This window comes from Osmerus eperlanus, chromosome 3 (assembly GCF_963692335.1).
Source record: "Osmerus eperlanus chromosome 3, fOsmEpe2.1, whole genome shotgun sequence".
NCBI lineage: Eukaryota > Metazoa > Chordata > Actinopteri > Osmeriformes > Osmeridae > Osmerus > Osmerus eperlanus.
In genome coordinates, this window is record NC_085020.1 from 3761739 (window position 1) to 3830584 (window position 68846).

Here is a 68846-nt window from a genome sequence, read left to right on the forward strand (position 1 = left end):
ACACACACATGCATAAGTTATAGGCCAGCGATAGAAGAACTTCTTTGTGTTGTGTGCGTGCGTGTGGAATCCAGGGACCGGTGTGACCAGCGCGGAGCCTGTGCGCTAAGCAGGGGTCAAAGGTTGGTGTTGTGTTTTCAGGGTGACCTGCTAGTGACTATTAGCCATTGATGAATGTGATGTCGCACAAGTGTGCGGGCTGGCCCCCTCCAAAAGGGGAGGTGTCCTAACACGCCCCCCTGTAACCCTGCGACCCCCCCTTCTTAGACACACACACACACAGACACATTCACACACACGCGCGCACACACACTACCCTGCTGACAGGAGCACAAGAGGGCAGCTGCTACAGATGTCTTTTGGAGGGAGGGGGGAGGGGCGTAGAGGAGACATCAATAGAAAGACTGTGGGAGTGTCTGTTCACATCTCTCTCCAGAGGACTCACAGCCTCTCATTGTGCTGCTTCAAGACCATGACGTGAAGAGGCCATATCATGTGTGAAGATGCAAACAAGTCCAATATGGACAGAGTATGTTTTCCACTCAGTCTGGATAGCAAATGTGTGGTTACACCAGCTTTCAAACTTATTTGCCCCCAAATGTAAGCCTTAAACGAATCTTAACTATCTTCAACAGTCCCGATGAAAACTCTTACATAAAGCCTGAATGACTGGTATGCAAATGGCTATCTGCATGTTTTGGTGTAGTAGTCCGCCAACACACAATGACAAAGACAGTGACTCACATTGTATCTGTCACAAGTCCGTCTCTCTGAAGAGATCAGAGCGGGAGAACATGGTATTGCTACGGGTTCACTGCCATACCGCTCATTACGACAGGCTGGAACTCTGTTCTGTTGCAAAGACAGTCACTCCTCCTTCACTTCTCCTTTCCTCTGTTTTTCTTGTCTTTTCTGTTTTTTAGAGAAACGATCCTCACGTTTTGACTGCTTTCGGTCTGAATCCTCTTCTGTTATTACGATGTGTTTGTTGTTTTAAGTTATTGATGTACAGCTTTGGGTGTGATGGTAAATATCCTTACATGGTTGGACTTTGTTGCCGGGACCGCTGACAAGCCATGGGAAATCAAATCAATCAACTTTGATTAACTTTACAGTTTTGTTTACAGCTAGCCTCAAAGAGGAAGGGGGAGGGGATAGTGAGCAGTTGAGAGTGAAATATTTTACAATACAAAGCAGACTAGAGCAGAAGTGAAAAGCTACATTTGTATTATATTTATTAATACATGCTGTATATGTAGCCTACATAGATATGAATGTGTGAACAGAGACATCTAAATCATACACACTATCAGTGGACATTGTGGAGGAAAGACAGAATGCTGAAGGAAGGTATAGAATTCTCCAGCAAGCTTATGTGTATGTAGTCATTGGGTGTTGTCATCCAAAATGCCAGGGTACAGTGTGACGGTCCACATACCATTGCAGATACCAGATATATTGATTCCGGATCAATATACTCCCTCTATTCGCTCTTTAGATTAGCTTGGACTGATTGGATGACCCAAGCCTTCTCATGGAAACCACTCTCTGTGCCTCTGAGTTAAAACAGGCCAACCTGAACCCTCAGGTCTCCACTGTTTGGGATCAAGCAATCATGCTTCATGTATGCACTGTGAGTCGGCGAACGTGGGGGTTGTGCATAGACGAGAGTGTGTCCGTGTCAACACGAGACAGGGAAGCGTGTGCGCCGAGGACTCCCCTGGTGCTAACCTCCATCTCGCTGCCATGTGGTGTGATGTCGTCCCGTGTCTGGATGTGGTGTGAGGGGCCATCCACCAAGTCACATGAGAGAGAGAGAGAGAGAGAGAGAGAGAGAGAGAGAGAGAGAGAGACGGAGAGGAGGCAGAGAGAGGGAAAGAAACTCTAAAAGCCCTTCTTGAATGAGAAGCAGCTGAGTGTAGCAGCCAGTCATGCACGCAAGTCACCTAACATGAAATCAAATTACATCAGGCTAAATCTGCCCCAGCGTGGCAACTGTGCTACTAGTGTTGTCCTGCTGTGGCCGAACACTGCACTGTGCTAAACGACACTGTGCCTCTTGTGTCACACCCCCCCCCCTCCTTCGTAAGAGGACCAGAAAGACAGGAGACCCCCTTCCCCCATCATAATGAAGAGATGCATTATGATGTGATTTCATTTGTGCCTGTGAAAAGAGAGAGAGAGAGAGAGAGAGGGAGACAAGAAATACAACTGTGTGAGGGAGCAGTGTGAGTTGCATGGTTCATTTGTGTAGTGACATGTGACTTGTGTTTTGGTGAGTCATAAGGATCCCCTCCTTAATGCAAGGCAGTGTGGACTCATGTGACAGTGACACAATGCAGAGGGGGCTGCATAGTGTTCCCGGGCCGGGCCCAGCGCCACACCGCACTGCTACTGTGCATCGTGTTGTAATGGAGACCCACAAGGCCCAGTTTTTATTGTGTGCGATTTGCGTCTTAAAGTAGACCCAAGTGAACAGCCTTTTTTGGTCCAACTAGTTGCTTGTGACCTTTCTCAACTGTGGTTAACCCCCCCCCTCTCGCTTTCTAATTCTCTCTTTTCTCTTCCTCAGTGTGTCTGTGCATTTATGTGTCTGCTTTTGTGTCTTTGTGTGTACGGTATATGTGTTCCTTTATGACCACAGCGGTGTGTGTGTGTGTGTGTGTGTGTGGACAGGACATCCCAATGTTCCTTTATGGTAGTGTTTGGTGGTGTTTTTGCTGGATCATCCTTGCCTCTCCACACGCCCAACACAGAGCTCCTCCTTGCTGGCTTCCTGTCCAAACCAGTTTATCTGTAAACAAGCATGTTTTTTTTCCTCCCGGACCCATTGTCCACAGTGTACCACTGGGGCCTATACAATGCACGTCCTCTCTTAGGCTCTGCCTTGGTAGCGTGCAGCTAGTCTGCTCTCTAATGATTGTCAAATGCAGTATTAAAAAGTGATAAAGTGCCATGAATGAGGGTCTGCAGACGTGGCTCCTAGCAGCACAGTTCCTGCTACACCTCCAGCTAGACGCCCATGTCAACAGTAGGAGTGAAGTGCGAGTCCGTGGTTTAAATAATACGGTCTGTACGTACAGTTTCTGAACATGCCTCGACATGCCCCGATAGACGAGGAGTTTTAGAATCCCGTGTCCTGGTGACTTCTGTTCCGTGGTGAGGAGTTCTAGAATCCCGTCCTGGTGACTTCTGTTCCGTGATGAGGAGTTCTAGAATCCCCTGTCCTGGTGACTTCTGTTCCGTGGTGAGGAGTTCTAGAATCCCGTCCTGGTGACTTCTGTTCCGTGATGAGTAGTTCTAGAATCCCGTCCTGGTGACTTCTGTTCCGTGATGAGGAGTTCTAGAATCCCCTGTCCTGGTGACTTCTGTTCTGTGGCTCTCTCGGCTGTCCTTCTGCCTAAACTACAAACACCACTCACCGTTGAAAGGGCCTCCTACCTCGAGACAAGGTCGGGAAACAGGCCTTACTTGAACCATGGTTCTGTCACCGTGTCCCTGTAAACCGTGTGTGTTCAAAGTAGGCTGTAGCACATCCATAATTCTCAGGTGCGTGTTACTTTGAGTAATATAACAGGTGTGTAATGTGGACTATTGTGGTGTGTGGGGTTGGATGAAACGTGTGTGTCTGTGTTTATTTAGCCAGAGGTGCTAACAGGGAAGTTACTGTGGAAAGAAAGCTGCTCGTTAACAGTGATGCCATATATACACAGAACAGTATATGCTTAGCTGTCCAAGGGTCGAAAAATACTTTAAATGCTTTCATTTACTTTTCTTGAGTCTGTTTTAAGTGCCAGGTGGATGGTGTGGGCTATGCATGTAGCTATTTGAAATGATTTCATACCAGGTACATTGGATAGGGTCTAATTTAAATAGGATATTAGGATATTATCCCTTATACAAAGGGTCGAATATCAATACTGTATTAGATCCTATGACCAGATGTTGTACTTATCATTCATGAGGCCGGGACTGCACTTGAAACAGGGTTGCGATTTATCCTAAAGGAGGAAGTGTGAAGGTAGAGGACAAGGAGGCCCAGGTTGAAGCCTGTACACTGTGAGAGAGTGGAGGAGAGATTTCTGCCTCAGAGTCTAGGGAGGAACAGTCTGGACGTCTTTGGTTGCTGTGTCGACAGCAAAGTCCCCCCAGAGAGACCCTGGCAGACCCTAGAGACAGAAGGTGGAGAAGGGGGACTGTGGGGGAGGAGGAGGGGGAGGGATGCTGTTACCAGCACCAGAGGGATGGGTGTGTTTTGGCGGAGTCGGATTCTGCCAGTTTGATGATCAGACGGGCAGTTAGGTGGTGAGTGTTCAGGTGACTGTTCTGTTTCTTTACATGCCCTTATAAAGGTTACATTTCAAAACTACAGGTTGCAGTGTTTGCACCATGGAGAGTATTATAAAACACTGTTGTAGATCATACATGATGTTTAATGCGCTTTGGCTACTGCATATGGGATTCTGTGTATGAGAGTGTAGCGTGTAGAGTGTGTGTGTGTGTGTGTGTGTGTGTGTGTGTGTGTGTGTGTGTGTGTGTGTGTGTGTGTGTGTGTGTGTGTGGAGGGGGGTGTACAGTATATACAATTTCGAAGTGGGACACTAACTCAAGAATCACTTCTGTTTTCACTGTATGCTCAATTCGTGCTCTGTGCATGTTACCTTCAGAGGCTCCCAATAGTAGCAGCTATCAGGTTTTTGTACTCCTGTAGCCTACAACTCAAAGGCGGGACTGTGGAGAGTAGTGACCTAGCGCAGCGCCTTTCTCAAGCCCAACCCCATGGTAGGCTACTTCTGTATCAGCACTAATAGGTGGACTCGACGGAGAGCGCTACGACTTGTATTTCTATTGCCTATTGCTCGCCTCACTTCAGCGGGGCAAAAAAAGCTACGCTTTATTACATGCTGACATTTTGACTGTTGATCAAATAAAAGCACGGGCTTGTTGGGGGTTTAGACCGTGTTCTGTCATTTCTTGCCTAGCAGCACTACGTTTTTCCTGTCGATAGTACCCGGCAATATGATCTGATCGCAAGTAAGGTGGCTATTTCCGAAGACCTTCTGGTCTAAGCTGGATGTGATGTAGCCTAGTCTATGACAGAAGCTTTTTACAAACAATTTATATGAACTCGTATTTTGCAGTCCGTTGCGTGTGTTAACTCCACCGTTTAATCGTTAAATCGACTGACAAAAACAAGTTTGGAGATGAACATCGATCCCCTCGCGAACACAAAAATGCTTCACATCTGATAGTCTTCTGGATTTGGTAAATGTACCGTTCTCTCTTTGACTACTCGTGACGTTCAATCTTTTTTTCTTTCATTTTTGAAAATCTCAGTCATGCGTGTAAAATACATAGGCTACATACTCATTTCTTAGAATAGTTTTCACGTTGGCATATTACATGCGTGTTTAGTCTATGCAGCATGTGTGAAATGTTTTCACAATAATAAGATAGTTACATTTTCTAACGGGCTCTATATTTTCTTTTTGGGAGATAAAGTGTTAATATTCTCTTCTCTCTGTTGAACGCTGCGTGGGCTGCAAGATCATTCGAGAGTGCATTTTTCTCCTCCAATCCGCTACATAGAGCTCACTCTCGATATGCCCAATGGAGAAAGGGGTTTGCTCAAACGAATTTGAATGAAGAGTGTATCTTTCGGCGCCATTTTCGAGTAGGCAGCGATTGCTTCAGCAGCTGCGAGAAGGAGGCTCTTGCTGTGAATAGCGAAGTGAAGCGCCGCGATGTTTGAAGACGCGCAATTAATTTCGTAAGATTATCTAAAATTATACAGAGAGGACCGTGCGAAACAATACCGATGGACAGCGGTGAGAATAAATTAAAAAGGTCAAACCTGACAGCCAATCTGCAACGAGAGGAGACGGTATAGTCTGCTAATGCTGTAGCAGGCAGTGCTAGCAAGAAGAAAAGGGTGTCTCGGACTCGGCTTCGGTGGTGAAATGAAATATTCACAAAAAAACATCAACGACTAAAATGTGGACCACTGAAAAAATACTCAAAAATTGTGAAAAAATATTACAAGCATTGTGAAATAGATTACGGGCGTTGAAACTGTGATTTTTTGCCTTTTTGGTCCTTTTTGAAAGGCTCAGTTTGAGCGCGAGGTGCAAAAGCGGGATGCACTGAAGACACGGTCGGCTCGGCTCACGCGCTGTCAACAAGCACAGAGCAAATCTTCTTGTCGTACCGATTGTGAATATAAAGGCTAAAACCGTACTGAGGACGCTTTTTAACATATACAGTGCATATGCAGCTGGGCGTTTTTTTTTTTGCATTTGATATTATATTTAATGTATTTTTTTCTCTCGCAGAGAATGGAGTAGGCTTAACATTAAATCAGCTGTTATAGCCTACGATGGTAGTGTTTTTTTATGTTGTGGGCTTAGTAAATTGTAAAACTTTTCACCTCACACGGTAAGTGTGTTAACCTACCTCTCTGTCAGTATGATTTTTTTTTTAATTAGCAAATTGACCCAACAAGACCATTCCGCGACGTATGTTTGTTCAAAGGTTGCAATATTTGTTTTACTTCACAAGTCTATTCTAGTCAGCTGTCCATTTCGGTGTTGAGAACCACGACGTGTGTGCAAGTTACTGCTCTGTAACATTTGTCTTAGGCACAGCGGTATATAGCAACCTATCAGTACAGTAGGCTTGGTTATTCGCATAGGGTACATTGTGCTACATTGTGGCGCTCAGAGAAGAAATTGCAATATACTGCTTTGCAACTTTCGCAACCAGTGCTCAGTATGAAAATATATTGTCATGGTATAGCCTGCGTTGCGTTTTTTTTGTCTGTGTGGTGTATGAGACTAAGAATGTGACAATCGATATGTCGTCGCTGTTTCGGTTCTCATAAGTATTCGTAATGCGCTCTGTCAGGTTGTAGCGTAGGCTAATGCAATAGATTTACGAAGTCCAGCAGTTCATAAAGCTACTTTTTCATTTGGTATGATCGGCCCCAGTGAGGATGTGGGTTCTTGGCAGAGTGATGTAGGCTATAGCCTTACAAGCCAGACTTTTTGACCTGTACTTCCAACAGAAATCGTGGCACTGGGAAGGATATTTCTATTCAACATGCACAAACGTGTGTAAAACTAAGTCTCTATGCAAAATAAGACCAGCTAGCGACCATTTCCTGGTAATGTAATCGGAGATGTTTATGGTAATTTTTTTTATCCAGCCTCAGAATGATTTTGAACTTGAACTAGGCCGACATCAGTGGCCCATAGACACATGTCGTCCATAGGTATACAGTTCCAATGCCACCATCTGTTCATATCAAATAGACATCTTCTCATCACTTTCTGTATATATTTGTCACAATTAAGACTTTTCAGATGAATTTTACTTCCTTTTTCATTTACATTACAAGAGGAAAATGGTCAGGTTGCAGAGGTCAAATGATACAAAATAGTTAGGTATTTTAAGTGAGGTGTATGTTTCTTGAGTCAAGTGATGTCAAAATGGGGTACACTGACAACACGGTAGCCCTAGCATGCTCTCAGCTCAGGCATCTTGCATTCAGAGAACTTGGAATGATGTAGAAACTTTTTAGGAGGTAGGTGATGAGGCCTTTTGCCACTTTAGGATATGGGCGGGTAGGGTCATGTGTTAAGATATACTGGTGTCGGATATCCGTCTTTATGTATATTCATGGACATCTCAGTTTCAAATAGCCATTTGATTTTCATTATTTTTTTTCTGTATTTTTCACCTGCTTTAACTTGATTAGATTTATCAATGTGGGGAAAACACAACAACATGGCATTTCTTATAATTTTTGAAGTATTCAGCATCCTGATCATATACAGTACACGTGAAAGTGTATTCATAAACGATCATGTAAATATGCTGAAAGTAGCAAAACTATGGTGATCAGACCAGATGAAACTGATAATGATTTTTGAAACTGTTTCTGAAACTCGTGAGGAAGATGTAGTATGGATGACATTTTGTCCCTGTGATCTTGGTTAAACCTTGCAAGGGGGGGAAATCCCTCTCAAAACCACACTGAGGAGGTGAGGTGATGTATTGTATTTAACATGTGATCTAAAATCTTTGGTATCGTATGTGTTAAAAGCCTTTTTATTGTTGATCCCAATAGGCCACTGTTTTACATTCTGGTTCAGAGGAATAATCTTTTGTCCTTTTTGTTCTGTGTTAAGTTCTAGGTTGGCCAAATGTTGTGTGTGTATGTGTTCAGGGACAGTGATTAGCTGCTTAACTGTAGTTTGTGATGTTTACTCACAGTATTCCTCATGTAAAACAACCTTCCGTATTCCTCATGTAAAACAACCTTCCGTGTTGGAGTTTCATTACGTACCTGCCAGATCATGCCACTTGATGGCATGTGTTTGAGTTGCTATTTGATGTTTACTTCTGGTGTTATCAATGTGTACACACATTTGCATGAATTGATTTTAAGTAGTCTAAATGAATAACGCAAGAAAAGTGTGTACTGTTGTGAGTGGAGATGTCTGTGGTTAGGATTTTGATAGTATATATATATATTTTTTGATAGAAGGTTATGGTTGTTTCAGCTGTGTGTAAGGGGATGTGATGTCTTTTTTGAATGAGAGGGTTTGTTGATCAGGCCAGACAAAGTCAAAATCGGCAAATCAAAACAGATCAAACTTGTCTAAAGATGATGAAATATTTTAAAGGTTATGATTGTGCTGTGACAAAATGTACAACTGTGTTCCTATTTGGTCCAAAAAGCTCATGGTTATAGTAAACTGGGGATAGGAAATGGGCTGGTTTTCATTCATAGTAGGTGAAACAATAATGTGGCTTTGCACAGTTATTTAGCTTGTTTCAATCTGCCCTTTTCACGCTTTCTAAAAGTTGACGGTGAACTTGACTCTGGAAAGTGTGCAGGAAGTAGCAAATTGTGTGTCATGTCCGAATAATGTGCATTGAGGTAATTTGACCATAACATTATATGAAGTGTAGATTAAAAGAATGGGAAAGAGGTGTGTTTTCTAACCCTGGTAGCACTACAGTATTTGTGCAGTTCTAGAATGTTTGTATGACATTCTGTGACTCATCATTCTGTGTTCTTAGGCCCGCTCCCACCCCCATTTCCTGGCTCAGTTATGGCTCTTCTCTCGTACGTGCATACACGTGTGGTAGCCTGGCTGTTTGCCCCCTCCCTCTCTCCACACCAACACCCAGCACAAACTTCGTAGTATTCAAATTCACAAGTGATGCGAGCAGGTTTTTACAGGTTCTCTTGGTGATTTTCCAGGGCTCCTCGTTCAGGGATCTGAAGCTTCAGTCGACGGCATCAAAGGCAAGCTGTTATAAAAGCTATCATGGGTTCTCCCTCATAAGAGGGGGTGACCTTGCTCGGTCTGATCAGGATTTCTCATATTGGCTAAAACCCACATGAAAAATCCACATTTTAAACTTGGCTGGGGACTGACATTTTGTGCTGTGTAGCCCATTCATTTCCTGATTTGCTGCTGGCTTCTGTTGATAACTGGGAGCCACACATGTAACTTAATGATCACACACTTCAATGGAGATGGTGTGACTCCTAGTCTATGCTCGTGTGTTTTCCTCTTTTTTTTTTTTTTTTTTTCTTCCTCCCTCTCAGTTTTGCATGTTTCTCTCATTTTGCATGTAGCTCAGTTTGTGCCTTGGCATCCTATTTACACAGGGGACACCTGTGAGGACTTTCACTAAAGAAAGCAAGATATGAACTGAAAAACATTTCCCTTTAGTCCGATTTGAAGAAATTCAAATCGGACGAATTATATTTAATGTGAATCGTGTTTGTTGCGCCTGTCATTTGTCGAAAGGGAGGTGCATGTCGACTACATCCATTGACAATGGTACGAAGTTAATGAATCGTACTGTACCACTTATTGCCTTCTATAGCATATAATGTTGCATTCAATAGTGTATTTGTGGTGGGTACATGTATATGTACTAGGCTGCTGTCAGAAAGTGTATGTTCTGTATTTTAGGTGTTAGGGTGGATGTGTGAATTCTCTGGTCACTCATTTTAGGTGATACTGCCTAAACGTTGGCAGTTAGTTAATCCACCAGTGTGCTTAGGAGTTGTCTGGAAATGTTGATCTTTTGTTTTAGTCAGGACACTTCAGAGTCGGAACCAAGAGTGTGGAATCATAAATCCTGGTGGATTCCTGATATGACTTATCATCTAGAAATTATTCAGAAAAGTAAGGTTTTAATTCTAGCCTCACTTGCTAGCTTTTTCTGCCCAGACCCCTTTCTTCTCAGAGTGGGTTCTTTCTGTGTCTCAGTCTCAGACAGCCTTTGATTATTTCATGTGGTAAACAATTGTGCAACTTGAACTCTCAAAACATAATTTCATTATACTAGGAAATATATTTTAGCTTAAATCTCAGTTGCATCACTTGCTGTCTGCTCTGTCCAGCTCTATGCTCTCCCTTAGTGTGTGTGTGTCAGTCACCCCCTGTGTGTGTCACTCCCTGTCTCAACCAAGTTGTTTGCTTCCTGTATGAAGGGTATGTGAGCTGACCTTGTTATGTCATCGCTGAAGCAACTGAAACTGATGAAAACCTCTCAACTTAGATTGTGCATGGGGGGGGGGGGGGAATTGTCGAATAATATTAGGAAATTAATAGCCCACTTTAAATGCCTAAGCATTTAGAATAGAGAGTTAATTCACTTAAAATGCATGAGATGTTTAGCATTTACTTGTTAACTGTAGTGGAATATTCCACATTTTCCTGTAGTGTCCCACTTGTTTTGCAGCTGTATCTAAAACAACTTGCAAGAAGTTGAAATGCAGTTCCTGGTATCATGTGGCTTTCTGGTAATGGGTTTGATCATTTCCCCATAATCCACTTTTGTTGTTGTTATTGTATACAGGACTGGCGATAAGGTGATTTATTGAAAATCTACAGTACTCTAAGTTCACAGTAGGATTTTCAAAGCATGTCACTCAAGTATGGAGAAGTGGTGTCATATTGTGTGGATTGCCCCTTTAATGATTAATTATAATGTACTTAAACACTGAGAACATGTAAAATAATCTTGAACCGTGTATGCTTTATGTTCTTATGGAATCGATCAGTGGTATGAGAAAGCATAGGTCCAGTCATGCTTTTACTCCCTTTTTATATGTATATCTCTCTCACACACACACTCACATGGTTTGAGAATGCTGTGTGATGTCCCCACTTAATCAAACTTCGTGTACTTTACAGTGTTTGTGGAGGGTTAGAAAATGTGTGTGTGTGTGTGTGTGTGTGTGTGTGTGTGTGTGTGAGATATCACCATGCTGAGTTGAAAGTTTACTGCGGTAGATTTAATTGCGTGTGATCTGGTGAGTTGGAGTGTGTGAAAAGTGTGTGTGTGTGTGTGTGTGTCAAAATTCTTAAGTAAAGGGTTTAGAACTTGAAAGAGTAAAGATTTTTTCATTTATTACGATTCAATTCATTTTTACCTTTCCATACAAATATATTACTCCATTGCAAAGTGTAAAACTATATGGAATGGGCATAAACTCTGAAGCTGGTGTTTAGGGAGGTTTGTGGATTAAGGAGTCACTTGCAGTGTAGACTGACATGATGTACATTATTGGAGCTTCTTACCTGCAGACCAATGTGCTTAGTTTTGATGGTGGACAATACACTTGATTGAATGTTGAAACTGAATTTAAATTAATCAGGAAATGTCCACTCAAGAACTTGATGAGTAACAAATGTGTGTGAGGGAGAGAATGAGGCATGATGGTATAAGTATTAGGTCAAATATGAAATGCACAATTTTGTTTTATTGCTCACTAAGAATGTATTTGAAGCACTTTTTTAATTGTGATTTATAAATGTGTTAAATCGGTTCTAAACAAAAAAGCGAAGTGTAATTATCAGCTGATGTGTTGACCTTTTACTTTACACCCTACTGTAAATCCTCTCCAGTGAGGCTCAGAACAGATTTTAGCCACATCATTTTATCACCAGAAGTCATCAGCCTGTGCGTCACATTTAGTTGTCAGGGAGCATTTGACCTGTTCTCACGGTTTGATAGTTGTGATCATTGCATCTGGTGCAGAAAAATAAGATTTGCTGACAGGGAATAAAACATTTCATATAAAGTTGGTGATATTCAGCACAGGAATTTTGCTTTTTCCAGCCTTGCCAAAATATATCTAAAATGTGGTAGTTGTAAAATTATAAGTGGGCAAACTTATCTGTGCCTTGGACCATTGTTAAATTTAAAATTATAATTCTTCATAATTTTTCTTGTTACTTGTCGTCATGCTCCTTAGCAACTTACCTTTATTCCCCACTTGGACATGACCATAACACTTTCTAGTTTTGCTCTGAATGTAAGGATTGTGTGTTTGTGTCCATCCCATTCTGTCCTGGCTAAGAACACTTAGAGCCACACTGCCATGTGAACACTTATCTGCAGACAATGGGGGAGACATTTATCAAATCAAAATGTATTTGTATAGCCCTTTTTAAACGCAAGCTTGTCACAGAGGGCTTCACATACGCCCATAGAACTGCCCCTCAACCAACCTAAACCCTCAAGGTCCCTCAACATTTCTGTGTAACCCAAGTTGCTCAGATCCTGAATGGAACGCATGTCACACCCTCCCCACCACAGTCCCTTAACACTCGGACTCAACATGGTTTATTGCCATTTAAAACTTTAACATTGAGCACAAATGTCAAATTGCCCTCAGATTGACAAGTACGTAAGTATAAATTTCTGTTTATTTGTATTTATTAAATTTGTATTGAATGCTGCCATGGATTTATGCTTAAAGTGTGTGTGTGTGTGTAGGAGAGAGCAAGAGAGTGTGTGTGTGTGTGTGTGTGTGTGTGTGTGTGTGTGTGTGTGTGTGTGTGTGTGTGTGTAAGAGGAATAAAATTAAAGCAAGTGAGTTAGTTCCTTTTTTTTTGTACTGTATGAAATCATCCCACCGAGTTATCTTCTCAGTGAGATATCACTAATTATGTTGGAAGTGTGTAACCATATGATGAAGATCCAGTTAAACCAAGTGTGTGTTCAGGTCCTCTCCTGGCTGTAATGGTCTTACCTCTCACTGGGCCTTTCAGTCCATCGTCAGGGTGCATGGGGGCAATGGTATTGACAACAATATCCAGTAAAAATGCTAAGAATCTGCCCAGTGGGGTTTCCCCTGTAAAATAAATTATGATCATTAACATTTTATATTTTTACATACATTTTCTTACCTTGAATATGACCATTTAGGAATGTAATAATTTTTGCTGGGTTTAATTCAATAGTTTAACCCACCTATATACACACACACACACACACACACAACCTATGTGCTCAACTTGCCCTTAATGGCAAATGTCAGAAATGTTTAACACACTCAATATTGATTTCTTTTCGGATGTTACTGTTGATTTACATTGCCCTTCTATTCTGTGTTTCAGATCATTTTGAGCCCAGGAGTCTCTCAGACATGGGGAGAAGTGCTCCAGGCCCAGCTGCCTATGACTGTGTGTGTGTGTGTGTGTGTGTGTGAGAGAGAGAGAGAGACACACGTCGGCAGAGAGATTGAAAGGAGTGAGGAGAGAGATGGTGACTGAATGCGTAGAGAACTGAAGAGTGAACACCTGTGTTGGGTGCATCTATAGTGTATGAGTCTGAAAAGAGGGGTGTGTATGTGTGAGAAAGAAGTGTGTTGCATTCATGCACCCTCACACTCCCTCTCCTTCTTGCGCACACACACACACACTGGGGGTGTGAGGACGAGGGACGAGAGGGAGAGAGAGGGTTGGTTCTGGTTCTGGTGGTGCTGTAGCAGCACTGAATGGTTTGTGGGTTACAGAGAGATGCAGGCCATACTGTGCTGCGGCAGCAACTCCGGGAGAGGAAGACAAGACACCTGAGAAAGCAGGAAATGGAAAGAACCAGTATTAGTCTTGGGAGAGTGGACTGTGCAAAGGCCAATATTTTGTATCACGCCAGCATGCGGAGACGCAATCCCGTCTGTTTAGAAGTGTTTGTGGGATCCACCTGCTTGGGCGACTGGCTGCCTTGCTGTAGCAGCACGTAAATATTGGAGTTAAGATTACAACTGAAGCCTCCAGTATTGATCGTGCTGCTGAAGCAAAGTTGACCGCTTCTGCATCCGGGACTCACTCGCAGTGCAGCTTAATCCCGCCATAAACATGAAGACCGCAGTTTCAACGATGCTATGAAGGTGTAGGCCTACACCAATGTGATGAGCAGTTTTGACCTTTTCGTCATCATGCTGTACTTTTAGTTGATGAAATTATTTTTTACAGTAGCCTATACTTTTTTTAGAAATGTTAATTTAAATCATTAAAAGGGTCCGCATTTTTGTTTGCATGCGCTTGATCGTGGAGGTCTCGCTTAGCTGACCAACATTCACAATAAGGCTAATTAAAACGGCAAAAAGTTAATTAAATGCGCCGTGTGAGTTTTTGAATGTGACCAATGCGCCTTTTAGTCTAAAGCGTGCAGTCTACATTTTAAATGGACCTAGTTGATCGCAACAATGTGCTTACATAACGTCTGTGCGCTTTTACAATAAAGACTATCTCAAAGCTTCTATATGTCTCTGATGTGTATGTTTACTTTTTGCCCAAAATATTTGTAGGATCACTGATGAGTGAAAGAGACTAATTTCAATTCACATTTTGGCCTTTCTCTTTTGGTTAGCCTCTGGCTTGACGATGGCGACGTTTTTATGCGTTTTATTGCTCTGTGTTGGCTTGGATATAAAGGCCTATTTTAAGCATACACCTACTATTATAGGCTACATAAACATGGGTTATGCTGGGTTTAGATTCACTTATTGTGGACAAGGCCCTGTAACAATTTTCACGTCTAACTTTTGAAACTCATATCGGACATTAGAGGTTTGCCATCGGCTTTCTCAACACCTGGGTCACAAAGGTGGCTTGTTGGGGTGGAATGTGTGAGGGTCCTAGTCGCCATGGGAATGTTATTGAATAAAACATGTCCTTATTATGGACATACGAGAGAATCAGGCTTTTTCAATCAAGATTATTGCGTTCTATTAACCCATTTGCCCTTTCCCGTGTGCATATGGCCTCTGTCATGCAGTCAACATCTAGAAATATAGGATTAAGTAGGCGAGTTCATCTATTCTACAATACCATACAGTTAATTTATGATGAACAAGTGTATACTTCAAAGCGACGGACTGTGATAAGGAAGCCTTTGACGCCGGACACCTCAAAATCTTACTCCAAGGCCGGAACGAACTGTTCACTTTTCCGTCTTTTACACTGAAATATCCCTTGTAGGCCTACTCTACACAGGAAAATACATTGCCTATAGGTTTAATTTGTATTATAGTCTATCAACTTTAAAATTGAGGCTATCCACAAGGCCCATATGCCCTAGATGCAGTGAACAAGGGGAAAGATGCACAATGTTGCTTTAAATAAGCGGTCCACTTATTGTGACTTTTTTTCTACTTCAATAGCTCAGTTTTTTGAACGGTGTATGTATTTTTCCCAACGTGTTTGAATGTTATTTTGCCTATGTGATAATGCTAGGGTGGGTTTTCTGTACTCTTCCCACCTGTGCATTTGAAGGTACAAACCATAGCTAATATAAAGTCCGAGAAGTTACGCCAAAAACTTTGTTAAATGTTAGCCTATATTTCTTTATCTTTTGTTCCCCTTTTTTTCGTTAGATTAATTTTTAAGGACATTTGATATGGTAAAAGTATAGCCTGTATGAATATGAGAATTTGCTTTCAAAATGGTGGGGAAATACAGACGATAATATAGGCAACTTTTTTTCTATGTAAATCTATAGGCCTACAAAAAAAAGAAAGCTAAGTTTTGCCTACACGTAATGTTCTCTTGAGCATGAGATGTGGATTTTAATTTTGAAATGTCAATGTAAGGTGACTAGTGGGGTACTAAAATACCCTGTAATTATGCCAAATGAATGTATATTTTTTTTGTAGACTGCAAAGCTCTAGCCTTTGTTTTGTGCTATTTAATTTGTATATCTTAATCTGTAGTTAAATGCGAACCGGAGAAGGTACCTTATCTCATCTTTTGACCATAACACGTCAAGCAGTCAACTCAAAACACTATAAGCATCTATTGTACAAGCACAGGGAAGAAGTCGACTTTTACATCGTTATGGTCGTTTTACAACTGAACTAGGACCCCATATACCTACATTTTCATGGGCTCTGTCGAAAATGTGTGTGTGCGTCATGATCTATCAGTTATGGGCTCACTATACAAAAAAACATGACGATAAAGATCCTCTACCCTTTCACAACCCTGTTAAATAGCCTATTGCACAAGAAGCCTACAGAACATGGTTATTTAATATATATATATAAATATATATATAAATAAATAAAATATATATTTGTAAAATGTTGATTGCTGAATAGCATCTTTGCAGCATAGCATCTTTTTAATTAAATGAAGTAGCCAGCCTACTCGTTAGTGGGCAAGCAATAGGCAATAAGTCTATAGGCCGTGAGACACATCGAATTTGCCTTTGCTGAAGTTGTTGCCCAATATTCTTAGTGGTGTTTAGTTAAATAGCCTACATTTTAACGGATGTGTGTATGTGTGAATTTAAAAAAGCTGAACGATATAGGCTAAAGATAAGGATTTAGCAACAGCAGCCAGCACATTCCATCGACATTCATTCCGTAATCCTAAAATGCGTATTTAACAAACTTAATGACAAATCAATGTATTTCTATTTAAATATAAAACATTATGGTCGTATTGTTAGAAAGTTAAATATTGATGTGGAAAAAGCAACTTTTTATTTTAATCCCATGTTTGCCCGGCAACAGTCGGCTATATATATACGTGCAGTGACGTGGGTCCTGAATTGTGGTCAGTGCTGACATCATAGGCTCCCATTGCAGTCTGATCCAGGGATTTCCGTTAAGATTTTGTTTCTATAGAAAAAAAAACCCTGCAGAACATAGATGACCAGTGCACAACTCATAATTCACCTGGGTATACACAATTTAGGCCTATGTGAAGCTGCGCGCCATGCCATTTTCGTTAACAACGTATGTAGTGCACTCATGCGTGTGATAACTGTTTCCTATTCCATCTTTTTATTCTGCAGCAAATATAAATGTCGTTGTTTACAAAGAACAGTTCAGATGTATCGCTAAACTAAGAACCATGCACGCACAAGGTCACACGTTCTAGAACAGGTGAGTCATCTCTTCCTGGGCTTTAAGATTAGCTGTGTCACGGCTGTTCTATTTTTTAGGCCATTAACAAAAACAGGCCATATCAATAAGCAAGTTGTATATTGCCAATTAAATAAATAAAAATGTCAAAATGAGCCAAACGAAATCTATCTTAAAGGCCTCGACGACTGCAATCGTTTGACGGTAAGGCCTAGTTATGCAACGAGGTCGAGTCTCTGCTCTGGGATAACGGATCTGGATGCATTGGGGATGATAATTGAGCATCACATGAGAAACTGCGCGTGCCTGACAGTGCCTGAGCAACATAGCATGTCATTTAATGATTCCCGTGTTTCACTTCACCTCACGTGAGCACAGACTACAGCAATAAATGGAGATGTCATTCACAGGAGTGTGTAAAACTCATGAACCTTAATCCCTCCAGCGCAACAAGCAAACAAACAAAAACAGGGTGACATGACATAAAGACACAACGGAGGTTTTATTAGGCAAGGTAGACGACGAGGCTCGAGGGTGACAAGGCATCATATTTCACGTTCCAAAATCAAATTAAAAACGAAAAAAGGGAGAAATCAAATAAGACGGAAAAGAGGTTGCAATCAATGTTTCAATGCAATCAAGCTTGGGATGTGTGCGTGCAGGCAACCTGCATGCCTCTGATTTGGTCATTTAAGAATCATTTGGCGGTTGCTAACACGAGGTGTAGGTGTAGTGTGATCATATGGCTTATAAAAGGAGGGGGAAAACAGACATTTAGCAAAACAAGCTATTCCACTTAACAGACAATTGCAGAACATGTGTGCTGTTTTGATTTTAGACCTGTCATTAACACCTATCATCCGATTAACCCTGATTATTGCAAAACGTTACTTGGAATCCTTATATTTATACCTAAATAATACCCTAAAGCTTATAAGCTGCTAAATGTAGATGTATCCTATATGGAATCACCTTGAAGATGCTTCAGTTAAAGGCTATAGCAAAAGGCATGAAAATCCCAAATCGTCATGATACTAAAGCAACTTACAGTAAGCCAAAATATCGGCAGTGGTATGTATCAGGTACAGGTAACCGTTCTGACAGGCATCCATCAGATAAGCCAGAAGATTTTGCGCCAGCGGAGTTAAGACAAGGGGCGTGGCCTCAGAGTATGCATAACTGAGGAAAGAGAAGAGGGGTGAGACAGCGAGGTTGTCCACCTGAAAAAAAACTAGGGGTGTCAGAAGGATAAGACAGATTAACAGTGCGAGTTCCCCCCAACTTCTGCCGCTCACACGTGCGGTCTTGCAGCGATAGGAACCGTTCTCGTGGGGTACCGAGAGCTTGTCCACGTCTTTAAACTTCACCGAGTCCCAGTTTTTGACATCAAAGTTTCGTACCAGGGGACCGACGTCCATGTCAGTCCGGGAGGGGAGTGGTGTTTCCCGGACAACTCGCAACTTCTCCCTGAACTCCTGCATCTGCTGGAGGAAGCACAGTGGGTCCGTCACATTCCTGAACGACTCGGCGATGTTGAGTGCGCGCCTCTGCTCATCCAGTGCTGCGCTCAGTTTGTTTATCTCCGGATCGTATGCTTGCATCACAACCAGTTTTAGTGTCTCAAAATCGGAGAGAATCTCGCTCTTTTTGTGGTCCAGAGCGCTGATTAGTTTCTCGAAATAGTCCTTTACTTTATCTGCGTCCCTGGAGACCAACTGAAGCGCTTTTTTCTTACTGGCTTCCAGTGTCTCCAGGCAGGATAGTGTATCCGCGCTGCGCCAGGTTTCTACTCCCTGCAAAAGCTCATCGAACGCTCTCTTCTCTTGCTCGTACGCATCCTCCAGGGCACAGAACTTGTGCCCTTTGTGGTCCCCTGTCGTTGCACAAAATCCACAAATGAGTTTTAAGTCTGTTGAACAAAATATATTGAGCGGCTGGCCACAGTGTTGCTTGCAAATTGACATCCTTGGCAGAATTCGGATTTTGTTGTATTTCTCAACAATTCCGCGTAAAGTGTAGTTAGTCTGGATGCTGTTGATCCCGTTGTGCTGAGTCTCCTTACGGCAAGTTGGGCATTTGAACGGAGGTCTCCATTGGGTAGATCGGTTCCCATCCAGAATCCCCTCTAAACACTTCTTACAGAAACTATGAGAACATGGTAAAACTCGAGGGTCATCAAATAGACAGCAGCAGATTGGGCAGGTGAGGTCCTCTTCTAAAAGCTCCATTGTGTTCTGAAACAGATGACAGACTTCAGAGAGAAATCTACCGAGAAGGATCTATGCATTCATTAGACATCATCATTCATACCTACCCGCTAAAATAATCTAGGAGGTAAAAATGCAATTAGCGACATTGAATTATAGCTTTAATAGCGACACATTTGTGCATAGCAGCTCTATTCGGTTCATTGTTTTGAGGTTTAGCCAAATAGCCTAATCAGCATCAATAAACCAGCGTAACACCGTTAACACTGTTGCTATGCGCGCAAAACTGAAAACTACCCTTGTCCCTGTTTTCTGTTTTCCTTTGGACGACCTACTTTTTGTTGCGCTCTGGAAATATAGTTTAGATACATGTCACTAGCCTACTAAATCGTTAACAGAGAACGATAACGTACGTTACAAATGGCTTATCAAACTTGCCAAGCATAGTTTAAAAGATACGTTTCGCAGAAAGATTCAGTTCTGAATGTCCCGTTCATATTTTATGTCGACTAGCCTTCTTCGGTTTGTTCTAAATATCCGGGCGCATAGCCTGTATTGCAAATGTCATGAGGCGAAACACCTACGGACTGTCAAATTACCAATCTAACCGAGGCTATAATGGACTGCGGCCAAATATAATCCGCGCGAGCAGACGTCTCATTGGAACAGTAATGAGCAGGGATGTGACAGCTCTAGAAGGCGTAAAGTAACATGCAATGGGACCCAAAAATCCACTCACCAGATGCTAAAACGCAGAGTGCAACGCAATCATGGCGCTGGCTTGTTGCTGTGCAGACTTTGCTCTGTCCGGGGGACAAAACTTAACCCCTTCAATCCCGCGTTGGTGCAAAATTTAGAAACTGTATTTCTTACGATTGCGATAAAGAGCCCATATGCGATAGCTGATGCGTGTCGAGATTGAATAACCTGAACGTATTAGTGTTGACACGTTTTGTTTTAACATTTTTTACACTTTACAAAATACTGTGCGTTTTGACTGAGAGCAAGATAAATGCACATGATCCCTGGAAGTTGGAGGGGGAGGGGGGCTGTTGCTATGCAAAACATTACAGCGTGAAAGACTGTCAACCAGTACAGTCACCCGGCTTCTGATCACTGCTTCCATCGCCCTACTTTGACAGCAACTTTATTCTGAACATTATTGTCAAATTTGAATAGTTTAGATTAAAACACCACTGATCAAGAGGATGTTGCTTTTGTAACAATTACTAACATTGTTATTCGCGGCCATTTATGAACTTACCATAGTTATTAACATCTAAACACCTATAAGCCGACTGCGCATATAAGTACACTACATCACAAGACCCATCATTCGAATGACGGAGCACTATTATCTTTGCTGGATTCATGGCACAGGTACCATGTTGATATGTTGACTTGCACGTCCATTTCCCTTCATATGTGTTTTGAGCATATAAGTGTGATCGTGCTGTGTTTCCAAGCTTGACACATTGATAACCAATAGCTACCAAGTCACGTGTAAAAATATTTTGACCTTGATTTTCTTCCCTTGTTTCCATGCCATCAGGAGCAACTGCGTATCTTAGCAAGCTATGTGATTGGACACGTTGGCAAGAAGCGCCTGTAGGACCCCTGGCACGTTCGCTGGACTGTCCAGAGGGTGGCGCTGTTTCATATGAGTGGTTATGCCCCGCTCACGCACCTCTAGCGCTCTTTGACTCGTTATTTGAGATCATTTCCGGTTGTTCTGAGTCAGTTCAAGAATGGCTGCAATGTTTACGTGTTGTCTGGGATGCTGCGGAGATGGAGGGTCGGGGCATATCCCTCTTAAAGAAATGCCCACAGTCCAGTTAGACACGCATCACATGGGTAAGTACTTTATGTTCAATTGAGCGTCAATACAGTTGACACTAGACGGGTAAGATTAGGTTAAGAAGCTAGGCTATTGTTAGCTAACGGTGGTACTAGTTGGTACTGTACTTGGAGACCTAACTAGGTAGCTACGCCACATATACCATACGTGATATAAATGTGTTGGGTATAAACACGGACAGTCATAAGATGTTCTAGTCATTAGTTCCCGAGCACATTTCGTTAGCTAGCTCATACGCTCGATCTCCCTCAGCGTGAGCACCAGAGCTTCTTCCGGCCCGGCTAATGTGCTTCTAGTATGACAGTGCTCGTACTCACTGATTCACCGGGTAATGCAATGTTATGTTAATGATTAACCCAAGCTGATGACAACCGAACTATTATATGTATTGTTGTTGTTGTTAACCAACGCATAGCTTAAATCCCCAAACAGTTAATGTTCGAATTTGATTTCACAGGCACAGATGTCGTGATTGTTAAGAGCGGGCGACGGATATGTGGCACAGGTGGTTGCCTTGCTAACGCTCCTTTGCACCAGAACAAGAGCTACTTTGAGTTCAAGATTCAGTCAACTGGTAAGTGATAGCCTGTACAGAATGTGATCCTCAGATAAAGCGAGATGAGGGTTGGGCCCCTATCATTATTTAATTTGTCTCTTTGTGTATCTAGGTGTGTGGGGGATAGGTGTGGCAACCCAGAAGGTGAATCTGAATCAGGTGCCGATGGGAAGGGACACTAACAGCCTGGTGCTCAGGCATGATGGATCGGTGTACCACAATAACGAGGAGAAAAACCGGCTACCGGCCAACAGCTTGCCCCAGGAGGGGGACATTGTGGTGAGTCTGGAGCCGTCTGCAACCTGGCTGTATCAGCTGCCTCGACCATAGATGGAGGGTTCTCTCAGGGGTCATTGTGTTGCTCCAGTCATCATTGCTTCCTAAGCCCCTTTGGTGTCGATCTGAGGTTCTCTGACTTCACTTACTAATGATTGGGGTAACTTCCCAAAGCATCGTTTTAGTTGTGTCGTAACTTTGCTACTATAATGTGCTACTTTTGCTACTATAGCTATGACAGTTGACCACGTCAACCAACAACATTAAAACGAACTGTGATTTCAATCCCTTTTTGTCTCAACAATTAAGTCATCTAGATCAAATATGTACTATTGTTTGATTTGTCACATTTGATTTAACTAGGAAGAATCTCTGAATACACTTCAAAATCATTGTCATCCAAAAGTGAGGATGTGTTAACAGTTGTTTTGTTGTTCCAGGGCATCACCTACGACCACGTCGAGCTGAACCTGTACCTGAATGGGAAAAACATGCACTGTCCAGCATCAGGCATCCGGGGCACGGTGTTCCCTGTAGTCTATGGTGAGTGGGGGGCATCGCTTCCAATTCTGCTGTGGGGGCCAGTTTCCTGGCAGCACCTTTAGTTTCTGCTGAGAGTCTATGTTTGCACAAGAGTTTTATATATAGGTTTATTAGTAGTCTGGCACATCAGGACAAAAGATTAATTACATTTACATTTAGTCATTTAGCAGACGCTCTTATCCAGAGCGACTTACAGGAAGTACAGGGACAGGACATTCCCCCGAGGCAAGTAGGGTGAAGTGCCTTGCCCAAGGACACAACGTCATTTGGCACAGCCGGGAATCGAACCAACAACCTTATGATTACTAGCCAGACTCTCTAACCGCTCAGCCATCTGACCCCCCAAATTCTTCATTAATGATGAAGATTAATTTGAAATCCCTGCAGCAGTACTTCCTTTTGTTTTTTCTACCACAAGGGGGCAATATGGGCCCATTTTGAACATGATAACATCCAGTGGATTCACTTTGTGCTTTCTGTTACAAATCTGCTTCCACATCAAATTGTTACATGACCGATCAAGACTAAACCATGTAACTGCATTGTTTTCTGATCCAACCATCTTACGTGTCTTTGTTCTGTTCTGCTCCAACAGTGGATGACAGTGCCATCTTAGACTGCCAGTTCAGTGACTTCTACCACACGCCTCCACACGGCTTCGAGAAGATCCTGTTTGAACAGCAGATCTTTTGAGCTGCACCTTAAGTTATAATCTGTGTACCCATAATCACACCAAACGCATACACACACACAAACACAACCACACACAGGGTAACTCCTAGCACTCCTAGCTGGAATGTGCTAAGCTTTGTGACCTGTTTTATCTTGTCTGGTGTCTCTCTGTGTGTGTTGCATCCTTTAATACTCAGTGTCCTTAATCTGCTGTTCTAGAGCCAGTTTGGTAGGTTAGTTTTTCACTCGGATCAACTTTAGATGGACGGAAAACTGATCCCAAATCAGCTTTGACGGACAAATAGTGCGTGTGGTGTGCATATGCAGACAACAGACAGTTGTAGTCATTTGATATCGCTTTACCTCTGAAATGATCGTTTTGCTTAATTTGCCAACAAACTGTTTTGGTTTCTGTTTTATTCTCCAATTATGTTTAACTGTGTTTATTCTCTTTCCACCAAGCTCAGCTGTGGCTAAGATACGTGTTTTCTAGCCCTTGTTGGAACTCCTTAAAATGCATTTTCTCTTTCTCCCCTCCTGGGTTGTGACAGATCTAATCAGCTGTCACTCATCCATTCGTGTTCGATTTGTTATTTTCTGAGAACAGGGAGGAAGTAAGTTTGTGTTCTGTGGAGCATCCATGAGAAGCTCATATACCAGGACAGAAAGCCATGTCTTGTGGATAGACGTTACTGCTACGTGTTTGATTATGGAAGGTGACCTCAGAACTCTAAATGCCATACTGAAAGGATGGCATATATCAATATGCCCAAAATATATTTGTATTTATTTAATGTATAGATAGACAACCAGCACTACTAATATTTGTTTCTCCTGAATAGTAAATCTGACCTATTGGTTGTATTATCAGTATTTTTAATTGTTTTATTTTTTTCTGTTTGTGCTCTCCCATTGAGGACATTTGTCACTATTTTAAATGGTTATTCCAAATGTCAACAAACATGTTATTTTCAGGGATATATGCTTTTCCCCATGCTACTGTGTTTCAAAGATCAGAAAGCAAATCCTCCATCAACGTATAACATACTATGATTAATGTTAAAGAATCGCTTGCCTTTGTTTGCACTAATGAGATGTGATTGTCAAACCAAATTCAAAAATATACCGTTGACTACAATAAACTGTTGTGTCTGGAAACATCAATATGTTGGGATACTTTTTACTTGCTTCATTGATAAAAAAAAAAAAAAAAAAAAAGATTTCCCCATCATGGATTTCCAAATGGATTCAGCATCCATTTTTCATTTAGTAAAGTTTTGATATATTATTTTATGAATTATTTCATATGACGATGTTATTATTTGGCTATTTTAATATTTATGGCTTCTGTGTATGAAACTAGCTCATCCATATTATTCTGTAAGCAGCTGACAGATGAGATGACAAGGAATACAATAAAGGTATGACACCATACAGCCAGTGGGATCCCAAGAATGAGGACAACCCCAGCTAATAATAAATATGCATAGCTCCTCCTTCATTTCTGCGTTCTCTTACGTCTTTTGCTCCCCCTCTTTCAACTCATCAGCATAGCTACAGTACCCTGTCTTTCACTGGAGATCCCGAACGTCGGAGGTGGACTCAACATAGCACAGAGCCATGGCAGAAAACGCCGGCTTGGAAAACCATCGCATCAAGAGCTTCAAAAACAAGGGACGTGATGTCGAGGTATGAGAACTTTTGAATACGATGGTCCACAATTGGTTTTAGTTGTGAACAACAACAATAACAGGCCTTTATTTCACTGTAAGCTTTGAAGGAAGCCTAGCCCTGTCGCTAGTTAAGCTAGCTAACGTAGGCTAGCTTCGTTAGCCACTCAGTCTATCTGATGGAAGGGCAGCTTCATGGAAAGATCCCAAAAGCGTCCCTATCAAGACTATGTTAATCCACTTCATGTATCCGTACAGGGACCCGGTCCTCCTTGCGAAGTTAACGTATATTATTACACAATAGGACGATATTTAAGGAAGTTACAGACAAGGAATATTACACCATGGATGGTGTGTGTTCGCTAGCAGTAGCAGCGCAAGTCCTAGGCTATCTGGGTTGGACTCCAGGCCTGCTAACGTCGAAGGCGTAGCTCTACGTCAATCTAAATCTGCAGATGCCGTAGGAGCTAGCACGGGATTGAATTGATGCAGTATACGTCAATATTATGTTAAACGTTATAGAGCCAACTGTTGGATTTGATATGTTAATCCGATTTAAATTGACAGCAGTATGTTTTGAAATAGCGATTTGCTAGCTACGTTATCAAACAATCATGTTAAAGTCGGAGGTGTGCACTTCACGCTCAGGTTAGCAAACGCCCGGCGGTGGCTTAGCTACATTAGCGAGTCTTGATATGTCATTCCTGATCCGTGTTGGTCGTCGACAGCTGTCTGTCTGTCATTCCCATCATCAAAAGTATTGCTTTGAAGAACTAAATCATGATGGAATAGGCCACTTGGCCGAGGTAGTTAGCACCGCAGGTAGCACAATTAAACGCTAGATTAGTAGAGCTAGCTCTAGCTAACTAGGATCTGTCGACTGATTGGCCACACTCGACCATGTTAACAGGTATACAGATGTGTTCACATAGATCTAAGATACTGATTCCCCTTACGGGTTAAGGAGTCTATCTTTGGCCAAAGCGACTGAATAGAACGTACGTCGCTAGGGACAATATTGATGCCTTCATCATCAGATAGATACAATCCAAGTCACCGCCATCTAAAATCCCATGTACTGTTCTAGCTCCATTGGGGGGTTGTTTTGAAACAGTCAGCCAGTGTGATAAGCACATGGCTACTATGACAGACAGACATGGCCAAATGCGCCTCTGCTGCTATTTCAGGCATGCTTATCCTGCTCGAGCTGTCTCTAGAGTCGCAATGTCAGCTCCCGTTGGCTTGACTGCGTTTCAGGGGTAACGACAAGTACCTTGTTTTTATAGCGGAGTGGCGGGTCATGTGAATAGAAGTCCATGCATGGTCAATACTGGTAGAGTATAAGTATATCCTTATTTAGCGAAAGTGCTCTTGTTGGCAAGGCAACAATGTAGCAGTGTTGTCGTTGGATGCTGGTTTTGTCTGGCAGCTTGACTGCAGTTTGTCAGACTGTGGAGCGAGCAAGCCAGGGCCTGCTCACATCCTCTAGAACAGGGGTCCTCAAACTGTTCAGACCAACTGCCACCTCTGATCAAACTAAACCATCCAAGCACCACCATCTAAAAAAAAAAAAAAAATCGCTCTACACCTCCCAAAGTTTGAGAACATCTACTCTCGAACATGCTGCCTTACCCTCCTCGGCGAAAACTCTGAGTAGTTCTGAGTAGATTTATGAGTAGATTCAAACAAGCTGTGGAGAAGGGGCCCAGTCTTTCACCTGTCCAGTCATGGATTAGAGGAGAGATGAAGTGGGCTCCCTCAAGGAGGAGTGAGGGGAGTTTAGGAGGTCTGAGAGGACCCTCTTCCTCTGACCCGTGCCTCGAGACGGTCTGCAGTCACATTACATAAGAGGTAATTTAGGATGGCAATATGAACCGCAGCAAGCAGTCACAAGATCTGGGACCATCTCACTCAGTCATGGGTGTGGGCAAACACACACACAAACACACACAAGCGTGCGTTACTTAACTGTCACTTTCTGGTTTTGTGTGCTGTGCTTGTATTCAGTGTTCACTCACTTTTTTCTGAATCCTCCTCACTTTGCTCTTTCCCTGTTCTTGTGTTTCAGACTATGAGAAGACATCGAAACGAAGTAACAGTGGAGCTGAGAAAGGTAAGGAACATGTTGTGTGTTTTTGTGAGACTTGATTACCCCCCCCCACACACACACACACCATCCTGCTTTCATGTTGACAAGTTCAACCCCGCCCACTAGTTGCCTGGTACTCTGCTGCTGAGGGCAGAGGGGGGGGGCAGAGACAGGGTAGCCTTGTGTGCTCCTGTCCAGTCATCCAGAATGATTGTCTCTCTCTCTGTCGCTCTCTCTCTCGCTGTCTCTGTCTGTCTCTCTCTCTCTATGTCGCTCTCTCTCTCGCTGTCTCTGTCTGTCTCTCTCTCTCTCTCTCTGTCGCTCTCTCTCTTGCTGTCTCTGTCTCTGTCTGTCTGTCTCTCTCTCTCTCTGTCGCTCTCTCTCTCGCTGTCTCTGTCTGTCTCTCTCGCTCTCTCTCTCTCTCTCTCTGTGTGTGTGCCTCGTCCGTCTGACCCTCAAGGCCCAGGGGTCGACCCCAGTCTCTGTCTCCTCCCCCACCCAGGACGGTCAACCTTTCTGTGTGACCTCTGACCCCTGTGAGAGGCCTCCGCCTCTTCTTGTCTGAGTCCTAGCCTCTGACCTGGCGACACAGGCTGGTCTCTGTCACGCTCAGACCTGAGTCATGTTCCAGGGACGTGTGATATGAACAGGCTTCTGAAACTCTCCAGCCCCCAAACCCTTTGTCTTGTGAGAGTCCCTTGCGATCCTTGAAGCACAGTGCGATGCAGGATGTCTTATGTGATCCCAGACTAACAGGGTTTTGGGACCTAGATATGATCAAATTCCATCAGGATTACTATATATATATCTATATATTTCAGTTTCGATGTTTTCTATTTTTACTGTCACCCCTCCAAAAGCCTTTTAAAGATCTCTGGTGGTTCATAGAATATTGATGAAGAAACAATCGCGGCACAAATCAATGTTCCAAATGGGGACTGCCTGCTCCAGAATTAGGTGTCTGAACGGGGGGGAGGTTGTCTGTGTTGCGCAAATTTCCCAGCAAGACTGTCTAGGGTTTTTCTCACTACCTGTCTGCCCTTCTAAACATGATTTACAGGCTCTCTTGCGCAATAAAAAAGCTATATTCCCGCCTTTGAATCTCACTCTCTCTTTCACTCTCTCTTCCCAGAACTCTTTCTCTGAATCCCTTCTGGGATATTCCTGAAGACGCTTGCCTGTCATGGCTCCTTCCCCCCTGGGTCTTAGAGGAGCGAGTTTAGAGAGAACCGTGTCTTTGCGCAGTCTTCCAGGGGTTAAGGTTGCAAGGTGTTCTTCTTTCAGATCTCCCTCTGCATAGGCCTCCGTGCCTCCTTTTCTCTCATCCTCCTCCCTTCCTTTTCTTCTTGTGCCTCTGACGTCTGACAACCCCTGTTCTCCACAGATCACTGCCCCTCCCTCCCGACTGGATATTGCTGTGTCATGTGTTGTCCCTCACTGCCATGTTCTTCCGTGGAGAGTCACGACCTGAGAACTGGAGGTTAAGGGTCTTAGAGAAAGGACCATTTGAAGGGTCATCCAAGGCAATCCTAGTGAGCGTGACAGGACAGTCGAGGGTTCGGCTGCAGCTAAACAGGGTTGTCATGGAGAGCGACCCCTCTTTAAGAGCGGGAGAGACTCAGAGATGAAACGGAAGGAACTGGGTTCCATGCAGATTTGTTCATGTAGATGCGGGATGTCTGTGTGTGTGTGTGTGTGTGTGTGTGTGTGTATGTGTGAGGGGTTGTTATGTCTTGGTACTCTACCAAGAGAGAGAGACACTAGTCAAAGTGGAGAGAGGGCTGGATGGAAAGGGATGTTAGTGAGAACTGTTAAGTGCTGAGTTGGTCTGGCTTGTCTAGCACATTCCATTCTGCCGGAGAGAGGGTGAGGGAGGGAGGGAGAGAGAGGTTTGGATAGGGTTAGAGAGAGGGAGTTGGAGGGAGGGGAGAGCAGAATGTGTCTCGTTTAGTCATTGGTGACGCAAGTCGGCGGCACAACGCACATACTGGAATGTAGGCCAAGGGAATCTCCTCCTACCACTGCCTCACGCTGTCCCTGTGTGTCCGTGTGTGCGCAGTGCAGAGAGTTTATTAGACATGATGTAGACATTGTCCTTGCCTTTCACGCTCCTCCACAACATCCTAGGCTTTATTGACTTGGGGTCGGGGTAGTTTATCCACAAACGCACTCTTGACAGTCGCATATCGTATTGTTCTGCATTCAAACAGATTATGAACGCTGGGTAGATGATGCAATCGCCTCGTTCAGGGGAATAATACCCATGGTGCTTCACACCCAACCTTTTCTCCTTAGTCTTTCAACTCTCTCCTGTCCTCTCTCTCCTGTCCTCTCTCTCCTGTCCGCCAGAGCAAACGAGATGAACATCTACTGAAGAAGAGGAACGTTCCTCAGGACGAGTCTCTGGAGGACTCCGACGTCGACTCTGACTTCAAAGGGGTGAGTGTGTGTGTGTGTGTGTGTGTGTGTGTGTGTACAGTTGGAATACCTGGCATGTGGATCACACTCGGATGACAGCTGCACGCCTTTCCATCACCAGTCACCTACTCCTAGATGAAGTGTGTTCCATATAGGAATATATCCACCAACACACACACACACACACACGCCTTCCTCCACAGCGAGGGTGTATATAATGCCCCCCCTGACCTCCAGAGAGAATGAGCTAGTGAGCAGAGCCTCTGTATTAACTCTGTTTAGACTGTCCGGAGTGCTTTCAGTGCCCTAACAACTTATTAAGACGAATGGCCACTGCAATAAGGTGATGCATTCAGAAAATGTCCCAGTGATGAATGGGCCTGGCATTCTCGGCCTGTGAGCTCATAGGCCAAACACAGTGAGAGAGAACACACAGTGCTGATGAAGCACCTCCAGAGCAGCAGGGGGCGTGTGTGTGTGTGCGTGCGTGTGTGTGTGACATCCGACCTGCCTGTCGTCGTTTGCAGTGTAACCGTTGTGACGTACGTTCTGTCTGTCTCTCTCTCTCTCACTCTCTTTCTCTGTGTCTCTCTCTCTGTGTCTCTCTCTCTGTGTCTCTCTCTTTCTCTCTCTCTGCAGCAGAATGTAACACTAGAAGCCATCTTACAGGTAAGGCTCAACTCTGTGAAAGCAGCTCTCCTCTCTCCTCCACTTTTTGCATTCACGCCTTTTAAACCCGTTTGCTGCCCTCTCTTTCGTCCTCACCACTTTCCTCTTTCCCTCTCCCTCCCTCTCCCCCTCCTCTGAATGTGGTGCTGTAACGTGTTCTCTGGTTTTCTCTCTCTATCGCTGAAGAACGCCACCAGTGACAATGCTGGGGTCCAGCTTAGTGCAGTACAGGCTGCGAGGTCAGCTCCAACACACACAGCCCACGTTGATTCCACACTGACCACATCTCAGCCTGTCTCCGTGATCTAACCCTCCCTCTCTGCTCCCCTCTGGCCTCCCTCAGAAAGCTCCTGTCCAGTGACAGAAACCCCCCCATCGACGACCTGATCAAGTCTGGCATCCTGCCCATCCTGGTCAAGTGTCTGGAGAGGGATGACAAGTGAGTCTCTGTCTCTGTCTCTCTGTCTCTCTCGCTCTCGCTCTCGCTCTCTCTCTCTGTATGCCCATCCGTGCAGGTGTGTGTGCGTGCATATCTTGTGATATAGGCATGCATATAAGTTTTCTCCATGTCTATGTGAGTGCAGGGAGGGAGAGGGGTGGGGGGGGGGGGTGAGGGGGAGAGAGGGAGGAGCAGGGCAGTGTGTCAGTCCTTCTAGTTTTGGGCCAACTCAAATAAAACAGCATTCCTGACCCCCCCCCCCCCCCCCCCCCCGAGTTCCCCTGTTCCCAGGACCCTGGGTTCAGGAAGACTGTCACCGTAGCAACGCGTGGCATGCGCTGTCGTGGCGACCACAGCTGCATCCTGCCAGACTTTGAAGGATCTGGAACCACGGTGGGTGACGGGAACCCCCCGCCCCCTGAACACTCCCTGGACGAAGCTCTGCAGGGAGGCTGAGCTGGGATCAGTTAGTTCACCCCCTCTGTCTCATCCCTCACACCAACAGGGAGGGAACACTGAATGGGGAGTCAGGTAGCTGAGCGGTTAAAGAATCGGGCTAGTAATCAGAAGGTCGCTGGTTCGATTCCCGGCCGTGCCAAAAAATGACGTTGTGTCCTTGGGCAAGGCACTTCACCCTACTTGCTTCGGGGGGAATGTCCCTGTACTCACTGTAAGTCGCTCTGGATAAGAGCGTCTGCTAAATGACTAAAAAAACAAACAAACACTGACCTCAAGTCAGTGTTCTGCCACAGAAGATGACACGGACCATACCATATGGGGAGAGGGGGGGTGCTTTCATTTTATAAACTGGGGTTCTCTCTCCCTCTGTCTCTCTTATTCTCTGAGAGTCCATTCTCTCTTCTACGCTCCCCCCCCCTTTCTTGTCTGTGTGTTCCTGACCTGCTCCTCTTGTGTGTCCTGCAGTCCATCCCTCCAGTTCGAGGCTGCCTGGGCCTTGACCAACATAGCCTCTGGCACATCACAACAGACGCAGGCCGTGGTCAAGTCCAGTGAGTTCAGCGTGTTAGTGTGAGAGAGACGTCGCACAGAGAGTGTGTTTTTCCTCTTAGTGTGTGTGTGTGTGTGAGACCATCTAATTGTGTGTGTGTGTGTGTCCAGATGCAGTCCCCCTGTTTCTGAGGCTGCTCCACTCCCCCCACCAGAATGTGTGTGAACAAGCCGTATGGGCGCTAGGCAACATCATTGGTGAGTGTTCCCGTCCGTGACGGCTCGCTCACAGCAGCAGGCATCCTAGTGTGGTTAGAAGCTAGAGGGGCTTCTCCAGAAGAGGCTTCCTGAGGCCTGACAGGAGCCATGTGGCCACTTCTACATCACTGTATACTATGATCCCTACATCACTGTATACTACGATCCCTACATCACTGTATACTATGATCCCTACATCACTGTATACTATGATCCCTACATCACTGTATACTATGATCCCTACATCACTGTATACTATGATCCCTACATCACTGTATACTACGATCCCTACATCACTGTATACTACGATCCCTACATCACTGTATACTACGATCCCTACATCACTGTATACTATGATCCCTACGTCACTGTATACTATGATCCCTACGTCACTGTATACTATGATCCCTACATCACTGTATACTATGATCCCTACATCACTGTATACTATGATCCCTACATCACTGTATACTATGATCCATACTAAAAGAGGATGACCAGCATTATAGGTAGGAATCAAGAGTCAAACTAAAAAGAGGATCTGCAAATAAATTGCGCACAATTTGGGAGTTTGTGATTATGTAAAAGAATAGTGCTTAAGTTGTAGATGGAAACTTCATGATGATGATGATGATGATGGTATGCCCCAGGTGATGGGCCCCAGTGCAGAGACTACGTGATCTCCCTGGGCGTGGTCAAGCCCCTGCTGTCCTTCATCAACCCCTCAATCCCCATCACCTTCCTCCGCAACGTCACCTGGGTCATCGTCAACCTCTGCCGCAACAAGGACCCCCCGCCCCCCATGGAGACAGTCCAGGAGGTGGGTGTGTGAATAATTTGTGGAAGTTTTGATGGCTGTGTCTGGGTATTCCTCCCCCTGGTGTATGGCAGTATAATATCCTCTGTTCTCCTGTCAGCTGACATTTTTATCTTGCTAGCACACACTCAACTAGCAGCTAGCAGGCTGACTGTCTCATTTCAGCAGAAATTTGTGTACCTCTGTAATTGGTTTGTCTTATCAGACCGATACTTACATGCTAAGTGCAGCAAGCAGGTTTATTCAGATTGGCTTGTTAAATAAGTAATTGTGTGGCTAGCTAGCAGCCTGATCCTCGTTTGTTTGCAAGTATTTTGACAGGGAGGTTTTTTAGCGTGTAAGCTAACTGGGACAGATGGCTCTCCGGGTCCAGTTTAGCAGCAGACTGCAGAGTCATGCTGACTTCCCCTGATGGCTGTCTTGCCACTCATGAAGATGTGAAGATGCACAGTGTCAGGGTGACAGTTTTATTATATAGGCTATAACTATAAATATCTATTACATAGATATATTTTTTTTACTTTTGTGATGAGTGGAAAGAAACAGGAAATGTAGAGGGGAGGACACGCAGGAAATGACCCACTACACTGAGACTTTAGCTTAAAGTGTACTGACTCTACCCGGGGCCCCCCCGCTGTGACATTTACAGCCTGGTTTTGACACGTCGTCATCTCTCTGCCTCCCTCTTTCTCCCTTCCCATCACCCCTCTCTCGCAGATCCTGCCTGCGCTGTGTGTTCTCATATACCACACTGACATCAATGTAAGTACACGTATCCCTCTTCCTTACAGGTGAAAGGTTACCCTGCTTTGAAATCAATGGGTAGACAAAGAAATAACAAAAAATCAAAGCTCTGTGTGTGTGTTCGTCCAGATCCTGGTGGACACGGTGTGGGCTCTGTCCTACCTGACGGACGGGGGGAACGAGCAGATCCAGATGGTGATCGACTCGGGCGTGGTGCCCTTCCTGGTGCCCCTGCTCAGCCACCAGGAGGTCAAAGTTCAGGTGAGGCCCCCCACAGATGAGTGGATATCAACTCTGTAGGTTTCCTGTCATGGCCATGTGCCGCAGACTTCCTGGTGTTGACTTCCTGTGATGTCACGTCCTGTAGACGGCAGCTCTCAGGGCGGTAGGGAACATAGTGACGGGGACGGACGAGCAGACCCAGGTGGTGCTCAACTGTGACGTCCTGTCCCACTTCCCCAACCTGCTCACACACCCCAAGGAGAAGATCAACAAGGTCAGTCTCTCAAGGACAGAAGAAGAAGAAGAAGAAGTCTTTCTGTTCTCTTCTTCTGTTCTCCTGTCTCCTGTTGCCAGGGGCGACACGCTCTTCAGACTCGGCATGCAGTCAGCGTTGTTTCTGTAGTAGAATAGAATACTTGTAACCAATCTTCAATCTCTTTCTTGGTTATGTAGAAGAACAACAGCTTGTTATGTAAAATGACGACAGCTGTCATACTAACTGACTTGAATTGAGTTTTATGAAAGAAATGTCATGTTTATTGATTTGTTTCTCTCTCCTCTCCCTCCCCCCCCCCCCATCAATCAATCAAAGCTCATTTTTATCGTCACAGCCCCACATATTGGCCCGTGTCAAGTGAGCTGCATGTCATGTGAGATACATGTCAAGTGAGCTGCATGGTTTGACGGCGTGTGTTTGGCCCGTTTCCAGGAAGCGGTGTGGTTCCTGTCCAATATCACGGCTGGAAACCAGCAGCAGGTTCAGGCTGTTATTGACGCTGGTCTCATCCCCATGATCATCAACCAGCTAGCCAAGGTGTGTGTGTGTGTATACGCACAACATGCATGTGCCATGTTTTAAAGGAACACAAGCATGTGTGTGAGTGAGAGAGACACTGAGGGAGAACCAGGCCAGGGCCATAGTGTGACAGCTTGTGTCTCTGCAGGGGGACTTTGGGACCCAGAAGGAGGCAGCCTGGGCCATCAGCAACCTCACCATCAGTGGGAGGAAAGACCAGGTGAGCCTGCCGCCTGGACACACACACACTGGGCTACACACACACACACACACACTGGGCTACACACACACACACACGCTGGGCTACACACACACAATGTTCCCACTGGGATAATCACACACACACACACAGGGGGCCTGCTCCTTACCCACACTCGATGACATGCCCCACACACACAGCCAGGAAGTGTGATTGTGTGCCCTGGAAAGATTATGAGGGATTTGTCTGAAGGCGTACTCCTCCATTGATGAACTGTTATGACTAAAATGATCCATCTTCATCACTTCACGATTTTTATTCAGCTCCTTTTGACCGTGTGTGTGTGTGTGTGTGTGTGTGTGTGTAGGTGGAGTACCTGGTGGATAAGAACGTGATCCCTCCGTTCTGCAGCCTGCTGGCGGTGAAAGACTCCCAGGTGGTGCAGGTGGTGCTCGACGGGCTGAAGAACGTCCTCATCATGGCTGGAGAGGAGGCCAGCACCATCGCTGAGATCATAGAGGAGTGTGGAGGTATGTGTGGGCTGAGGCACGGACGTGTGGTGTGTGTGTGTGGTAAGGTGTGTGTGTGTGTGTTTCTGACTGGATCCTTTCCCTCTCAGGTCTTGAGAAGATTGAGAATCTTCAGCAGCACGAGAACGAGGACATCTACAAACTAGCTTTTGAGATCATAGACCAGTACTTTTCAGGAGATGATGTGAGTTTACATGATCATCAGCATACAGAGACACGTTAACACACACGTTACTGTATCTCTGCCATGGGAACATTTAGCTCACTTTTCTCACTACTCTCTCTCTCTCAGATTGATGAGGATCCCAGTTTGATCCCTGAAGCCACTCAAGGAGGAACCTTCAACTTTGACTCCGCCCCCAACATGCAAACAAAGGAGTTCAATTTTTAGTAGCCGGGCTCTGATTCGTTCAACCAGCTGCACGGGTACTGTCCAACCATCACTGACATTCATCCACCCCCCCCTCCAAACCTGGCAACCTGGTACCCAAGGATCAACTCCACAAGTCTTTAATATGGAATGGAAACAATCTATCGAAGGATTCACCACCACCACAATAAGCCACCACGAACACACTGAGGAGTGTAAAATTCACCCCTCACTCCTAACATGACAACTGTATTCTGGAGTCCTGCTCATCCATCCAGCACCTCTACAAATCTGGCAACTGGTGAGGGCAGGATTTTCATCATGAAAATCAATAGGAAGGGATAGCCCAAACAGGGCCTGTTTGGGCTATAGTTTGGAATTGCCGTGCACACTCGCGCACACACACTCGCACACATGCATTCAGTTTGACAGTTAAGGATAATTTGTTTGCATATTTGTTTTAGGAGCCTTCATATCACATTTGGGGAAAGGAATACTGCTGTTTGTTTGTAGTTTTATTTGTGCTTTCCCTCCCATGGATTGTCCCCTGGTGTTGTCACACACATGCGCACAGGCACACACACACACAGGCACAAGTTTGCCAGACACCCCATGAACTCTTTCACCCCCCCCCCCCCCCCCCCCCCCCCCCCCCCCCCAGAGCTAAGCCATGAATTACCACGGAAACCTGTTGCCCTTCTCATGGAGTCCTGGACCAAGGGAAGGGGCAGGGCTTCAGCAGGAAGTGATTTCTGTGTGGACAGACTGACTGACAGACATTTTATGACTTGATGTCACTTTTTTTCTTTTTTCCTCATGATTTTCATTGGATTATCTTGGATTATCATGCTTAATGATTTGTATGTATCAAAGGAGAAATTATCCAAAAAATGTGGGGGAAAATTCCACAAAATTACAAACATTTTGCAAAACTAGTCCTGGGAGATTTAACCAGATGTAAATTTTGCTCTAATTCAGGGGAGAGCAAAAACAAAAAAGCTTCATTGTTGTGAAAACGTGTCAACCTGCAGAGGGAGGAACACTAAAGACAAGAGGAACATCTCGGCTGCAGCCATTTCTCCCAGAGGACATAATACACTGCGACACAAGTACTGTCACATCCTGTGAAGTCAGGTAGTGATGTCACTGCTTTCATCTCCAGCGTTGTCAAGGGAAACTTAACCTGAACAATTTAACACAAGAAAAGTCAAACAGAAGCCAACTTGTTTTACTTAGCTGATCTGTTATTTTTCTTTTAGCATTTTTTTTTTTTTTTATTCCTCCCTGCCTTTCTCAAAAAAAAATGTATTTTATATAAAGAAGGAATAAACTATTTGGCTTCTGGTTCAGGCTATAGAGCTTCCATGTTGGCACATGTTTTTATTTTGACCATTATTTTGTGTGTTCTTCAGTCTTATGCACATTTTTGAGGAGATCTTGTGTCTCTTCTATAGAGAGACCAGCCCTCCAACTGAAGACTCAAATAAGAGGACTAGTTGACCTAAAGTACTTACTTTTATTTTTCATTTTATATTTTTCTTCTTTCCCAATAGGTCACGTTTCTTCAACAACACGAGTAACTGTACAAAAAAATGCAGTGTGTCTCCGTGCCGTCATGAGAATATGGAAATATACTTATAACGCCTGTTCAGCGCTGCAGCAGCAGACAGTGTTGGGCTGGACTCCACAGAACCAGAACCCATTTACTGTCGTGATGGACGGGGAAATGTTCTTTAGTTTTTATTTTTTTATTTTTTTATTATACTTTTTTTTCAAACATGCATTTAATGTATAGTGATGATGACAAGTTAATGAATTGGGAAATCGAGCTGTGGTAATGGTGTCCCTGCTGTTTTAATGTACCGTCCCAGTGGGTGTCTCCTCTGCAGAGTTCAGGGGAGGAGGGGGGGCTGTGAACCCCCCCCCGGCCTCTTGTAGACTAACAATCCTCTGTTTGGCTGCTGCTAACTACTGAGCGATGGGCAGGGCAGGGGGATAGAGGTGGGTTCAGGAAGGAGGGCAGAGCAGGGTTCTGGGAGCAGCCAAGGCTTGTTAATCTGGAGGTCTGCTTGTTGATGTCTTATGAACGAAATCATACGGCGGGGTGGGGGGAGGGCAGGGGGTTGTACAGTTCTGAGGGTCTAGCCTAGCACCCTAGGACAGAGCCACTTTAAAGATTCACAATTTATTTGTCTTGTATCTAAGCGATACAAGCTAATGTTTGCAAGATTTTACTTGCAGAAGAGAAAAAAAAGTTGTTTTTAAATAAAAGCATAAGAAATGCAACAGCGTTCTGGCCGCAGATTGTTTATATCTTTTTATAAATTTTAAGATTGAATTCTTCTCTTTAAGGTGGCTCCCTGCATATTAAAGACAAGAATGAGTTGAAATTCATTGTGCCTTTTGTTTTTCATTTCTTAAAAAAAAAGTCAAGAGAACCAAACTTTTTTTCTCTCTTGAAAAGGACAAACAAACAAACTAACGGAAGCAATGAAATGCTTAGAGCAAACTGGGAGTATTTTACAAATGGGGGATGTACTGTCATGTGGTCACTCTGTCACTGGAGCTGAAGCCACGTGATTGGTCAATGCTGCTCTCTGCTGTGGAGAGTTATACAGTTAGGTCCATAAATATTTGGACATTGACACAATTTTCATCATTTTGGCTCTGTATACCACCACAATGGATTTGAAATGAAACAATCAAGATGTGCTTTAAGTGCAGACTTTCAGCTTTAATTTCAGGGTATTTACATCCAAATCAGGTGAACGGTGTAGGAATTACAATACATTTTATATGTGGCCCCCCCCTTTTTAAGGGACCAAAAGTAATTGGACAATTGGCTGCTAAGCTGTTCCATGGCCAGGTGTATGTTATTCCCTCATGGGAGTTCGTTATTTCATTGACAAGGAGCAGATAAAAGGTCTAGAGTTCATTTCAAGTATAGTATTTGTGTTTGGAATCTGTTGCTGTCAACTCTCAATATGAAGTCCAAAGAGCTGTCACCATCAGTGAAGCAAGCCATCGTTAGGCTGAAAAATCAAAACAAACCTATCAGAGAGATAGCAAAAACATTAGGTGTGGCCAAATCAACTGTTTGGTACATTCTTAAAAAGAAAGAACGCACTGGTGAGCTCAGCAACACCAAAAGACCCGGAAGACCACGGAAAACAACTGTGGTGGATGACAGAAGAATTCTTTCCCTGGTGAAGAAAAACCCCTTCACAACAGTTGGCCAGATCAAGAACACTCCAGGAGGTAGGCGTATCTGTGTCAAAGTCAAAAATTAAGAGAAGACTTCACCAGAGTAAATACAGAGGGTTCACCACAAGATGTAAACCATTGGTGAGTCTCAAAAACAGGAAGACCAGATTAGAGTTTGCCAAAAAACATCTAAAAGACCCTGTACAGTTCTGGAACAACATCCTATGGACAGATGAGACCAAGATCAACTTGTACCAGAATGATGGGAAGAGAAGAGTATGGAGAAGGGAAGGAACTGCTCATGATCCAAAGCATACCACCTCATCAGTGAAGCATGGTGGAGGTAGTGTTATGGCGTGGGCATGTATGGCTGCCAATGGAACTGGTTCCCTTGTATTTATCGATGATGTGACTGCTGACAAAAGCAGTAGGATGAATTCTGAAGTGTTTCTGGCAATATTATCTGCTCAGATTCAGCCAAATGCTTCAGAACTCATAGGACGGCGCTTCACAGTGCAGATGGACAATGACCCGAAGCATACTGCGAAAGCAACCAAAGAGTTTTTTAAGGCAAAGAAGTGGAATGTTCTGCAATGGCCAAGTCAATCACCTGACCTAAATCCAATTGAGCATGCATTTCACTTGCTAAAGACAAAACTGAAGGGAAAATGCCCCAAGAACAAGCAGGAACTGAAGACAGTTGCAGTAGAGGCCTGGCAGAGCATCACCAGGGACGAAACCCAGCGTCTGGTGATGTCTATGGGTTCCAGACTTCAGGCTGTCATTGACTGCAAAGGATTTGCAACCAAGTATTTAAAGTGACAATTAGATTTATGATTGTTAGTTTGTCCAATTATTTTTGGTCCCTTAAAAAGGGGGGGGCACATATAAAATGTGTTGTAATTCCTACACCGTTCACCTGATTTGGATGTAAATACCCTGAAATTAAAGCTGAAAGTCTGCACTTAAAGCACATCTTGATTGTTTCATTTCAAATCCATTGTGGTGGTATACAGAGCCAAAATGATGAAAATTGTGTCAATGTCCAAATATTTATGGACCTAACTGTAATTGTTCTCCTGTCTTATTTACCAAACATTGTAACTCATTATGACATCACAACTGCTCCTTGCACCCATAACCCATAGCAACACCTTCACAAGCCACACTGGTCATCGTCACCATAATTCTTCCAATCAGGGGATTTTGATGACATCATTTCCTCCCATGGCCTCGCCCTCAGGACATTGGTCTCTGTATTACTGATCCTAACCAAAATAAACTTGCTGTTAGCCGTTGGATCCACTTCTGCCAGTCTTCTGATTTTGTGTGTGTGTGTGTGTGTGTGTGTGTGTAAGATGGTCTGAGAGAGTGTAGGTGTCAATTTACAATTTAGTGGGATTTTGTAGCCTAATGTTAACAGCTAACCTCAACACTTAAACTTGATGCATGTATATTTGTTTCCACTCCGAGGTAGTCTAATTATACATCCAAGATCACGTCCCAGCATGGGATAGCTGTATTCTATGGAGTCAAGTATTGAAGCCTTCAAGCACCTGAACACTGATATTACAGCAGCAAGGCCTCTGAAGTAGTTGGCATCTGGCTTGTGGCTTCTGTGGACCATTCTTTGCCTGGAGAAACAAAGTAGTCCAATGAAAATCAATCATTTTAGGCGCAGTAAAATGGGGTGTAACTTAATTAAATGTTGCGTTTACATACGCAACATTTAAGATAAGAGCAGACGCTCTTAAGAGCAGACGCTCTTATCCAGAGCGACTTACAGTAAGTACAGGGACGTTTCCCCCGAGGCAAGTAGGGTGAAGTGCCTTGCCCAAGGACACAACGTCATTTTTGCACGACTGGGAATCGAACTGGCAACCTTCAGATTACTAGCCCGACTCCCTAACCGCTCAGCCGTCTGACTCTTTCACTTTTCACTTTTAGAAAATGTTTTTCCCTCTAGACCTGTCCTTCTCCCCGAAAAGTGTGGGGTCGACTGGTCTGAACTTAAAACGCTGTCACGTGGCTTTATTTGGTTTTGTCCCACCACTTCCTCACACAGGAGATTTGAAAGTCCCTCGACGGTCCTCAATAGGTTTTGCGGTTTTCTGAATTGGCCTTCAGAATAAGAGTATGACAGGCGCTAATAACGAGAATAATGCCACAATGTCGGAATTTGGTGGCGCAGTCCACTCCATATTCAGATTTATTTATTTTAAGATTACAGTCTAGCTGTCAGTCTAGTCTATTATCAGTCGAGCTATAAAAGAAGCAACTTAGCATGTCCAAAATATACAGTAATTGCTAATAAAAGTGTTTGAAATGTTTGGTGAGAAAGGGACTGATGTAACTTTTGACAAGAGGTATATTTTTATTGACTTACCTATAGCTGTTTACCCTATGAGAACAAATTCCAGTCTTTTGTTGTTGTCAATGTATCTTGCGTATTTACTTATTTTTCTCGCGAAAGACAGTTTGCTCTGACCTTTACTTTGAAACATTTTGAAGCAATAAACCGGAAATGAGTTTCCTTGTTGATGCTGGCTCCACCCTCGCAGATCGACAACAGAACAGAAGAGGAAAGTGATCAAACTGGATGTTACAAAAGAACATCTGACAGCTACTGTATGTTATCAAAATATCGTTAACCTCTCAAACCAGTTAATATAGGTAGGCTTGGCGACAAGCTGCTTTCTCATCCAAGTGCATCGATCGTTTTGGTTTTGTCGTTGGAAAAGTTGTTTTAACTAGAAATTGGACCAGTCTAGGTTTGTGTTAAAGTTTGTGTACCTAGTATCGCGTGTTGGTTTCGCTGTTTATGTCGCCTAGCTTACTTGCTTAATTAGCACTTAATAGATTTAGACCAAGTCTCTATCAATATCAGTGTGAGTTATTTTAGGCGAACTGTACTACTTCTCCTAAGATGCAACCTAGCTGACTTGAGTGCATCCTTGTCTCGCTTGGTTTGTTTCGGGCGATGTGATGCAGGAGCACGTGATAATAACCAGGCCAAGGGGTTAGAATCGACCAAGGGTCTGTTTGAACTGTGTGTTTACCCTTGTTGAGAAACTGAGACACTATCTTAAGGACATCAATAATAATGTCAGGGCCTGATCTCAGATCTTCCCAGTAACTTGATCTCAGTGTAACTTACCATCAGTTGGTTACAGCTAACTGTAGCCTACCTTCCCCTTGGTCTCACTTGGCCAGGGATGAAAAATATTGACTGTCCTAGTGAAGTGATTGACTGACTGTGTACTGCCACTCTTTTACTGTACCCTCTGTTCAGATGCAACACCGGGTCTGACATAAGTGGACTGCTTCAACTGAAATGATTAATTTGAACAAGTGGTTTCTACACCCATGTGGACTTTTAGTGTGTGTATGTCTGATTTTTCAGTTTCCACTTTCCGTGTGCCCGCAGCAATGGAAGCAGCTAAACCACCTACCACCTAGCCCCCTCCCCCCACATCAACATCCCAGACACGCCCCTCTCCAGTTGCCACAGAGACAACCGAATCATGGTGGACGTGACAAAATGGCCGATGTTCAGCCTGATGGCGTCTGAGGAGCTGTCGACCATACGGAGGGTCTGTGTGTTCGGAACCTCCGCCAACGAAGTCATCTACATCACCCACGACAACGAGGTAAACACTAGGTCGAATGAGGGGGGTTTGTCTTCTCATGTGAGGCCTGCAGACCGAGAGTCGTCCTGTCGTCACACTGGGGGTCAGTACTGTACCAGACAAGCATATTTTCTTTCTCCACCGTTAAGGCGGCTCTGTATTCTGGCGTGTTTATCAGTAGTGATTGCGTGTGTGTGTGTGTTGTACAGCCCTTGCTTGCTTGCATGCTGGTGTTTACTTAAAAGGTAGAATTTTTTGCTTTGAATATTGGTGACCCACATTACTCTCTCTTTTTTTCCCTAACTCCTCCTCTTTCTCTCTCACACACACACACACACACACACACACACACACACACACACACACACACACACACACACACACACACACACACACACACACACACACACACACACACACACACACACACACACACACACACAGGTGTATGTGTTTGGTCTGAACTGCAGTAACTGCCTGGGAACAGGAGACAGCCTTAGCAGCATCACACCCAAGAAGCTGGACTTCCTGAGCGGCAGGAAGGTGTTGTGTCTGGCCTATGGCAGCGGGCCTCACATCCTGCTTGCCACAGAAGGTGTGCCTCCTCTCCCCCTCCCTCTCCTGCTCCCTCTCCTGCTCCATCTCCTCCTCCTCCCCTCTCCTGACTGTGTGTGACCTTGCTGTGTGTGTGAGCCATGAGATCCAGAGGTAGACAGCCACAGTGTTGTTTCCCCCCCCAGAGGGAGAGCTGTTTGCCTGGGGCCACAACGGCTACAGCCAGCTGGGGAACGGCACCACCAACCAGGGTGTCACCCCGGTCCTGGTCTCCGCCAACCTGCTCAACAAGAAGGTCACAGAGGTCGCCTGTGGCTCCCACCACTCCATGGCCCTCACGGATGCAGGGGAGGTGAGACCGAAGGGAGGAGATAGTGTGTGTGTGTGTGTGTGTGTGTGTGTGTGGGGGGGGGGGGGGGGGGGAGGGGGTTGGAGGGTGAGGGTCTGAAGGGAGCGAGGCATAGGAAGTGAGGGAGTAAAGGGAAAGGGACGCAGCAACTTGTCTATCTGAATCATACAGCTCCTTTTAATCTTCTAGTCCCAACCGAACGCAAAGTCTTTTCTTCACCAGCTTGTTTAAAACCGTATAACGTACAACTCCACCATGTGAGACAGCTTTGGCATTAGCTAATTTTTTTCCACCTCTATGTGGCAATGCCTGGTCGGTCTGCTAGCCACTTCAGAACAAAAGCACCCAAAGCCATTTACTGGAAACCTGGCTGGTTAAGCTGATGCATAAAGGCCTCATTGTTGCGCAACTGGCTGAGTCAGCTATTCCAGAGACACCATGGTAACACCTGACCATTTGCGTTAGCTCGACTGTCAAAGTTGTTACATGTAATGCATGTAATAAGTGGGATTCGAACCCGCAACCTTTTACATGAAAACCCAAACATCTTCCAATAAGACTTCAGGCTATTGTTAGAGATTGTCTGTGTAAGACTGTTAACTTTTTTTTACCTCACAGACAAGACTTTGTTAGAGTCTAGTGCTGTTGGTGTTCCCTGTTACCCTCTACCTCCCCCTACAGGTGTATGCCTGGGGCTACAACAACTGTGGCCAGGTGGGTTCTGGATCCACGGCCAACCAGCCTACCCCCAGGAGAGTGTCCAACTGCCTGCAGAACAAGGTGGTGGTCGGCATCACCTGTGGCCAGACCTCCTCGCTGGCGCTGGTGGACAATGGAGAGGTGAGGGAACGGGGGTCTGTCACAGGACGGGCTTGCTCTGGCAGCAGGGTGGAGCCAGTCTCACCCAGGGAGAGACAGGGAGAGAGCCAGTCTCACCCAGGGAGAGACAGGGAGAGAGCCAGTCTCACCCAGGGAGAGACTGGCTGCTGAGACAGACTGTAGAGAGAGACTGTGGATGCAGAGAGAGAGGGACTGTAGAGAGAGAGACTGTAGTGTTAACTTAAATACTAACTTAAATACTCAAATAGAAAATCAGGTGGTTAGAAAAATGCATTTATGTTGAGACACTATTTCTGGTGTAAATGATGTTGCATGTCTGCATGTCACTGTCTCTTTTTCCATTCATTTGCGTGTTTCTTCTTTCCTTTCCTTTTTTGATCTCTCCTGTCCTCCCTCTCTCTCCCAGGTGGATGGGTGGGGCTATAACATCTCTCCTGTCCTCCCTCTCTCTCCCAGGTGGATGGGTGGGGCTATAACATCTCTCCTGTCCTCCCTCTCTCTCCCAGGTGGATGGGTGGGGCTATAACATCTCTCCTGTCCTCCCTCTCTCCCCCAGGTGTACGGGTGGGGCTATAACGGGAACGGCCAGCTGGGATTGGGCAATAACGGAAACCAGCTGACTCCCTGTCGCCTCTCGTCACTTCAGGGTTCATGTGTGCAACAGGTGACACCTAACACACACACATACACACAGAGTTATAAAACGGACCCAATTGCTTTAGTGTTCATGATCGTTTGGTAGTCGGCCAATATAAAGGTTTGTTTGTTTCATCTCTCCTCTCCTCTCCTCTCTCCTTTCTCCTCTCCTCTCTCTCCCTGTTCCCCTCCAGATAGCCTCTGGCTATTCCCACTCGTTGGCCCTCACAGACGAGGGTCTGCTGTACACCTGGGGGGCCAACACGTACGGCCAGCTGGGCACAGGCAACAAGAGCAACCAGCTGAGCCCTGTACAGATCATGACTGAGAAGGGGAGGTGAGAGAAGCAGTCACTCAGCCACAAATATATATAAATGTGTAAATACACACACACACATGCAAGCACACTTACACAGATATGTACAGTACACACATTCAACATATGTATGTACACACACATACACACACACACGAGAACAGTATGTACACACATACATGTACGGACACACACACGCAGATGACCATAGTCAAGCCCAGTTCACATACCCCCCCCCCCCCCCCCCCACCCAGCAGGATCATAGAGATCGCGGCGTGCCACTCCACACACACGTCGGCGGCTAAGACCCAGAGCGGCCAGGTGTTCATGTGGGGTCAGTGCCGGGGCCAGTCCGTCGTCCTGCCCCACCTCACACACTTCAGCTGCACGGACGACGTGTTCGCCTGCTTCTCCACCCCCTCCGTCATGTGGCGGCTGCTCTCCATGGGTAAGACGCCTCCGCCGTCTCCTCCGCCGCCTCCGCTGGAGCTTCACACCAAAGACGCTACTTACCTGTAGGTGGGCAGGTTGATTTCTTTGACAGCGGTCAAAAGGCGTGCGTGTGTTCTTTCCAGAGCAAGACGACTTCCTGACTGTGGCAGAATCTCTGAAGAAGGAGTTTGACAGCCCGGAGACCGCTGACCTGAAGTTCAGTGTGGAAGGCAAATACATCCACGTCCACAAGGCTGTGCTCAAGATCAGGTGAGACTCCGTCTCATGCAGCATGGATGGAGGGAAGCACCTTTATGCAGGTCCCTCCCTTTATACAGGGGGAGTTCATACAGAGCCATTCACTGATGGATGAATACCTCCCTCCTCTCTCTCTCTCTCTCTCTCTCTCTCTCTCTCTCTCTCTCTCTCTCTCTCTCTCTCTCTCTCTCTCTCTCTCTCTCCCCCTCCCTCCTCTCTCTCCCCTCTCTCTCTCTCTCTCTCTCTCTCTCTCTCTCTCTCTCTCTCTCTCTCTCTCTCTATCTCTCTCTCCCCCTCCCTCCCTCCTCTCCCCCAGATGTGAACATTTCCGCTCCATGTTCCAGTCCCACTGGAACGAGGACATGAAGGAGGTGATAGAGATCGACCAGTTCTCCTACCCTGTGTACCGCGCCTTCCTGGAGTTCCTCTACACCGACACCGTGGACCTGCCCCCGGAGGACGCCATTGGTCCGTCCCACACAGCCACACCCACACGGCACTTTTAAACGCTGCTGATTGGATTATAATCTGTAAAGAATTTGATGGAGTTTGGCAGAGTCCCTAGATGGTGTGTGTGTGTGTGTGTGGTCTCAGGTCTGCTGGACCTGGCCACGTCCTACTGTGAGAACCGTCTAAAGCGCCTGTGTCAGAACCTCATCAAGCGAGGCATCACCGTGGACAACGCCTTCTCCCTGCTCGCCGCTGCCGTCCGCTACGACGCAGAGGTCAGGACAGGCCTGGACTGGTAATCTGTCATATCGGGCAAATGCCCGGTGGGCCGACGCACTTGGGGCCGATATGATATTTAACCCTTGTGTTATCTTCGGGTCATTCTGACCCATCAGTCATTGTGACCCACCGTCGTATTGCGACAGATTTACCGCATACAAAGACAAAGTGAAGCATTTTCTTTTAACCGTTGGGCTGTCTCAGACCCCCCACATTGCAAAGGTTAAAAGAAAATTATTTTAATTTGTTTTTGTATTGGGTAAAATTGGGTAAACACAACGATGGTTCGTTATGAACCTTTGGGTCATGTGACCCGAAGGCAGCACGAGGGTTAATATATATATTTTTGTATTTATTTATAAACTTACAATTGGCCAACGACCGGCCCATAAAGCAGGGACCCATTGGTTCATTTTCCATACTGACACTGGGCTGGCCCAATCACATCTTTTAACGCTTTTGGTGTACTGTTGGGTTGTGTCCGACCGATTGTGGTGGGCCGGTCTGAGTAAAAATGCCAGGGCCATTTTTTTGTCCCAGTCCAGCCCTGGGTCAGGCCCCGGCCCTCTGACTCACACGCTCACCTCCCAACACCCACACCGCTTATACAGAGGAAATTAAGAATCTAGCTGGTCAAACTGCTGGTTATCCTGGGCTGCCATGCTCTTTGGCCTGGTGCCTCTTTTATGGATGTGTGTATATTTTTGAATGGATATTATTTTAATGTGACTGTTGAAGCACACATCACCTGCTGTTTCTATCAAGCACAGAATTATATTCCCCTTACTAAATAACTATTATGGAGTGGAGATATGATAGGGGTCTAATCATCCAGGAAACCTCTCCATTACTCATGTCAGGAGTCAGACGGCTGAGCGGTTAGGGAGTCGGGCTAGTAATCTGAAGGTTGCCAGTACTTCCTGTAAGTCGCTCTGGATAAGAGCGTCTGCTAAATGACTAAATGTGAATGTCTACTTCCTGTTCTTCCACTGGTGGAGTTTAGGACCTGGAGGAGTTCTGCTTCAAGTTCTGTGTGAACCACCTGACGAAGGTGACCCAGACCACCGCTTTCTGGCAGCTGGACGGCAACATGCTGAAGGAGTTCATCTGTCGAGCCAGCCGCCACGGAGCCTTCAAGAACTGACCTGCCTGAGGTCGGCCCGAGACTGGGGGGGCGGGGGGCCTAGGAGGGCTGGGGTCCTGGGGGGGCGGGGGGTCCTGGGGACCTAGGAGGGCTGGGGTCCTGGGGGGGCGGGGGGTCCTGGGGACCTAGGAGGGCTGGGGGAGACAGTCAGTCACAGGACATCTGCTGTCTGTTCCGGGAGCTGGTGCTGTGTGATGGGCTCCTTCTGCTTGGCTACGTGTACAGCAGGCAGGACTGGACATCTGCATACCGCTGCTTCACTGGACTCTCCTGAGCTGTGGGGTTGTGATGTTCACCTGTAGTTCATGGGACTCACAGTCTCCCCCTGCTGGTGAATTGTTTTAGACGACGCAAGGGTTTTTCCTGGGGAAAACCCAAATCTTAATATTCAGATGTTATCATCTAATGTTTCACATCATTCTACAACATAACCAGTTTTTCTATCACATAGGGGACTAGATCAGCAAATCAGGCAAACATAAAACAGCTTTGCCAGTATTTAGCTTCTTCTTTCAGGCCTCATGGAGTGCGACTGCTTCATATTTTCGCGCTTTCGTTTGGTAATTCAGTAGGGGTTGGGGAAAAAATCGATTCACATATGAATCGCGATTCAGTCTTCTAGTGATTCACATCGATTCACAAATTTCAAAAATCGATTTTCTATTTTTCTATTTTTATTTTTTATGTAAATTTGATAAAAAATTGTGACCCAAAGAATCGATTCGAATCGAATCGTGCAGTACCAAAATATTCCCACCCCTAATAGACGGTAAGCTGTACATTTCTGTTTAATATTTAACCGTTGCTGAAATAAATAAGTATTAAAGATAGGTCTACTTATTGTCACTGTATTCTGTATTTCTTAGAAATCCTTCAGCAAACTTTCACTTGTTTTGTAAGTATGATTAGAAGGCAGGGTATTCTGTTTTATGAATTGGCATTAGCTGAAACAAAACTTACATTGTCCTTTGGCATTCAGTAGTGTCATAGGGGCAATTACACAGGAACCCCTCTGTGGCTCAGTGGGTAAGCATATGTATGATTGAGTCTACTGCCAAACACGGTACCCCTGGATCAAATCTTGCTCAAACCAATTGATAACTAATTCACCTGATAATTAATTTAACTGATATCAGTTAAGTAATATATATGTTATGTTTGAACACAAGATATCTCACTCAGTAGCCCACATCCTTAACCACTGAGCTATCAGGGATCATAACAATCTCCACTCAACATTTAAATTTGACATTGCCCTATCTAGTTGTAACAACCTGCAGAGTTGGGGTGTCAGAAAACCATGAGAAAGCAGGGCTCCCTGGTTAGCTCACTGAGTTAGTGTGCGTGCTCTGAAAGCTGGGGCAGTACTGCAACAGCCTGGGTTCAAATCCAGCATCAACCCTTTTCTGTATGTCTTCCTACCTCTCCATTCTTTTCCTGTCACACTTCAATTAACTGTCCAGCATGTCAAACACAAATGAACATCCTGCTGTGTTCTAAGGCAAGACTATGGGGAGGGGAGAGGTGCATCATCCTTCCCTGACACCCGAATCTGGATGGATGGCTGAACGGCTGGCTGGCTGCTTAGACACACGGACTTTGGCAGACTAGAAGCCAAACAAATCTAATTAGTCTAATTATCTTTAAACAAGCAGCATTGGGACAGAGAATTGAGATTCGGCCTAATCCCTTTGGTCATTTTATCCAAAACACATATGCTAACCCCTTGGGTCATTTTATCCAGAACGCACATGCTAACCCCTTTGGTCATTTTATCCAAAACACATATGTTAACCCCTTGGGTCATTTTATCCAGAACGCACATGCTAACCCCTTTAGTCATTTGCTTATCTGTACTTCTACTTGAGTGAAGGATGTGTGTACTTTCGCCATCTCTGTGTGACTGTTTGTTTTCGAAGAGTTTCTGAACTGTCAGTTTGTTTTGTACGAACACCAATCAGGTTGACTTATGTCTGCCAGTTGTTAGAGTGCCCGGTGACATTTACCTTGAATTGCTTTACCAATAAAGTACACTGACCATTGCAATCTGTCTTTGTCCACTTTATGTATAAAACATAAAAAGTACAAATGACACTAGATAGTAAGGCACTGTGACAGTCACCATGAGTAAAAGGCAAATAGTAGAATCTGAAGCATGATAACAATACACTGAGACCAAACAGTAGAAATGGACTAAAATGAACTTCACATCCAAAGTGAATTCTGGGAGTTGTAGTTTGCAGCTATCTCTTCAGCACGGAGGAGGCAGTCTTCAAGGCAGTAAAGGACCTCTCCAGCTCCTTGCGTTTCCTATCCAATGCTGAGGATGCACAGTGATAGGATGAGATCTTTCCGTCAGACGGCAGGCCGGAAAGAGTTGCACGACACTGAACGTTGACCTCGTTTATTAGGCGAGCTCGGATCATGTGACTTGTCTCACAGGCGTCATGTATATAATGGCTGGACAGTACAAATATAGTAACCACAAAACATGCCCTTAAACAGCACAAACTTCACTAATGATGCACATTGGAAATGGCCCACAGGTGACAGAGTCGTAACTCATTGTTTGTACTATTCTCGGCATCTTGCTCTTTCCAGAGGTTGAACAGAGCACATTCCAATATCTATATGCGTATCGTCAGAGGCCCACTGTGTGACCTCTTGACCACAGCAAGGGACAATCCTCACATGCAGAAACTGCATATCACACAGTTAATGGTAAATATAATAAGTACCGGTCATAGTAATAATATTATTACTTAAGCATGTAATAAAATATGAAGATTTTAGACATCAGACACAGGCAGTAAACACATCAGAAGACACACATTTCTAATCTAGTCATAATGGCTCAGTTTCTCTGACATGGATTAAGCCAAGTCCTAGACTACAATTTCTTTCCAATGAAGATCTTCATAAAATGTTTCTCTTAGTTTAGGACTATTCAATTCATTTTTAGGAAACTGGCTGTACAAGTCTAAGATATCTAGCTATGTTTGTTTACACACCGAATGCATGCATGGCATGTTCATATACCTCATGCCCTGTGCGTCCCTAGGTGGTCAGCTGGGCTCAGGCCCACTCCAGAGTAACTGTTGCTCTCACCTTTCCAATGCTCCGTCACCAAGAAGTTCAGCTTCCCGGAAGCCTCTAGCACCCTCAGGGACAAGTCGTAGTCTGGAAGAGACACACAGTCAACTAGAGAGCCAGTGTGATAGGAGCTGTATGATGTCCTAAATATGCAGACTCTGACACAACAATATGCATATGCCTATATAAGAATGAATTAGGCTAGAAACTTGCCCCCTTGTCCCTCTCACCCTCCCTCTCACCCTCCCTCTCACCCTCCCTCCCTCTCACCCTCCCTCTCACCCTCACCCTCCCTATCACCCTCACCCTCCCTATCACCCTCCCTCCCTCTCACCCTCCCTCTCACCCTCCCTCCCTCTCACCCTCCCTCACGGTCGTTCTCACCCTCCTGGCTGGCCTGGTCAGTCAGGATCCTGCTGGATATGTCCCTCATGTCTGAGATGAAGGTGTTAAAGATGTCCGCCGTGCAGCCTGCCTGGTTGCAGTTCCTCCAGAACAGCGTGGAGCTGGAGCTGGGAGACGTTGGGACGTGGCAGCCCTCGGGGGAGGAGGGGGACGCAGCGGTGTGGGTACTGGGGGAGCCCCGGGGGTCGCTGGGCAGGGTGGGGTCGCTGGGCAGGGTGGGGTCGCTGGGCAGGGTGGGGTCGCTGGGCAGGGTGGGGTCGCTGGGCAGGGTGGGCCCACAGGTCGGAGGGGAGGCAGGGATGGACGTGGGACTGGGTCCAGAACCAGTCACTGGGAAGGACAGGACAGCTGCTGGTTACATCACCTTCACAGTTACCTACGTGTATTATGTTGCTTGTATAATAATAAACTGTCATGATGCTGTTTGCTAAAGCTTCCTCATGTCTGAATAGCCACAAGTTAGGTATTTTCTAAGATGTGACTAGGAAATGTCTGTGACACTAGATTGTAGTGTTCTTCAGGGGTGACCGGGGGTCAGATGTTGGGGGTGATGTGTAGGTACCTGTGGACTGAGATAAGGGCAGGATGATCACAGGCAGGAGTAAGATCTCTGACTCGTTATCCTGGGAGAACAGGAAGACAGTACCAGGCTTTACAGTGTGTACCAGTCTCAGTGTGAACCAGTGGATTACAGTGTGTGCAGGGGCTTCAGTGTAAACTCACAGAGTCAATGGAAGTATCTCCATCTGTCTTCTGAGGAAGGGCGTGTCCTAAAGACGAATGAGCAAGTGTGTTATTGATCGTGGGTATGTGTGTGCGTGTGCTTTGGTTGTGTGTGTGTTTTAGGGGCAGGTATGCGTGTGTTGTTAAGGGAGTGCAGGCATGTCGTGTGATCTGGACCTGAGGTCGAAGCTGCAGCGGGGTCGGCATGGTGACTATGAGGAGCCTGAGGAGGTAGGGCCACCTATGAGAGAGGCAGACAGACAGAGAGAGGGACAACTATCAGTTATAGGGAGTCAGGTGGCTGAGCGGTGAGGGAATCGGGCTAGTAATCCGAAGGTTGCCAGTTCGATTCCCGGTCATGCCAACTGACGTTGTGTCCTTGGGCAAGGCACTTCACCCTACTTGCCTCGGGGGGGAATGTCCCTGTACTTACTGTAAGTCGCTCTGGATAAGAGCGTCTGCTAAATGACTAAATGTAAATGTAAGTTATCACAGGCAAGTGTGTGTGCAGGGAGGTGATGTGCCGCTCTGTGTAGCGAGAGGTTGGGGTTTGGGGTGCTCACCGCGTCTTGCACTACACAGTACACACTGTTCTCTAAGTCCGACTCCAGCGGGGCACACTCCATGTCCACCGTGCCGTCATCCTCACCTGGAGCCAGACCAGCACAGACAGACACACAACCAGAGTCACAGTCCCTCCACATGGACCAGTCCCTCCACACAGGCCCCTCTGAAGCCAGCAGGACCACAGCATGGTCCTGGATCCAGTCATCTCTGAGAAGCGTGACAAACCTGAATCTGAATCTTCCACGACCAGCATTCTCTTCCTCTTGAGGTGCAAGGGCGAGTGTTGTCGAGGCATCCCATTTTCCTGCCTGTGACAGGAAATAGAAAACAGACTGTACTGAGTCACTGTAACAGGCTGAGTCCATTTAATTTAAGGCCCTATGTTTTTATGATCTAGGTTTTAGGTTACTGTGAGTCAGTAACCTAAAAGTGAGTCAGTTGGCTGAGCGGTGAGGGAATCGGGCTAGTAATCCGAAGGTTGCCAGTTCGATTCCCGGTCATGCCAACTGACGTTGTGTCCTTGGGAAAGGCACTTCACCCTACTTGCCTCGGGGGGGAATGTCCCTGTACTTACTGTAAGTCGCTCTGGATAAGAGCGTCTGCTAAATGACTAAATGTAAATGTACTGTGTTAGCAGATTGAGTTTATGAATTGTTGTACTTCTTGGTTTCAGTTTCAGTTGCTAAACATTACCAACTATAAAAACACCCCAGTGAAAGAAAAACATTCAGCAAGCATTCAGAAGCACATCCATTTCCACAGCACTTACGTCAAACTGCTGGATCCCTGTCAGAAAGGTCAAAGTTACAATGAGTTTGTTTCACGTGAAAAACGCACTTTCATACAGAATGCATCTTTGAGTGCTGCTTGGATATTTTGGGGTGTTTGTTGCTGTCAGGTAGAGGTTAGTGGCAGACCTTGGGAGACGTGTGCTTGTGGTGTCTAGACGGGTCAGAATCACATCCACGAGAAGGTCCTGCCTCAGCATAATCAGAGCCTAACAACAGCCACATGACAACCCAGTCAGTCACTGTACAAGGAAGAGGCTATTCATGGCTGTACATGATTGATATGCAGATTTTGTGTTGAGAGGCTTCTCTCCTTCTAGGGTCAAAGGTCACATGGTATACTTTACCCAAGGTCTATATATGACTTAGGGCCTCCCTTGCGAGAAACGTACTAAATCTTCTAGAAGGTTTCTGAAAGACACTCAGCGGCAGAACTTCAGACTCACCATTAAATGACAAAGCTCGGCAAAAAGGCGCCTTTTCTCTGTTTGACACTTCTGTTGAAACTTCTGCATCAAAACACAACACAATATTATGAAAAGCAGAAATGGATTAACCGGATTCTGACATAGGGTGTATTTGAATGTTGGGAGAAGCATAAATATGATCAAAACTAAAAGCCGGACACTCACCCTTAGTTGCTCCATGCTTCTTACAGTACACCCTGCAACACAGAAACAGTCGGATGGATCACCGCCTTGCTGTGGCACGTGCACATTTTCAATAAGGCTTAAATAACATACCACATGCTTGAACGAAGAAAGAAAAAAAGATTGAAATATTAAAGTTGACTAACTTGTAGGTTCCCTTCACACGATCCTCGATGATGTCTGCTCCAGCTGTCTTGGCACAGGGGTAGTGATACGTCCTGTTACACCTCTTCACCTCACAGCCCACTGTGGCGCCTTTCACACCGCAATCGTGGCATGGCTGGGGATGGGGCACAGTGACATTAGTGGAGATGAAAGGCAAAGCTGGTCGAAAGGAGGAAGTCACATGATTTTCCACCTGGCCAATCACATGGTCGTAACACACCCTTGTGTTTGGCCAGAAGTAAAACAAAGAAAAATTCCATGGGATTTTTCAAGAATTACCGTATTTTTCGGTGGAAAAATTGTGGAAAAGTTGTAAAATCAGCCTTTTGTATATGCCGCACCCCACTCCTCTTTTTATATGACAGACTTTCACTTCCTCCACATAACGATTAGGTCAGCATCACACCTACGTCAGTTCTTTGGGGTAAAATTGTGGTATAATTTTATTTTATTATTTTATTTCCTAAAAATACGGTAATGAAAATGTATGGGAATTAACAGTAGGCCTACTGGGGAATTTGAGTTAATATGCACTTAATGTACTTCCAGGACTACTCTACTTGCACTTACAAAACATTTTTTTAGATGTTATCTCCTTGTTACACTGTCATTACACTACACTGTTGTTACGTTGTTGCCAGCGTGACACTATAACAGGTAGTGATGTGCAATTCATGAGAATGAATTAGGCCTAACTTTTTAAATATTTTTGGCATAGAGAAAGCAGTGACCACAGTTCAGTTTATTTGGCAACTGGCCAAAGACAACGATTTTACCAGTCTGTTGCCGCGCCGTATCTCTTTCTCAACATCGTCCACAGAAAACCCACACAGACTGTCGTCCACCGGCGAGTTCTGGCAGTACAGACCCGATGAATACAGCTGAAATCATCAAGAGAAAGCAATTAGGCCTAATGTAAAGCTAGGGTGATCAGATTTGACAATTTTGGAATCCCTGCCGGGCGCATTTTTTAGGTCTCAAAAAGAGGACATGTCCGGGTAAAAGAGGACGTCTGGTCACCCTATGTAAAGCTATTTACACCGTCACACATGGCTCTGTTTCTATTTTACTCTACTACTATGGTTGAAGAAAATGCTACTATCTAGGCTATAACTTGTAAACCAGCTGCCAAATACAGAATCTGACCTAGCGAGCAAGTTCATGTTATTCTTACCAGACAATTCTCGTGAGCAGTCACTGAGTTCTTACTTGATAGTGGTCCAGTTCCCCGGCTCTCCCCTGCACACTGACAAAGTGCACATATTCTTTTATGATTCATTATGCAAAAGGTTTTCTAGCTATTACAAAATGTGAGTGAATGTGGCTGCATAACTCGCCACCTCCTCTTGAATATAAGTTTCGTTTCTGTAATAGACCCGACATTGGTGTCAATCTTTGGTTATCGGGTTTTCCCATTCGGGTTGCCAGGTCTGCCTTCATCCCTCCTATGCCTAATATGCCGTTAATAGTAAGTTAATTTGAAATATTACTGTACATACATTCAGTTATCACATTGAACATAGCCTATATCAAGGCAGTCTAGTGAAGGATTTAATTTCTTTGTGTCTATTCCAAAATGTAATGATGGTATTCAATGACACAAATCTGTGTTCTAGAAAGAGTGGTCTGGAGTTGCAGAGGTCCGATAATATCAGCTTTAATGCAACAGTTAGAAATCAACACGTCCAGAGCTCTGGGGTTGTCTACGTTTTCCTACCCGCAACAGAGTTTGGGCTGGTTCACGAAGTCCAACTGCTATCTTTCCCTCCCCAGCATATATTTATACAGCGCAATTAAAACAGAAAGATGAAAAGAGGGTTGAGCTTGTTCTCTCGTGCATCAGGGAGTTGTTCTTGCCTACGCGTCCCACCTGCTCGGGTACCGTCTCCACCCGGTTTCAATGTTGTTTCTGAAAATGAAGAGATAGAGACACAAAGAACAGCCTGCTTCCCACACTCTGTGTGAGACACCATGTTTAAGCCTGAGCACACTTCTCAGATCATAAGACAGAACTTTAATAAGCACATATATTCTTTACTAGCTATAATGTAAACTCAGACCAAGTCGCAAATGCGTCTGGAAGAACCTCTGTTCATTTTCGATTTCCAAGGTGAGTTGTCACAGGCTCAGAACACATGGATAAATAGTGGATGTGGAGTTTCGTTGGCTCTTGTGTTATTCACGTTTTGGATGTGAAGAATAGGCCTAATTCATTCTCATGAATTGCACATCACTACCTGTTATAGTGTCACGCTGGCAACAACGTAACAACAGTGTAGTGTAATGACAGTGTAACAAGGAGATAACATCAGGCAACCCGAATGGGAAAACCCGATAACCAAAGATTGACACCAATGTCGGGTCTATTACAGAAACGAAACTTATATTCAAGAGGAGGTGGCGAGTTATGCAGCCACATTCACTCACATTTTGTAATAGCTAGAAAACCTTTTGCATAATGAATCATAAAAGAATATGTGCACTTTGTCAGTGTGCAGGGGAGAGCCGGGGAACTGGACCACTATCAAGTAAGAACTCAGTGACTGCTCACGAGAATTGTCTGGTAAGAATAACATGAACTTGCTCGCTAGGTCAGATTCTGTATTTGGCAGCTGGTTTACAAGTTATAGCCTAGATAGTAGCATTTTCTTCAACCATAGTAGTAGAGTAAATAGGGTGACCAGACGTCCTCTTTTACCCGGACATGTCCTCTTTTTGAGACCTAAAAAATGCGCCCGGCAGGGATTCCAAAATTGGAATCTCAAATCTGATCACCCTAGCTTTACATTAGGCCTAATTGCTTTCTCTTGATGATTTCAGCTGTATTCATCGGGTCTGTACTGCCAGAACTCGCCGGTGGACGACAGTCTGTGTGGGTTTTCTGTGGACGATGTTGAGAAAGAGATACGGCGCGGCAACAGACTGGTAAGATCGTTGTCTTTGGCCAGTTGCCAAATAAACTGAACTGTGGTCACTGCTTTCTCTATGCCAAAAATATTTAAAAAGTTACATTATTTGTTAACAGACATAGGCTTACATGAATTAAGCAATTACTTTTATTTCTGTTGTTTATTCTGCACATGAAGAATAGGCCTAATTCATTCTCATGAATTGCACATCTGTTATAGTGTTACGCTGGCAACAACGTAACAACAGTGTAGTGTAATGACAGTGTAACAAGGAGATAACATCTAAAAAAATGTTTTGTAAGTGCAAGTGGAGTAGTCCTAGAAGTACATTAAGTGCATATTAACTCAAATTCCCCAGTAGGCCTACTGTTAATTCCCATACATTTTCATTACCGTATTTTTAGGAAATAAAATAATAAAATAAAATTATACCACAATTTTACCCCAAAGAACTGACGTAGGTGTGATGCTGACCTAATCGTTATGTGGGGGAAGTGAAAGTCTGTCATATAAAAAGAGGAGTGGGGTGCGGCATATACAAAAGGCGGATTTTACAACTTTTCCACAATTTTCCAACGAAAAATACGGTAATTCTTGAAAAATCCCATGGAATTTTTCTTTGTTTTACTTCTGGCCAAACACAAGGGTGTGTTACGACCATGTGATTGGCCAGGTGGAAAATCATGTGACTTCCTCCTTTCGACCAGCTTTGCCTTTCATCTCCACTAATGTCACTGTGCCCCATCCCCAGTCATGCCACAGTTACGGTGGGGGGGTGGGGGGGGGGTGGGGGGGGGGTGGGGGGGGGGGGGTCAGATGGCTGAGCGGTTAGGGAGTCGGGCTATTAATCAGAAGGTTGTTGGTTCGATTCCCGTTCGTGCAAAATGTGTCCTTGGGCAAGGCACTTCACCCTACTTGCCTCGGGGAGAATGTCCCTGTACTTACTGTAAGTCGCTCTGGATAAGAGCGTCTGCTAAATGACTAAATGTAAATGTAATGTAATGTGCAGTTCCTTCGACACGTCTCGGCCACCGTATTTGACTTTTATTGGATAATTTCGATCAAACAAGACAAGAAAATAATGTTTATTACTACAAGTCCTTTATAAAAAAAAACAACAACAACTGACTGACCAATACATTCACAACTGTTGTGAATCTTAATATACAATAGAACATCTCCGATTTCATAAACATCTGGTGATGATAATGAACATTATCTACAATACATACATAACATGGCCTTTGTAATAAGTTAAACCTACACTGGTTTCTGAGTTGTTCACAATATGGATTTTCTTGTTGTTTTTTACACAAATACAATGGCTAAACTGTTTCAATGTAATAGTCGTATCACATAACTTTTAATGTCAGTTTAATTTGTGATGGACACATCACAGATGTAAAACGACAGTTTAGAAAGTAAAATGAAGAAAAAGCAGTTGCCAGCCAATATATCAATGCAAATAGCTTTTTAAAACAAAAGTGAAATGTTTTGAACAAGAAAAAGACAAATGACAGAGACGTGATAAAGAGAAGCGGATGGCAACTTAGACGACAGATGCCTCAGTCATAGAAAAGACAGCGACAATATTGCTTCCCCTTCCTCTCATTCATTCAAATATACACACGTTGCACGAGGAGGGGAAAATACGGTTGGTTACCGCAGCGACTGACACTCTTAGAGCAACAATCTGAAATCTTAAACCTTGTCTATTTTCCATATCATTCATAGTTACAATTTTATTTACAACTACATTTTAAATGCAGTGTTTCGCGTGTGCAGATAGGAATCTACGTCACAGACCAAAACTAAGCTGTAGACGCCATTGAGATGCTTAAACTACTGGCCTAACTCAAAGATCTTCTACAATCAACTTGCTTACAGTCCCGCTCCGAAGGATATCCGCTAATCTACAACTCCATCCAGCGACAGTGTGATTACCATTTAACCACAGGGGCGCCAAAGTTCACTTTGTAGAAAGTGCAACGTGATTCCAGCCCGCATTACAGTATTTTCGTGGATGCTCTTTTATAGGGGACATCACAGCATGGTTTTGGATCATGTCAGAACAGGTAACTTCTATGATATACATCCATGGATGGGAGGTTGTCATCAGTTCGTTGATAAACACAATTGTAGCAGCTGACCAGCATTCTGCTAATCTGATTGGCTTTGAGGGAGTAGTGTGTGTGTGTGTGTGGGGGGGGGGGGGGTTCTGCAGTTAAAGAGAAAGTGCTATCACAGTACATCTGGCTGAGGCAGCCTAGGGGCGATGCCTCGGGGCGGTGCTTCAGGGCTCAGGGTGGAGGCGGGAGGTGCAGAGCTTGGGTCCTGGGGCAGGTGGAGGAGTCAGGGCTTGATGTCAGAGTAGCTGGTGTAGGTTTCACTACAGCTGGAGGACGCACTGAGGTTCCCTGAACCACTGCCCTCTGGAACACACACACACACACACCCACAGTTTTGAGGGTTGGCCAGCACAAGATAAGACACATGAGCACATATAGGTTGACATACTGTATGTACACTAATATGTGTTGTTGGGTCTTTCACACATAAAAACAGTGTTTCCCCTACCATTATATTAGGGAACCCCCGCCCCACCTGGAAGGTCAAGTTAATACAAATTTTTTAAAAAAATCGTAAAAAAAAATAATATTTTATTTTTTATATATAGCGCCTAATCACAAAATAAGTCATTTAAGGTTACCTTTTCTATAAAACCGGTCTATAGCTTGCTCTTTTATTAATCAAACTAATTGGCCTTATGTTATTTATCTTATTTACACGACGGCATGTCATTTCTGTCTCTACATGGTCGTCCCCCCCCCCCCCCCCCCCCCCCCCAAAAAGCAGTAAACCTAGGGGAAACACTGAAACATATATATACACACACACACACAAGTCTGAGTGTGTGTGTGTCCCACCTGAGCTGAGGGACTGGCAGGACTTGGACTCTTCTATGACCGTGAGCAGGTTGGCAGCAGGCAGCCAGCCCTCCTTACTGGTCTTCAGGTTACGCACAAACCTACAGGCACAACAGCATAAACATACGCCATACATTGGTTCAGCTAATACCTTAAAATACCATAAATCATGAATACATAATACATCATTCATCCTCAGAACCACAACCAGGAAGGGGAATCATTGAAGGCCAATCACAGTACAGGAAAAATAGTTCTTACCACTGTCCCTCCTCCCCCTTCTTGACCAGCTGCACCAGGTCTCCACTCTTGACTGACAGCTCCTGAGACCCCGCCCTCTCGTAGTCAGACACAACCGTGTATTTCCCAGCGGTCTGGTGGCGGGAGAGAGGAGAGTACTGGTGAGCTGTTGTACGATTGCGTTGACAGAAATATTCCTTGAAACAACCTCATTATTTAAACTGATCTCTTCAGGAACATAGATTTGTTTTCAGATGTGGTTGGGACAGCATTTTTTTAATAACTGAGGATCCGGCCTTGAAATAAAATATAATTTTCTTCAATAAAAAGGGGAGGTACAAATGAGCCGTTTCCAAACAGTGGGTGAATATCCCACCCATGTATAATGAAACCTCTCTAACTTGCTTTGTCTTTCACTCTCTCTCTTACACACACACACTAACACACACTGACGCACCAGCAGGCATGCTGGGTAACTGACCACTTTCTTTCTGTTCTCATCCTCAGGGTCGGAGTTCATTGGATCCTCAGCGCTGGAATAACCGTCATTCTCCTCCGAAGCGTCCAATGAGAGTGAAGCCTTTGTCCAGCCTAGAGCAGCAACAGCAGGACAATAGTGTTAGATTTTCAATTATCCTACCACACACACACACACACACACACACACACAGGAGATCACCAGGGAGACCACTCACAGCCCTCCTAGCTACTCCAGGGACCCAGGATCACATGCACACCATGACTGGTTTTATTTGCTTTTGGAAAGGGTTTGGCATTGACATCTCAATCTTTCTAAGTAGTTATCGAGATGTAGTAGTGCATGGAATGTGTGTGTTTAAGGAGTAGGGGTTGTTTCAGCGAAGACGTGAAGGAGGGTGAGGATGTTAAGGATCCACGGTAACAGCCCCATAGTGCCACACAGGTGAAGCCTCACACCAACAATATCAGTGCAGTGCCCATACACCTCGCGTTCGGCATGCACACTGTACCTTTCCTCCGGACCTGTAAGAGACTAGAGGTGCTGAACCACCTAACTCTGCCCAGGAGGAGGCGAGATTCTGGGCCAGCGTCTGAGGAAACACAGCCAGTCACTCTCTGGAGCACGCCTCCGTACATCTACCACCACTTTCACTCGCCTACCCAGGATACGCCTCGCCTGTGTACTGTGCTGCATGTCAACTATGTGACAGGGAGGACTCTCTCAAGGTGACCCAGAAGAGTTTCAGTTGTACACACCAACTATCATCTTGTAGCCAACAGAGGCTAAAAGTCATAGACTGCTGGTGCTAAAGCCATAACATGTAGATGTACGAACACAGGTTCTGCCCTCCCCTGAGAGGCCCCCAGGTTCTGCCCTCCCCTGAGAGGCCCCCAGGTTCTGCCCTCCCCTGAGAGGCCCCCAGGTTCTGCCCTCCCCTGAGAGGCCCCCAGGTTCTGCCCTCCCCTGAGAGGCCCCCAGGTTCTGCCCTCCCCTGAGAGGCCCCAGGTTCTGCCCTCCCCTGAGAGGCCCCAGGTTCTGCCCTCCCCTGAGAGGCCCCAGGTTCTGCCCTCCCCTGAGAGGCCCCAGGTTCTGCCCTCCCCTGAGAGGCCCCCAGGTTCTGCCCTCCCCTGAGAGGCCCCAGGTTCTGCCCTCCCCTGAGAGGCCCCAGGTTCTGCCCTCCCCTGAGAGGCCCCAGGTTCTGCCCTCCCCTGAGAGGCCCCAGGTTCTGCCCTCCCCTGAGAGGCCCCAGGTTCTGCCCTCCCCTGAGAGGCCCCCAGGTTCTGCTCTCCCCAAGAGGGTCCACAGGTTCTGTCAGACTACCTTTGAAGCCGAACGGCGTGGGGTCGCTCTTTATCTCGTGCCGTTTGGTCTTGTGGTCGGGGCTGGAGAGAGAGCCTGCCAGAGGGAGGAACCGGGGGGATAGAGGGAGGAGAGAGATCAGAACAGGAACAGCAGGACAGGGTAGACAGATGAATAGGGGGAAAAAGAACAAGCGGAAAAAACATTTGACTTAGTGCGGTTGAGAGATGGAAAGTTCCTACAAATGTAGAGCTACTGTACATGGATTTCTGAACATGGCATACAAACAGACACCAACTGCAAACTAGAGGACCACATCATGATAATGACTCTCTCTAACACAGACTGTTTCTACAATGAAGTATTGTCTACATACTTTAGTCCTAGTTCTGTGTTCTATGGATCATTCTATACTAGACCCCCCTCTGATATTTTGTCTAAGCTTGTCGGGGGTACCTGGTGGAGAGTAGGGCATCATGGTAAAGTTAAGCTTTTGTCGTCAGATGGGGAGGGCTCTGTGGGAGGAAGGAAGCATGCACATGTGACCTCTGATTTGATGACCTCACAAAGCCACTCCCCCTAATCTGGGAACTGGACCTCACTAAGAGCTTATGTATCCGGTCTCCCACACACTAGCTCACAATCACATCAACTAATCGCATACAAACAACTTTTCCCTTCTCCCCGAACTATGACTATGGTCCATCTTGGACCCACAAACAATGACAGTTTAGTTGCATGGTTCAAATGACATGATGAATAATGCGGGTATATTGAGTACCGGATGCTAATAGGGTTTTGATTCCCCCTGGTGGGTTGGTTGGGCTATTACCTCTCTGCCCCTTGAGATTGCTGAAGCCCTGCAAGGTAAAACGCTTTTTAACCGAGGCGGCCCTGTCATATGTTGGGCTGGTCACTGCCTCATCTGGCCCAGGAGAGAGGGAAGAAAAGGAGAGGGAGGGAAGGAGGTGAGAGGAGGAGATGGGAGTGTGGGAGAATAGCGAGAGAAACAGAGAGATGTAGAAGGAGGTACAGAGGGGGAACGGAGAGAAGAGGTGACACGATGGAGAGAAAAAAGGGAGGAAGAAAAGAGAATGGTGTCGATTTTATAAAAGAAGAATGCAAATGGCGAATTGAACAGTGAGCGACGATGCAGGCAAGGGGGGGGGGGGGGAGAGGAAAAAATACAGATTAGTCATACCATCAGAAAGAATGAAAAACAAGTATTTGTTGGAACAGAAGAAACAAAGGTGAGACTAGGGGTTGAGATCTGCTGGCAGGTGAAAGGGGGAAGATATCAGGAAGTAGTTCCCTCTCTCTAGCTCAGTCCTCTCTCTCCTCACCTTTTCCTTTCTCCAAGGACTTCGGGGAGCAGGAGGAGGAGTTGGCATCAGGGCTGCTTGGCTCTCCCTTCCTCTCGTCTCCCTTCTTGAAGCTTCTCTGGCCCGTCTTGAAAGGACTGGAAGAGACAGGAGAGTCCGTCAGGTCAACACAGACTGCAGGAGAGCAGGCGACCCACAGCTCACGCCATGACAGAGCTGAACCCCTGTTCCTCCGCAGGGGAGCCAGGCCAGGGGAGTCGGCCATTTTGGGGACAGAAGATAACGCGGGAGTCAACCCTGACTTGCCATTCGGACCTGAGGGGTGACTCACCTGAGGCTGACGGGGGGGAACTGGAACACCTGGTCTGACACCCTCTGTTGGCTGGCTTCTGAAACACACGGAGGGGGAGGAGCCACATCCGGGAAGCTGTGAGTATAGGGAACTACAGAGAAGTACAGGGATCTACAGAGAAGTACAGGGAACCACAGAGAAGTACAGGGAACTACAGAGAAGTACAGGGATCTACAGAGAAGTACAGGGAACCACAGAGAAGTACAGGGAACCACAGAGAAGTACAGGGAACCACAGAGAAGTACAGGGAACCACAGAGAACTACAGGGAACTAAAGAGAAGTACAGGGAACCACAGAGAACTACAGGGAACCACAGAGAACTACAGAGAAGTACAGGGAACCACAGAGAAGTACAGGGAACCACAGAGAAGTACAGGGAACCACAGAGAAGTACAGGGAACCACAGAGAAGTACAGGGAACCACAGAGAAGTACAGGGAACCACAGAGAAGTACAGGGAACCACAGAGAAGTACAGGGAACCACAGAGAAGTACAGGGAACTAAAGAGAAGTACAGGGAACCACAGAGAACTACAGGGAACCACAGAGAACTACAGGGAACCACAGAGAAGTACAGGGAACCACAGAGAAGTACAGGGAACCACAGAGAAGTACAGGGAACCACAGAGAACTACAGAGAAGTACAGGGAACCACAGAGAAGTACAGGGAACCACAGGGAAGTACAGGGAACCACAGAGAAGTACAGGGAACCACACGGAACCACAGAGACTAGAGGTACATGTATATACTGTATCTAGGGTGTGTGTGTGTACCAGTGGTCGTACCTCTGTAGGCTTCCAGCTGTGTGGTAAGAACCTTCCGGATCTCGTTCACCCATGTGGTCTTCACCTCCGCCGTGGGCGCCTGCAACACAAGGTTCAGTATTCTCATCTACATCACGTGTGTGTGTTATGTGTGTGTGTGTGTGTGTGTACCTGTACAATGTAGACCTCCTCTCTGGAGTTGCACCAGATCTCAAACTTCTTGTTGTCTCCCTTGGCGTTCTCTGTGATGCCTACAGCACTCATCTGGAGAACACACACACAGACAGACAAACACACACACAGACAGATTAAAACATTTACCTCCAGACTTACAATAAATGTTTATGTCCACAAAGGCACGATGATATTGTTTAGTGCTCGGAGCCCGAGGCGGCCCGTGTCTCAAAGCGTCTCACGTTCAGGCTCTGTTTGAAGCTGTAGGAGGGGGCCTTCTCATAGCCCTCCCCGTTCTCCTCCCTCCTCTTGCAGAACAGCAGGGCCTTCTCGTGCAGGAACAGGTGCCTCTGCATGGGCTTGAAGCGCGCCAGGTCCTTGACCTTGGCGTGGCCCTTCTTGTGCTCCGTCCACACGCTGAACGAGCCCTGCATCAGGAGACGGCCCAGGTCCGACAGGTTGGCCTATCAGAGAGGAGGATGGGGTCAGAGGTCATGGTGATGTTGTCTCATGGACAGTCTGAATTAAATGGATGAGTACACTATCGTTTTGTGTGTGCCATGTCACTGTTCCGTGTGCTGTGTCACTGTTCCGTGTGCTGTGTCACTGTTCCGTGTGCTGTGTCACTGTTCCGCGTGTTGTGTCACTGTTCCGTGTGCTGTGTCACTGTTCCGTGTGCTGTGTCACTGTTCCGTGTGCTGTGTCACTGTTCCGCGTGTTGTGTCACTGTTCCGTGTGCTGTGTCACTGTTCCGTGTGCTGTGTCACTGTTCCGTATGCTATGTCACTGTTCCGTGTGCCGTGTCAGGGCTCCTGACCTCGTATCCGGTGATGGCGATGAGGTGCATGGAGTCGTTGACGGCCTTCAGGATGCCCAGGATGGAGGTCAGAGCCTCCTGCAGGTCCTCAGTGCCCTCACAGCCCTTACTGTACTTCAGCATCTCCTGGAGCACGAACACGCACACACACACACACACACACACACACACGCACACACACACGCACACACACACCATGATGAGTGTGTGGGTAAGCATGCAGCCGGAGGGCAGCGTGGAGGCGTGGTGTCTGGTACCTTGAGCAGCAGCTGGTACTTGGTGATCCTCTGGACAGGCTTCAGCAGGTAGGAGTCCAGCCCCAGCTTGTGTTCCAGCTTCTTCTGACACTCCTGGTGACACATCACACTGTCAGGACGGCTTCACATGGGACCGCCACAGCTGTTTGGTTTATAACTGAGGATGTGGCCGTTTAATATGATTTTCTTAATCTTAAAGAAAAGTGTGTTGGGAGGATTTTTTGTGTGCAGGTGTGTTTGTGTGTGTGTGTGTTTGTGGTGTGTGTGTGTGTGTGTGTGGTATGTGTGTGTGTGTGTGTGTGTTTGTGGTGTGTGTGTGTGTGTTTGTGTCGTGTGTGTTTGTGGTGTGTGTGTGTGTGTGTTTGTGGTGTGTGTGTGTGTGTTTGTGGTGTGTGTGTGTGTGTGGTATGTGTGTGTGTGTGTTTGTGGTGTGTGTGTGTGTGTTTGTGTCATGTGTGTTTGTGGTGTGTGTGTGTGTGTGTTTGTGGTGTGTGTGTGTGTGTGTTTGTGGTGTGTGTGTGTGTTTGTGGTGTGTGTGTGTGTGTGTGTCGGGCTCCCCTACCTGGAAGAAAGCGCAGTCGGAGCAGCTTCTCCACAGGCTTTCTGAGCGAGGCTTGTTCTGGCAGTACTGCTCATAGATCTGCAGGTCTGTCATCTGACACAGCAGCAACACAGGGAGTCACAACACATCACTCACATCTCCCTCCTGAAGGCACAGGAGGCCACTGGCTTGTTTCATTCTTTGTATACACACATATCCACCCATCTCTATCTATCCACCCATCCATCTCTATCTATCCATCCATCCATCTCTATCTCCATCTGTATCTCTATCCATCCATCCATCTCTATCTCCATCTCTATATCCATCCATCGTCCTCACCCTCTCCAGGAAACAGCGTCCCACCAACTCAGGACAGTCCGTGTATTGCTCCAACTCTCTTAGGAACGTCCTAAAGGGACAGACAGAGTATGGAAGGAAAAAAAGGAAGGGAGACGGAATGATGTGAATAGTTTACATGGGGTATGGTGCATCAGGAAGACACATCAGTCCCAGTGTGATGGCTGGCCACCAGGGGGAGCTGTGTCACCTCTTGTGGAAGAGGTAGATTTCAGACATGTTGCCAAACAGCACGTCCTTCTTGTTCTGCAGCGGGCCTGGGATGAGGTGGGCCATGGAGGGGTTGTCCATCTCAGAGGCATAGCCCTGGAACACACACACACACACAGTCAGTCAGATAAGGCAGTGAAAAATACCATATTCATATGGTAATGGTCCCATTGTGTATGTATTCTTTCAGCTGTTACTCCATGGAGACACCTATGGAGACAGACCCAGTGATGCATGTGTGTGTGTGTGTGTGTGTACCTGCTGCACGTGTGTGTGTGTGTGTACCTGCAGCACGTGTGTGTGTGTGTGTGTACCTGCTGCACGTGTGTGTGTGTGTGTGTGTGTGTACCTGCTGCACGTGTGTGTGTGTGTGTGTGTGTGTGTACCTGCTACATGTGTGTGTGTGTGTGTACCTGCTGCATGTGTGTGTGTGTGTGTGTGTGTACCTGCTGCACGTGCGTGTGTGTGTGTGTGTGTGTACCTGCAGCATGTGTGTGTGTGTGTACCTGCTGCATGTGTGTGTGTGTGTGTGTACCTGCAGCACACACAGGAGCTCCTCTGCGTAGGCTCTCTCTGTCTCCAGCAGCTCGTTCATCACATGTCTGAAGAACAACAGCCAGCAGGTGAGTGAGGTGAGCTACAAGACTTCCAGCAGTCCCACTGTATATACACATATACAGTAAATAATGAACCTATAGTATCTCTATGCTGTAAGGGAGGCTGATGTTTATGATGATTTAAATTCGAGTCCTGATCCTGCAGTGTGATTGGCCCAGCCCCTCCCCTGGACCAGCGGTCCACTCACCTCCTGAGAACAGCCAGGTTCTCCTCCTCCTCTGACAGGGAGGCGTGTCTGCTGGTGCTGTCACTCCGCTGTAGCCCCTCCCCCTGAGGACACACACACACTGGCATGAAGAACTACAGGAGCTGGTACACCTGCACTGGCAGCTACACACACACACACACACACACACACACACACACACACACACACACACACACACACACACACACACACACACACACACACACACACACACACACACACACACACACACACACACACACACACACACACAGAGAGCAGAAACCTGCATAGATTAATGTAGCGCAAGAAGCTCTAGAACAAAGTATGACTGCTTACTGTTTTACAGCCGACTGCGTTGTCTGATTCATCTATGCTGGTCTTCTCAGGCTGGACTCTGTGTGCTGGGGGAGAGGAGGGGAGAGGGAGAGGAGGGGAGAGGAGGTGAGAGGGGAGAGGGCTGGCCAGGTGTGTGTGCGAAATATGAGAAAGTTCTCATATAACACTCAATGATCAGTGTGTGTGTGTGTGTGTTATAAGGAGTATCAGGTGTGTGTGTTATAAGTTAGAGCCCAAAACATTTATGTTCTTCTCCCCTCCACCTCCTCCTCCCCTCCACCTCCTCCTCCCTCCTCCTCCCCTCCACCTCCTCCTCCCTCCTCCTCCCCTCCACCTTCTCCTCTCCACCAGACTGCTGTCTCAGCTAGATGAGACAGAGCGAGCGTTTGATGAGTTCTGGGCTCGACACCAGACCAAGCTGGAGCAGTGTTTGCAGCTGCGCCACTTTGAACACAGCTACCGAGAGGTACACACCTGCCTCTAACACACCTGCCTCTCACACGCCTGCCTCTCACACGCCTGCCTCTCACACGCCTGCCTCTCACACGCCTGCCTCTCACACACCTGCCTCTCACACACAGCTACCGAGAGGTACACACCTGCCTCTCACACACCTGCCTCTCACACACCTGCCTCTCACACACCTGCCTCTCACACACCTGCCTCTCACACACAGCTACCGAGAGGTACACACCTGCCTCTCACACACCTGCCTCTCTGACTATCAGGTTTGTGTTATAAAAGGGGTATCAGGTGTGTGTGTGTGTGTGAGGGCCAGCTCACCTGGTGATGTGAGAGGAGACTTGATGAAGGCCTCAGGTCTGGGGGCCACAGGCTGCACTGGTCTGGTCTGCTTGGCAGCCAGCTTCTTCAGACTCACCCTCCTCTTGTCAAACATCTCCTGCATGGACACCTGCTTCAGCAGGAGCTTCTCCACCTGGTCCTGAGGGGAGAGGAGGGGAGAGGAGGGGGCATCAGAGACACGTGCACTAGACGCCCCTCCTGTGGTTCTAACGCGTCCAGAACATGACTGATGGCATGAAAAACACCTTATTTTCAGTGGGCCTGATAAAGGCTTATGCTTCACGTTAGG

General features: G+C 45.6%; 6 protein-coding genes across 16 annotated transcripts in view; 3 read left to right on the forward strand and 3 right to left on the reverse strand.

Moving 5' to 3' along the window:
- Window positions 1-13305: 13305 nt before the first annotated feature.
- On the reverse strand, window positions 13306-20801 carry trim13 (tripartite motif containing 13). Of its 4 annotated transcripts, none has more exons than XM_062456569.1 (3): window positions 20663-20801; window positions 18240-19425; window positions 13306-13891 (listed from the first exon to the last, which is right to left on the reverse strand). In XM_062456569.1, the coding sequence occupies exons 1-3, from the start codon at window positions 20675-20677 to the stop codon at window positions 13704-13706; spliced, it is 1389 nt and encodes a 462-aa protein (XP_062312553.1). In that variant the 5' UTR covers window positions 20678-20801; the 3' UTR covers window positions 13306-13703. The 4 variants fall into 4 exon arrangements, with proteins under 4 accessions (XP_062312553.1, XP_062312555.1, XP_062312554.1 ...); XM_062456571.1 differs by lacking the exon at window positions 20663-20801 and adding an exon at window positions 20138-20207; XM_062456570.1 differs by lacking the exon at window positions 20663-20801 and adding an exon at window positions 19506-20128.
- A 198-nt stretch (window positions 20802-20999) lies between these two features.
- spryd7b (SPRY domain containing 7b) lies at window positions 21000-24467 on the forward strand. The gene is made up of 5 exons (XM_062456574.1): window positions 21000-21252; window positions 21714-21830; window positions 21925-22091; window positions 22529-22631; window positions 23227-24467. Exons 1-5 carry the CDS (start codon window positions 21147-21149, stop codon window positions 23322-23324), a joined length of 591 nt encoding a protein of 196 aa, XP_062312558.1. The 5' UTR covers window positions 21000-21146; the 3' UTR covers window positions 23325-24467.
- A 366-nt stretch (window positions 24468-24833) lies between these two features.
- Window positions 24834-39986, forward strand: LOC134017182 (importin subunit alpha-4). Of its 4 annotated transcripts, none has more exons than XM_062456560.1 (17): window positions 24834-24992; window positions 27042-27086; window positions 29412-29501; window positions 30120-30149; window positions 30336-30388; window positions 30493-30588; window positions 31513-31598; window positions 31708-31794; window positions 32445-32614; window positions 33329-33373; window positions 33485-33616; window positions 33723-33851; window positions 34287-34391; window positions 34522-34593; window positions 34940-35102; window positions 35192-35286; window positions 35395-39986. In XM_062456560.1, exons 1-17 carry the CDS (start codon window positions 24924-24926, stop codon window positions 35491-35493), a joined length of 1566 nt encoding a protein of 521 aa, XP_062312544.1. In that variant the 5' UTR covers window positions 24834-24923; the 3' UTR covers window positions 35494-39986. The 4 variants fall into 4 exon arrangements, with proteins under 4 accessions (XP_062312544.1, XP_062312542.1, XP_062312545.1 ...); XM_062456558.1 differs by having other exon boundaries at window positions 30120-30148; window positions 30329-30388; XM_062456561.1 differs by having other exon boundaries at window positions 30123-30149.
- Window positions 39987-41243: 1257 nt separating this feature from the next.
- Window positions 41244-47594, forward strand: LOC134017184 (RCC1 and BTB domain-containing protein 1-like). 5 transcript variants are annotated; one of them, XM_062456563.1, is made up of 12 exons: window positions 41244-41447; window positions 42080-42326; window positions 42750-42900; window positions 43046-43212; window positions 43891-44049; window positions 44606-44713; window positions 44880-45022; window positions 45256-45449; window positions 45577-45703; window positions 46008-46159; window positions 46286-46416; window positions 47424-47594. In XM_062456563.1, the coding sequence occupies exons 2-12, from the start codon at window positions 42201-42203 to the stop codon at window positions 47562-47564; spliced, it is 1599 nt and encodes a 532-aa protein (XP_062312547.1). In that variant the 5' UTR covers window positions 41244-41447; window positions 42080-42200; the 3' UTR covers window positions 47565-47594. The 5 variants fall into 5 exon arrangements, with proteins under 5 accessions (XP_062312547.1, XP_062312551.1, XP_062312546.1 ...); XM_062456567.1 differs by having other exon boundaries at window positions 42104-42326; window positions 46286-46436; XM_062456562.1 differs by having other exon boundaries at window positions 42104-42326.
- A 2018-nt stretch (window positions 47595-49612) lies between these two features.
- phf11 (PHD finger protein 11) lies at window positions 49613-55345 on the reverse strand. The gene is made up of 15 exons (XM_062456573.1): window positions 55130-55345; window positions 54732-54836; window positions 53937-54070; window positions 53773-53804; window positions 53587-53649; window positions 53270-53349; window positions 53122-53138; window positions 52578-52660; window positions 52349-52434; window positions 51963-52026; window positions 51786-51832; window positions 51625-51685; window positions 51042-51392; window positions 50673-50744; window positions 49613-49884 (listed from the first exon to the last, which is right to left on the reverse strand). The coding sequence occupies exons 1-15, from the start codon at window positions 55232-55234 to the stop codon at window positions 49808-49810; spliced, it is 1377 nt and encodes a 458-aa protein (XP_062312557.1). The 5' UTR covers window positions 55235-55345; the 3' UTR covers window positions 49613-49807.
- A 2548-nt stretch (window positions 55346-57893) lies between these two features.
- LOC134016964 (guanine nucleotide exchange factor DBS-like) overlaps window positions 57894-68846 on the reverse strand; it is a 38772-nt gene continuing 27819 nt past the window's right edge. Inside the window, 21 exon segments of the mRNA XM_062456210.1 lie at window positions 57894-59296; window positions 59792-59892; window positions 60053-60165; window positions 60513-60622; window positions 61021-61101; window positions 61833-61907; window positions 62644-62736; window positions 63155-63270; window positions 63465-63519; window positions 64272-64350; window positions 64422-64514; window positions 64667-64888; window positions 65242-65367; window positions 65499-65591; window positions 66061-66153; window positions 66382-66451; window positions 66590-66705; window positions 67145-67211; window positions 67415-67497; window positions 67754-67818; window positions 68537-68696. Coding sequence (XP_062312194.1) covers window positions 59217-59296; window positions 59792-59892; window positions 60053-60165; window positions 60513-60622; window positions 61021-61101; window positions 61833-61907; window positions 62644-62736; window positions 63155-63270; window positions 63465-63519; window positions 64272-64350; window positions 64422-64514; window positions 64667-64888; window positions 65242-65367; window positions 65499-65591; window positions 66061-66153; window positions 66382-66451; window positions 66590-66705; window positions 67145-67211; window positions 67415-67497; window positions 67754-67818; window positions 68537-68696 — 2091 coding nt within the window. The 3' untranslated portion in view covers window positions 57894-59216.

What these genes read in the sequence shown, in the direction of transcription:
- spryd7b (XM_062456574.1), top strand. Translation starts at nt 21,147, where the DNA reads ATGGCTGCAATGTTTACGTGTTGTCTGGGATGCTGCGGAGATGGAGGG. An exon ending in GTTCAAGATTCAGTCAACTG is followed by an intron (nt 21,831 to 21,924) that starts GTAAGTGATAGC and finishes TTGTGTATCTAG; the next exon opens with GTGTGTGGGGGATAGGTGTG. An exon ending in CCCAGGAGGGGGACATTGTG is followed by an intron (nt 22,092 to 22,528) that starts GTGAGTCTGGAG and finishes TTGTTGTTCCAG; the next exon opens with GGCATCACCTACGACCACGT.
- trim13 (XM_062456569.1), bottom strand. An exon ending in TGCCGATATTTTGGCTTACT is followed by an intron (nt 13,892 to 18,239) that starts GTAAGTTGCTTT and finishes CTGCTTTCTCAG; the next exon opens with GTGTCTTGTCTTCCTCTCCC.
- LOC134017184 (XM_062456563.1), top strand. Translation starts at nt 42,201, where the DNA reads ATGGTGGACGTGACAAAATGGCCGATGTTCAGCCTGATGGCGTCTGAG. An exon ending in CCCTCACGGATGCAGGGGAG is followed by an intron (nt 43,213 to 43,890) that starts GTGAGACCGAAG and finishes CTCCCCCTACAG; the next exon opens with GTGTATGCCTGGGGCTACAA. An exon ending in AGGGTTCATGTGTGCAACAG is followed by an intron (nt 44,714 to 44,879) that starts GTGACACCTAAC and finishes GTTCCCCTCCAG; the next exon opens with ATAGCCTCTGGCTATTCCCA.
- phf11 (XM_062456573.1), bottom strand. Translation starts at nt 55,234, where the DNA reads ATGAATCATAAAAGAATATGTGCACTTTGTCAGTGTGCAGGGGAGAGC. An exon ending in ACTGTGTAGTGCAAGACGCG is followed by an intron (nt 52,027 to 52,348) that starts GTGAGCACCCCA and finishes CCTCTCTCATAG; the next exon opens with GTGGCCCTACCTCCTCAGGC. An exon ending in CGCTGCAGCTTCGACCTCAG is followed by an intron (nt 51,833 to 51,962) that starts GTCCAGATCACA and finishes ATTCGTCTTTAG; the next exon opens with GACACGCCCTTCCTCAGAAG.
- LOC134017182 (XM_062456558.1), top strand. Translation starts at nt 24,924, where the DNA reads ATGGCAGAAAACGCCGGCTTGGAAAACCATCGCATCAAGAGCTTCAAA. An exon ending in TAACAGTGGAGCTGAGAAAG is followed by an intron (nt 27,087 to 29,411) that starts GTAAGGAACATG and finishes CCTGTCCGCCAG; the next exon opens with AGCAAACGAGATGAACATCT. An exon ending in GATCATAGAGGAGTGTGGAG is followed by an intron (nt 35,103 to 35,191) that starts GTATGTGTGGGC and finishes TTTCCCTCTCAG; the next exon opens with GTCTTGAGAAGATTGAGAAT.